Source organism: Camelus bactrianus, chromosome 3, assembly GCF_048773025.1.
Source record: "Camelus bactrianus isolate YW-2024 breed Bactrian camel chromosome 3, ASM4877302v1, whole genome shotgun sequence".
Classification (NCBI taxonomy): domain Eukaryota; kingdom Metazoa; phylum Chordata; class Mammalia; order Artiodactyla; family Camelidae; genus Camelus; species Camelus bactrianus.
In genome coordinates, this window is record NC_133541.1 from 103,549,031 (window position 1) to 103,621,119 (window position 72,089).

The following is a 72,089-nucleotide window of genomic DNA, read 5'->3' on the forward strand; positions in this document are numbered from 1 at the left end:
TTTACTTACATCTACTTACAGTCATCGTTAAAAGAAAGTCCATAGGTAGCGTCATCAATGTATCTGTGCCATCTGATCTATTTGAATACGAAACTATAGGTCTCTTTAGAGAGAAATCAGAGAATGTGCTCTGGCATTTCTTGAATTGTTCTTATTCGGATGGAACACTCTTTCACAGAATTCAAATTGTGAGAACAGACCACACAACTGACAACTGCAAAAGTCACATCAAGTAACAGTAACATCCTGAATCAGAAGCAGGAAGAAAGCAAAGGAGGTGCTTTTGATCACACAATGTGCACAGAGATTTAGAAAATGATAAAGCCTTGTCAAAATCTCACTTTTGTATATTCCCTTCCCGACTTACACCTTTCTAAAAAAATCAAATTTATTAGTATCTTCCCAGTTTTGTGAGAAGAATTGATTCAACCACATATTTTGATTTCCAAATACAACTGTAGTGGCTTTTCCAAGAATTTTTTTTAAAGCAATACCTATTGGAATTTTTAGAGATTTTTAAATCTTGCATTAATGGAACCTCAAATTTTAGAGTTAGAAAATCCCCTGTAGTGCTTTCTTAATTTTACAAATTAGGGCGTTTTTCCCATTAGAGGAGGAGAAATGTATCCAAACCAATGATCTGAGTGGGACTCCTGATCCCAAATAGTGTTTGTGTGTGTTTCATGGTGAGTGTTTTATTATTTAAAAATTTTAGACACATAGACATTGAAATATTTGTATCTTTCAAAATAAGGTTCTGAGAAGTGGAGAATATCCTTGTGGAATCTTCTTGAATCTTTTGCTAAATGAATTAATTATTTGGGAATAAAGGGTAGTGCTTGAAAAGAACTGGTGCTTCCAAGAATTAATGAGATTTAAAGACTTTTAGGTAATTCCTTCCCTCAACACTCCAAATATCTGGCCACCTCCAAATTCCTTTAGTTAAGATTCCTCCCTGATTAAATTGAAAGCAAACTAAGTATCAGTTAAAAAAGGAGATGAGACAAATCAGTTATAGTATACTTTCCCAGATACTAAGATAATACTGAAGATGTATATATGTGTATACATATGCTATATATTTGTGTATGTTAACTATATCATAATACATAAAATTCTACCCTGCAACTGTATATAGATGTGTGTGTGTGTGTGTGTGTGTGTGTATTTGATCAAATTATAGGTACTCTTTATTTTTGTTCTTTTTAATTGCACAATTTTCTAAATTTTGACAACAAAAATATACTTGTGTATTAGAAAGTAAATCTTTTTAATTTTTTAAAAAAATCTTACTTAGATCAGTGGGGACTCGAGTCAGCAGCAGCTTACAGCAGGGGGATGGTCGGAGGGGACATTTTGTCATAGCTCACATTAAGCTGAATTGAAACGTCAGCAAATACGTGGAGGAGCTCTGAAGATCAGCTCTGTCTGCCTCAGCCAGGACTTAGGTATCCCCCAAGCCTTCAGTCAGAAGCCAGTTTACCCAGGGATCTTCCATTATGTTCAAACCAGAGGAGTTTGAAATCTGTGAGCCCTGCCTCAGCCCCATTGCTTCTGGGAGGCGTTGGTAACACAATAACGTGCTTTGAAGGCAGCTCTCCCACGTGGGGAAGGCTGTCACGTGGAAGCTGTTTACACAGTCATCTGAACATCTTTCCGTCTCACTGGAGACTTCCCCACAAAAGCCCTCTTGTTCTTTTATAGCTCAAGGTGGACTGCTTACTAAGAAAGAATTTCTTTTTTCCTCAAAAAAAACTAGAGCCAAGAGGAAACCTTTCATTTGTGTTGTTTGAGTTCTATTAAACAGTACCAAATATTCTAGGAAATAGCATTATTTTTTTTTTAAATAGTTTGCAAATTTACTTGGGAGGGAAAACAATGAGATATTGCAAGCCCTGAAAGAAGCAGATTGATTTCTAAATAATAAAGTAATTCAGATCAATTCAGTGTGACAAATACTCATTGAGGGCCTGCTATGTACATGCACGGCCAAGTTCTGTGGGAAACAGTGAAACAGTAATAGATCCTTGTCCGCAAGAGTTTCTAACCCACACCTTGCCTGAATTCCACTTTTCTGGGGCTGTGTGCTTCCCAGGACATCATCTGCAGGTCTTCAAATACCTGTATGATCAGCACACTGTGGCCTCGTGAACAAGTGGTAGCATTCCCATCAGCATAATGTGATGTCACCACAGCTGACCACTAACAGTCCACTGTAAAGGACGGAGGGAGAGGACTAGGATGGTGGCAGGTGCACAGAGACATGGCTATTACTGAGAAAGAGAAGGAGCAATATAATTAAAATTGCTTACGGAATGAAGCCACTACATTTCACCCGGATCCTTTCAGATCCCCAGTTTGTTTCAACTTCAAGCACTAACGTACAACTCTTAATAATTTATGTCTTAAGACTTTTCACCTGGGGCACTTAAAACCAACGTAAACATGAATTTACTCCAGTATGTACTCCCACACACCATGCTAAATGAAGGCAAAATTTAGCATGTGAAAATGCAAGGAGGAGAGATTTTTATGTAAATAAATATGCATGTAAAATAAACACATCATTTTATTTTTAAGTAAGTAAGTAAAAATAAGCAAAACAACATCACTGTTACAACAGGTGTGATTTTGGGAACATCCTTTCCAACATCTCTCTTTTCCTATATGTCACGGGTAGATGTTATAGATTATATGTAGGACATATGTAAGTCATATAAAAATGTATATGCATAATATACATGCATTATCTATGAAGAGAAATGATTTTATATAAGCGCATACGCAAGGTACAAGTGCAAACACAAGTTACACTTGTGAGATTTGCCCGCTTGCTTGCTAGTGTGAGTGATGCCAGAATCGCTGATGATTGATGAAGTTCCTCCCTTCCCCCCCTGCAGGAAGGGCTCACGTGGACACGCCCTAAAATCCCTCAGAGAGCCTTCCTCACAAGGACAGAACGGCGGTGGGAATCATTGAGGAAACGCTCCCTCAGAAGAACTGGTGAGTAATATCCCTAATAAGGGATAGTTCATGCAATTTGACAATTTTGGTTTTGAGAATTTAGAGAAAAGCTATCCATCACCTAAAAAAAAAAAAAGACCCCCCCATGAGGAAGGATGGTGCAGTTCCAGGCTTCCGTAACGGGGGGTTACGCAGGATGCCAAGTCAGAGCCAAAGACCAACTCTGTCTCTCAGAGCTCGCGCGGCTTCTGTCAGCAACTCCGTGGGGAGGCAGTGTACTATGGGGCGCTCCCCCCGGGGAGTGGAGCCAAATTCGCCGTCGTTCTTCCACACATCCCCACGTCTGGGCCACGTATGCTCCCAACTCCGTGGATTATTCGATGGGATCGAAGAGCCTTTTGAAGGAGATTCTGAATTTTCTGCAATTAAGGTAAGTGGAAACTTTTTCAATTAATTAAGTAAAATAAGAGAGATCTGAATACATTTTTCCGCCAAATTTGTAATGCATTGTCTACTAAGTAGAAATGAGAGGAGTAACCTATAGACAGAGATAAAACATCAATATTGATTAGGTGTTGCCAGGGCTGCTAGCTATGTGGCTCAGCTCCACTGGACACGCTTCACATAGTGCCGCTGGCCCGCGGTGGCACTGATGAATGTATAGAATTTGTTACGTGTGTTATTTTGCTACGTATTGTTATAGAACTGTTGATGTACGTGGAACAATTTTATGGTTTTTAAAGGCTATAGAGTGCTAACCTTGCATAAATGCACCATAATTTACCTAATCAATCTTCTGTGGATGTGCGTTTTAATCTCTTGTTTTCCTATTACAATAATGCTCTAATGAGCAACTTTCTACTTGTATTCTTGTGCATCTTCTACTTACTTCAGGTAAGTGCCTAGAAGCAGAATTAATGGATAAAAAACTATTCACATTTAAAATTGTTCGTTTGTCTCTTGCTTAAATGTTCGGTAGCTCATGCACAGGTGGAAAGCAAATATTAGGCTGAATTGTTCGTTTCCTTTGTTAACGTTATAGCCAAGGTTTGAATGCCCCCCTTGTTCTGGCCAGTTCTGTAAGTGTCGGTGTCTGTGTGTGTATGAATTGTGATGGGAAGGAATTGGTGGCTGTTGTGGACACACTGGCAAGCTGAACGCCAACACTTTTGCCTCCTGGGTACCCAGCTAGACACTACATAACCCATCTTTCCTTATGGTTAATTTTGATCCTGGGACTGGGTCCTGGACAATGAAAGTAGGAAGAAATAGGTATCACTTCAAGGTCTGGCCCATGAAAAACCTCCCACAGGAATCTCCAGTTTCTTTCTCTTTTCCCATCTACCCGCTAAGTGCAGAGTTATGTGAGACCCTGAAGAGTTGCATGAGATGCAACCTCCCTCCACCATCCATCCTTTCCTTACCACCAACCTGCTTTGGACAGTGAAAAACTACTTTTTATTGTATTAAGCCACTGGTTCGAGTATTTGTTTTAATAGCAGTTAACCTATCATGACTACTACAGATGTTGTTTCGCCAGAGTATATATTTTGATACTTTGAGATGTTGCAAGTAGCCACCAATCTGACTTACTTTACTTTTAGCAAGCAATTTAGAACTAGGTTGGATCAGAGCACAAGAATTAGCCTATGAATTGTATCTGAAACCAGGTTACATGAGCCATATTTCAGCAGGAGGTTAACAAGAAGCTTAGAATCATAAAGGAATATTAACTAAAAAGCAATGGTGAGAGTTGAAGGTTTGCTCGCAAATACCCAGGCAGAGAGTCCCCTGTTAGTGGCTTCTTGCTAGTGACTTTCAAAGGCTGCCCAATTGCACACAGAGTCTCCCTGGAGCAAAATAAGTCAGGATAAGCCTTGGGGATTCGTGGAAAAGAGCATGTGCTGGAAGCCTGGGGTACAGTTCCCAGGCTGTATCTGCCATTGACATGCTGTGATCTTGGAAAAGTAACTTTCCTTCTCAGAATATGAAGATCCTCCTATATGAAAGAAGCCTGTTGAAATAGATCTGAGACTGCAAACAAATATACATCCTGTTTATTAACGCTGACTGATCATGGGTCTCCGCTGAAAAGAATTCTGAGGCTACATCAAGACTTAGAAAAAAGTGCCACGCTTTGAGCGCCCAAGCAGGGTCTTATAGTGGCATACGTGTCATATTTTGTCAAGTTTGTATTTGCCGAGTCTAGGGATCCTAGAAAGGGCACTCAGTGTTTATTCTTATATTTCAATTTGATTTTAGTTTCTTAGATCTGAAGAGAAATAGCAGAAGGCTCTAAGTTAATATCGGGAGTGATGTAGTACAGTATGAGCTTTAAAGTTTAACAAACCAAGTTCAGATCCTTGTTCTCTCACTGTCTCGTTTGTGAGATGCGGGACAGATTATTTATTCTCTCTATGCTTCACTTACCTCATCTTCACGGGTCAAAAAACGGTATCTTGTAGGTTCTTAATTGCAATGAAAAAAAATAATGTATATAAAAAGTCAAGTGCCAACCTTGCTACAAGGTAAATATTGCACGTGTGGTAATAAGTCTTGCAGTTACTGTCGGGAAGGAGCGTGTTAAGTGTGACAGCGCGAGGAGATGGGGGAGGGAGCTCTTGAGGGAATTCTTCATAATCATGGCTCATGGTTGGAGAATGGAGAAACTTGGCAGTGCCTAGAAATCATGGACTTTATATCATCTTGCCAGATTCTCCATTAGTTAAGATTTCTAGTTTTAGCCAGTTTGAGCCCTCTCCTAAGTCATAATTTCCTTTTCTGCAGCAGGATAACAAGAGTTGAAACTTCCTTCTTGACCAGGTACCATGAGGCAGGCGTTGTGCAAGCATCTTCACATTCAGTGTTTTACACAATCCTGAGAAGAGCCCAGGAAGGCAGATTTATTAGCCCCATGGAAAAATGGAGACTTATTGTGCCCATGTTCACCCAGCTAGGAGGCAGAAAAGCTGAGACTAGAACCCCAGCCTACCTGGGGCCAAATATCTGATCTTAAATACTCACCATGTTACATATCTCAGAACCTTATGAGAGGAAATAAATAAAGGAAGATAATGTAGTGCCTGAAACATGCTAAGACTAGTTATGACTTCTCACCCCTGACTCAGCATCACCTTCAAGCTGCCTCCCAGGGTATCCATAGAAACACCTTCTTGCCTTAATGGTGGGACCTCAGCTGTCAGACTCTGATGCTTAGGTGTGCTGTTCCATATTGAATTTACATTTTTAGATCCAACTGAGGGCTGAATTTTGTGAAACATTTTAGTCGTCGACCACCTCCATGCTCTCCTCTTAAAGTTTTTCAAAATTGTATGGGTTTCCAGTGACCACAGTAGCACATGGCTACATCCATAGATGCCTCTGAAGGAGAGCGAGAGGTTTCTTAGTGAAAGAATCTCCAAAAGGTCCATAGAGGATGTTTGTGCATCCTCAGTATTTGTTCTATCCCCAAAAAAAGTCTGACAAAGGAATACTGGCTATCACTTTGATACCTACAGGGAACCCCCCCCCCAACACACACACACACAGACCCCACCAGGAACATGCCTTACCTTACAACTGAAAATGCGATATCCTCTTTCATCTTTTTTCAGCAAGGTTATTTCCTTCATTGATTTTTTTGTTTGTTTCTTTAAAAAGCTGAATTAAAGGGCTTTTCCTCTAAGTGGCCCATGGAATGAAAATCTTTACTGCTTTACATATTGTATTTTGCTGAAGCAGTCAGTTCCCAAAGCCAATTCATAAGAATTCTAACTCGGTAATGGAAAGAGCTGCCATTTGTAGACCCTGTACTATGTGCCAGGTAATCAGGTGTTTTAGAAACACAACAACCTTGTGAGCAAGATACTATCACCGTCTTAACTTACCAGAGAAGACAATAAGGCTTAGAGAAATTAAATCACTCCCTAATAGCACACAGCCAACAAGGGGCAGGGTCTGCCTGTCCAGGCAGCCTGAGCACTTGACTATTGTGTATATTTCTCTCTCATCTTTCTATTCTTATTGCTGAATCCACATGAATAAATATTAAAAATAAGGGCTTATATTTATCGAGTGTCTGTTGTGTGCTGTGCACTATTGTACATTATTTATGTCATAATTACTTTTATTCTTATCACAGGCCTATAAATTATGTATATTATTTGTCCCCATTTTATAGATTTCTAGTGAGACATGAAGAAATGAAATTACTTGTCCAAAGTTATACAGATGAGTTAGTAATAGCGCCAAGATTTCTAGCAAGTCAGTGTGTGTGTTTAACCACACAGTGTACCATCTGGACTAGAAACACAGGCTTCTTCACTCCTCCTGTTTGAACCTACTTAACATACACACTGTCTTGTATTTTTCCACTCCCAAAGAGTATATACTGTTTCAACACATTTTATGTTTCCGTCTCACTAATAGTTTTTCTTCTCTCAGCAGATAGACTTTGGAGGTGTACATATATTTCTGTGAACTTATTCCACACACGCAAAGGGAGCAAATATCATGTATTTATCTCAGGAGAAACCTGGAACTCCCAGGCCTGACTAGCCTCCAAGTACTCCCCAAGTGGAAATTTTGAAAGAAAAAATATGTTGCTATTTCTGACCGCCTCTTCATTCCCAGAGTGCTTCGCTTCTCACGCGCACTTGCACGGCCAGCTCCTCGGCTCCTGTAGAGCACTGACTCATTATTGATGCACAGTTGCATCTCCTCTTGTTTTATTCGGAACCAGTATGCACTCTCTAGTTCTTCTTTCACTTCTTTTCCATTTAGTTTCCACATCATCCACTGGGTTTCTGGCTCCATAGTATGTTTCCAATGAGGTAGGACACATTTGGAAATAGCCTAGAAGCCTAATGAGAGCTCACGTGACGCCCATGGCTATCTGCCATCGTGAGACTCTTCTGAGATGTTGCCCTTAGAATTCTACTGCCCCACACTCCCTGTCATCTTGTTTAAGTCCCCCACAACAAATTTATCTTTCCTTTAATCAAAAGGATCAATACAAACATTTTTTAATGGATACTTGAAGGACTGGGATGTGTTTGTTCCAATGTTAATAGGGTCAAAGAATTCAGTGTCAGGAATGATGGAGATGGAATCAAAACTTCTCAGTTCTAGTGTGACCGTATAGTTATAAGATTTGCCCCCCCCCCAATATTAGAGACTAGAACACTTGTTACACATGCTTCACAGGGCTTTTGGACATTCACCTCCAGGTATGCACAAGAAAGGATTGTGGAATTATTAAGGGCTGTACAGATGGAACCCCCTCTGGGCAAGCTCTACACTCTCTAGTGGGGCTGAGGTTCAGTGAGAGCCATAGTCGATGGGCCACACGCCTTCCAGCAAGCAGGACAAGCCAAGTGACAGAAGCCATCATCAGGTGAACTGAATTTACTGAGCACTTGCTGCAGAGCATCCACTTCACTAGGAGTCAGAAGGAGGGAGGGGAAAAAGCATAGTAAGTCAGTCAAAGCATGCTTGCAGAAGCCTGTTACATGCCAGCCACGGAGATAGGTCCTGGGCATCTGTGAAAGGCTATGTAGCAGAGCCTCCTGGAAGCCAAACAAACAGGAAGCTTCAGCATAATGAAATGAAAAATAATAGAGGATCCTAGGGCACCACATCAGAGGGATATTTGACTCAGGCTAATGGTATAAGGGAAGGCTTCCCACAGGAGGTACCATGTACAATGATACCCAAAGAAAGGCGTATTCATTTTCTAGGGTTGTTGTAGCAAAGTCCCACAAACCAGTTAACCTAAAACAACAGAAGTGTAATGTCACAGATCAGGAGGCTGGAAATCCAAAATCAGCTTGTCCGCAGTATAGGTTTTATCTGGAGTCTCACGACAGAAAGTGTCCCCTTCCTCTCGCCTAGCTTCTGGCGGCTGCAGGCAATCCTTGGTGTCTTTTGGCTTAAAAATGCATCATTCTAATCTCTGACTTCATCCTCACATTGGCTTCTCTGCTTCTCTGTAGATCCTTCTCTGTTTCTTATAAGGACATCCTCTTTGGATTTAGCATCCACTCTAATCCAATATAATCTCATCTCATTCTTACCGTAATTACATCTGCAAAGATCCTATTTACAAATAAAGTCTTATTCTGAGATTCCAGGTGGACATGAATTTTGGGCGGACATTATGTAATTGATACAAAGGAGAAGGAACTATTTTATAGCGTAACGGGTGAAAGGGCATTCCAGGGAAAGAGAACAGAATATGCAAAGGCCTAGAATGAAGAAAGAGACTGGCATGCTCAAGAAATTTTTTTAAAATGTTAATGTGGTTTTAGGAAGAAGGGCTAAGGAGAGAGTTAAAAGAAGCAAAGATGGCCAGAGTATAGGTCTTCAAATTAAGCCAAAAGATTTGGACTTTTTCTCTGAGAGCAATGAGGGGCAATGATAGGTTTCAAATAGCATATTAACGTGATACATACTGTGTTTCAGAGAAATGATCCTGGCCTTGGGCAGAGAATTAAGTGTGAAGAGAGTAAAGGACTAGAGCCTAGTAGGGAGTCTGCTGCTGGAGTGGAGGTGAGACAGGAGGGTGACTTGAGTCATAGGAGTGGCCATGGAGACGAAAATAAGATATGTACCTGGGAAAGGAACAAGATGTTTAGTTAAAAAGGACTTGCAGGACTTGGCAATTAAAAAAAACTATAAATAAGTGATCTGATAGATGTTAACCAAGCTTCCTTTTGGCAATCATTTTGTAATACATACATCTATTAAATCGTTATGTTGGACACCTTAAACTAATGCAGCATTGGGTGTCACTTATATCTCAATAAAACTGGAGGGAAAGCAAGAAAAAGAAAAGGAGAAAGAAAGGGCTTGCAGGGGTTAAAGTTAAGGGGAAGGCATAGAGGTACAGATTTTTATATACCTTCAGTTTTTATGGATTTTTTTTCCCCATAGCCTAGTAGCTGACTAAATTTCCAGTGGATTACAGTGATTTTCCTCAGAGATACAAGTGTTTAATATAAAGAGTGTCAATATTGGGACAATTTCTTTAGATCATCCTGTGTTAATTAGGATTCTTTTGCTTCAAAGCAACAGTAATTGAATATTAACTAATATAAAAAAAAATGAAAGGATACATTTACACACATCCTGAAAAGTCGACTACAGGCTTGGCTAGATCTCATGGTTCAAACACAATATTCACACTTTTTTTTTTCTTTTTCTGTCCCTCAACTACACTTCTTTTTTTTCCCCCAAGCCTGGCTTTATTCTTATCTAAGCTGTTTCTCTGATGGTAGGAAGAAAGGGTGCTTTATCTTCAGCTCACATCAACCTCATACTCAAAGCCCCTCAGATAGAAGAGAGAGTCTCCTCCCCTGACTTTGTTCAATTTCTTGAGAAAAGTAATTGTCCCAGATCAGATCTCATTTTCATCCCTCAACCAGTTGCTGCCCTTGAGTGAATGGAATGCTCTGTTAGGCTTGGATCAAGTGACAAAATTTGGGCATGAGTAAACTCATCTGAGCCTCATGGACCATGAAGATTACTATGGAATAAGTAAGAGGTGGTTCCCCAAATGAAGGGCTATGAAGCACACAAAAATAATAACCAAAAGTAACAGATACTAAACACACAAACTGCAGTGGTTCTAAGCAAAAGCAGTTGTCTTAAGGCAAGGTCAGGATAATATTCTTAATTCATAATTTATTCCATCACCTTTTCCTATTGCCTAATTCATCCATCCATCCATCCATTCCATTCACTACACATTACGAAGTACCCACCATATGAGAGTAGCTAAGGAACTCAAAACTAAATAACATGTGATTTTTGTACTCTAGTTGGCTGTGATCAAAAAAAGGAAGACAGATATTGTAAATACATATTTGGGTAGAAATTAGGCCAGATGCAGAGATACTAGTTTATTAATATGGATCAATTCATTTTTGCTCAATGGATGAATAAGTGAATAGATGAGCCCAACCTGCTTCAATAAAATATTTGTTTTCAGAAAAAGTGGGGAAGACAAATGCTTCATAACTTCTGAGCAGGTCAGAATGAAATATTCCATAACAGTATAAATAATGAACTGCTAAATACTGAATATGGGGTGAATATTCCATTGGGAAATTCATGAGCAATGTTGTGAAAATGTGGCATTTCGATGGGGACTTAAAGAATGAAAAAAGATTCAATACCTAGAAGATTGTTCCAAGCTGGGAGAATACCAGGTATACAAGGCAAGTTATGAAATCATCTGAACAGCTGAAAACAATGATAGCTAACTTGTATGGCCAAAATACAGGATACCTAGATTAGAGAAAGGGGTATGACTAGAAAGATGGTTTGGAGATAAAGTATGAGGAACATTAGACTGCAGACCAAGAAATGTCAACTATTTTCCATAGATATTTTGAAATCAGGGCAGTTTGAAGTCAAGAAACTGAGTCATTTTTAAAAATAATTCGAAGATAACTTGGAGAAGAATAAGTGGGACTCGTGTGTTGTCCCCAAAGTCAATCCAACTCTTTGGATCATGCCATTTAGCATCTACATCTCTGGGAATCTCTGGAGAAATTAGGCATTCTTAAAAATTGTAAAAGTCATTTTCTCTGAAGAAAATAGACTTCCACTAGCTGAGCACTTAGTAGTAAAAATTACTTTTTTAGAACCGTCACCATTCCTAGAGAAAAGCCAACTCTGTGGTTGCATGGCCTACTTTGCTTCCATTTATTCAAGACTAAGTTGCAGCAAGGTCAGGGAACTCAGAGTCCTAAATACCTTCATGTTTCTACCTAATGCCACTGGGGGAAATCTCCAGACCCTTTTAGCACTCTCAGAGCTTCTGTCAAATGGTAAGTAAACCCACCTTTTAGCAGTCAGTCTGGAAATATGTTTGTTCCATTTCCACCTCTGTTAACATGCCCTCATTCCCACTTACTTTGTCAAGAGAAAAGAGAAATAGCAAGGAATTTGTGTTTGGGGGTATAAGAAAGGTATCCTGAAAAACAACTGCACTCTGAAAGAAAGGAAAGTGAGCCAATGTTCATCTTCAGATTGTATTTTATCCTCTTTGGGATAAGAGTTCAGAGACATCAGCACACAGCTGTGAACTGAGGTACACAGTACAGAGGAGAGTTTTAGACCCGTAGACTCACAGAGAGTGGCATTTCTCCATCTGCACTGGCGACAATATGATTCATGTAACCACACCACCTCTTCCCCGAAGACGCAGACAGCCCCCACATGAGATGTGATCTTGCTGCTGGCAAGTGGGATGTGAGTGATGAGCCCTTTGCATGGAAGGCATCAGTTCTCACTTTGGAAGGTCTGGCCCACACAGCCACCCCAGCCAGTCCCACGCATTCTCACCACCACCATAAGGAGAAATTCACAGAGTGTGAAAACAGGAAGAAACTTTGCAGACCACCACATTCTTTTTCCATGGAGAAAATAAGATCACTGAGGGATGCTGTTCACTGCTGGCCAGTGTTGATAATAAAGCTACCACTGCTTTGTATCTCTTGTATGTGAATAGCACTTTACAGTTTATGCAGCGTCTTCAGGCCTAGTCTCATCTCCATTTCTCACACTAAGTCAGTGAGGTGGTATTTATCATCTCTGTTTTATAGATGAGTAAACGAAGGCACAGAGGAGTTAAAGTAACTCATCTAGGGCCAAAGACCCGGCAAGAGTTAAGAGCTGAGCCTGGAACTGTGACATCCCGAGGATTAGGCCACAACCCTTACCTCTGCACTGCAGTGCCTCTCGAACAGTGTCCACCAAACGACCCCTTGTTTGGGGTATGTTGTTAGGAGAGGTTCCAAAGGAGAAGTCCAGGAGGTCTCCCTGAGCACCCGGGAAATCAGAAGCAAGGAGTTTCCAGTGAGTGTAAGACTGCACAAGAGTGAACATGGTGCAGCTGTAAGTACTGTTTATCACAGAAGAGTTACCAGGTAGCCAGGGACACTGGACCAACACACGTTTAATAGACGGAGAATTCAGAGTGAGCCACAACTCAGTGCTGAGCGGTTACAGCGACATTTGATAGGGAGGTTGAGAGGTGATGAGTGAAGGCTGAAGAAACAGAAAGGCTTACAATGAAGCCATACAGAGAGATGAAAAGCTGGGGCTTCGGCGGCACGTGAACCTGGGCACATCAGCCCAGCACCACCTCTGAATACCTGTGATTTTGGGTAAACTGCTGAAATGCTTTGAATCTCCATTTCCTCATCTGTAAAATGGGGCAACTCCTGTATCTTAGGGTTGTGATGAGGACCTAATGGGATAAAGTATATCAAGTTCTTAGCATAGGGTCTGGCACAGAGTCATTTCTATAAGACTTTAATAAAGATACAGAATTCACATTGGCCCAGCCGGGTAGGTAAGACGTTAGGAGCTGGTCCACTTGCTGGAAGTGCTGGCTGAGCAGAGAACGCAGCCACACATCTCTGTGCCTTGCTTTGGCACCCTGCTTGGGTACCAGCTTGGGTACAAGTACCAGGCTGACTGTTACACTGAGGACATCGATATTTGTAAATTGGTGCTTTTAGAGCTCAAGAAGAGCCTTAACCCTAGCCTGGGTTTGTAAAGGAAAGCACTGGAGCACTCTGAGGCCAAATATCAATACTTCTGAGCAGTGATGGCTAGAAACGGGAGACAATCTGGCTCTTCTAAGAATGCCAAAAATTTCTCAGAAATGTGAACAAGTGTCTAGGGCAGATTCTTCCTTTTCCTGTGGACAATCACTCAGAGAGCCCTTTTGGTCATACTACTGACTTTCAAATATTTATTTGATACTAGCTAATTTAGCCATGAATTGAGATAATACTAACACAGCAGGATTTGGTTATGCGTGTTTGGTTTAATAACCTAAGTAAGTACCTTAATGAGGGACAGTGCAACTCTGAAAACAATGGGCAGAGGTATGAGAAGGAGGTGGGAGAGTTGTATTAGTTTCCTGGGGTTGCTGTAACAAAAGTGCCACGGACTGGGTGGCTCAAACACAGAAATTTATTTTCTCAAAGTTCTGGAGGCTGCAAGTTTAAGATCTAAGTGTCAGCAGGGTTGGTTCCTTCTGAGCTCTTCCTCCATGGCTTGTAGATGGCTTTCTTCATGCTCACATGGCATTCTCCCTTCATGTGTGTTTTTGTTCACATTTCATCTTCTTATAAGGACACCAGTCACATTGGATGAAGGTCCACCCTAATGGCCTCATTTTAACTTATCTAACTCTTGCTCCAAATACAGTCACGTTCTGAGGTCCTGGGGGTTGAGACTCTGACACATGAATTTTGGGGGGACATAATTCAGCCCCTTAAAAGGATGCTAAAAAATATTTCAGATTCACTTGGCAGACCAAGAAACAAAAATTTCAGATGAGGCCATTGGTGGAAGATTCAAAATGAGACAAACAGAGGATGTTATCAGTATGACAACAGTCTGGGCCACAGTGAGCAACAGCCCAGAAGGAGCTTCCTGTGACAGAGGAGAGATGGACCGGGGTGGGGGGGTGGTGATAGTCAAACTTTCCTCATCTCAATTGACATGGCTTGATATTATCTTCAAGTTTCAGATAAAGTTCATTATCCACCACAACCTGATTTTGGCCTCTTGTTAGCACTGTCTTGGAATGAAGGAAGGGGCAACAGCAGTCAAGTTTTAAGGCCAAACAAAGGGAAGAGAGTTAAATGGCAGGGATAGGTGGTGACAGAACATCCAAGAGTGACAGAGGGAGGAGCTTTAAGCAGCAGTTCAGAGCAAGAATGGAGAGGAACAACCAGGACATACAATCCCTCCCTGGACATACTCAGAAATTTGGGGAGGGTCTGGGGTTTTCGTATTCATGCAGGATGGGGTTGACTTATTTTATATAAAGTTTGTCTTCTATATGAAGGATCTTAAGGGAGAAAACAGCATCTCTTAGACTAGAGTGGTTGAGCGTTGAGTGGAGAGAAGCTGAAAGCTGAGAGAGATTTGGGAGCCTGAGCCCACTCCTTGAAGTTGTTTCCATTTGCTCAACTACACGACAGAAGGAGCTTCACATTTTCACTTGACCACGGTCCAGCTCTTTGAAGGCGAGCAGTGCCCCTCCCATCCCTCATCCTAGGTTGTACTTATCTAAGCAGCACAGCCCTCGTCCTTCCCGCTGTCATTCATACACCACATTCTAATGTCCTCTGTCATTCTGGTTACTGTAGTCCAGATACACCCTTTCAGTGTCCACTGATGGTCTATCCCGTGGTACCTCCAAGTATACATCTCAACCTTCAGTTGGTAAAAAGGGCAAAAGAATAATTGCTAGGAGAGGTGAGTCAAGAAAACTAAAAAAAAATAAAAGGAATAATTATCTGATTCTGAAAGCGTCAAGAACCAATCATATAGTAATCTTTAATGAAAAAGAATATGAAAACAAATATACGTATGTATTTGCATGGCAGGGACATTATGTTGTACACCAGAAACTGGCACATTGTAACTGGTATATTTCAATTAAAAAAAAATCATATTCCATTAGGCCTAAGGGCCTGTTTTGGTAACCAGCATACATTAAACATTTTTCATAAAAAGATATGACACAAAGATTAACCAATAGATTTTAAACCTAAAAACAAATGTAAGAAACTGTGCTTAGTGGAGCAAAAATTATTTCTGTCTTGAAAGATGGGCCTATTTTTCTTGTGATCACGGAAGGGGTGATTTCTGAGAGCAGAAGCATAGCCAGGTCCATCAAAAATACCAGTCACAGAGAAACATTCATTTTCTGTTGACATCTCCCCAGGAGAAGGAATGAGAAACTGACATTAGCTTTAGATCTAAGCTGAGACTGCAGCATGAAATCATATGGACACTTGGGTGTTATCTTCCCCAAAGAATTTCATTTTATATAAATTGTAGGAAACCTGACACACATATTAAAATTTACTATGGTTGAATGAAAGTCAGGAAAAAAAAAAAGGAGACAAACGTTGCTTCCAGTAATAACATCCATTATCACCAGATACGTGTTTTGTTCTCTTGGGGGCATTTCCTGGCATAGATTTTCATGCCAACCCAAATGTTGTATTTTCAATGGACGTACATTAGTTGTATTCAGCCACAGAGAAGATCTGGCTAAACTAGAAGAAAAGCCTACTCTGTGTTTTTTGTTATGTTTTGTTTTTGCTTATTTGGTGTTTACCTTTATCACCATGAGCTCTGTGCAGTCAGGCGCCCATCAGCAACATTGGTAGGATGTCACTTTTGAGCAAGAGCCTTGAAACTGGCTGCTTGTAAAGTGAGAGAACCTCAAGACATCAGAGGGAATCCTTGGCATGCCACAAGCTCAGGTGTCAGTCTTAGCCCACAAGGTGCCCAAATGCACCCCAGGAGTGAGAAGCCTGGGCCCTGCTGTTTTCCTCTGCCTGGCCATTTCTAACTTTGTCCTAATGTTCTGTGTGTAGATATTAAAAGAGAGAGTTATGAGAATGCCATACTCATGCTTGAAAACCTATCAGAAACCTTAGAAATATCCAATCCAGTTTTACAATCAGCTAACTTTTGCAGAACTATCTTAGGGAAATATTCAGAGACTGAAATTATATGAATAAAGAGAAATATAAGCCTCAACCTAGTTGCTATCAGGAGATGAATGATAAATTACTTACTTAATTATTGTATAGCCACCTAAATGATACACTGTTATGCACCCCATAAAAAAGATATTTTCAGAGGCCAGTCCTTTGAGGCTCTAGCTTAAATGAAAAGGAGAGGACATGAAATTAAACATCATAATACCAATTTTATAATTTTAATTTATATATGTAAATATACACACTTGTATAACAAAGTTAAAATCACAGTGGCACATGGTAGGCACATGATAAATTGCTTAAAAATGAATTTACAACAAAATCTTAATTGTGTGTATGTTTGGAAGATTGATTTTGGTGGCTATGTTTCTTCTTCATACTTCTCTAAATTTTCCTGTTTGTTTACAATGAACAGTTAACTCTTATAGTCAAAAGCATCTGCAACATGAGGAGGGATAGTACTATTTCATATGAGCAAAGTATCATGGGGAAATGGAAGTAACTTGATCAAGTTTACAGCAGTATTAACAGTCTAGCTAGGGGAGGGTATAGCTCAAGTGGTAGAGCGCGTGCTTAGCATGCACCAGGTCCTGGGTTCAATCCCCAGTACCTCCACTAAAAATAAATGAACCTAATTACCTCCCCCCTACCAAAATAAAATAATTAACTAAACAGTCTAACTAGGAGTGCAATATGAACATCTTCTGTCCTGGGCCAGGAAACTTCCCATTGAACAAAACAGGAATTTTTCTGAATTACTGCCTGAAAACCAACCCTAAGCTCCTCCTATCATTGTTAAATGACAGAAGGCCGGGTTCTGTGTAGGTTCCTAGAGAGTCTCATTCTAGCTGTTAAGACCAAGGTCTTAGTCCTGGGACACAAATACAAGTAGCAATTTGTGTTCATTTGGTTTCCCGCCGTTGAGAACTCTGAGCAGAAGTGTGTCACTGGAGGAGCAAAGACAGGCTGGGTGAACCAGTGGACGCAGTAGAGCTGACCTGTCTCTTGGAGCTCACCTGGGGCATTATACTTTAATGTGTGTCAGAGTCATTTGACTTGAAGCTTGGTTCCAGAGACCAACTAGCAGTGTAATTAAATGGTCATAATAATGACCATGTCGACTTCAAGATCATTGTTTGTCAGACACTACTTTTAGTGACTCATGTAACTGATGTCACAGAACAAAGTCAAGATTCAAACCGTGGTCTGTCTGACTTCCGGACACGGACCCTTTTTTGTTTGTTTTGTAATTAAGACATCTTTAGAGCCGTTTAAGGTTTACAGCCACACTTAGGAGAGGATACCAGGATTTTTCGTATACCCTCTGCCTCCGCACACGCACAGCTTCCCTGATTTTCAGCGTCCCCCACCACAGCCGTCCGTTTGTTGTGATGATAATCTCCCAAAGTATATAGTTTCCAGGGGGGTCCGCTCTTGTACACCTGGTGGGTTGGGACAAACATACAATGACATGCATCTATCGTTACAATATCAAGAGTATTTTCACATATGAAGAGCCAAAGTACGGTAAATGGTAAGAAAATGGAATAAGATGTTGAAGCAGACTTTTAGCAGCAAGCATTATTTGGATTGAGAGAATCAAGGGCAGCTTTGTCTGGAGGAGTGACATCAGAAGGAATTCTGAAAGACGCTTTCGCCCCTGTGTTAAAGGAGCGTATTTAACTAGACCCTTTCACCTTTTAAGTCTCAGTTTAAGTGGCATTGCTGTAGCTGGAAGTGCAGTCTCTATTCAATTTTTAAAATATGTTGAATGTTGCCATATGAACATAAAGCTGCCTATAAATACTTACTGAAATTTTCAGGGTTTTGTGCCTTACAGAGATGTTTACACATAGTAGGTAATCCATAGTGATAATCATCTCAACACTAGGTACCAACATTTTGGAAAAAAGCATGCTGGGTTTCAGAGTCCTATTAGTACATTCCTCAAAGCTTAGAAATTTTTTTTAAAGGAAAAAAAAAGTCAGCCATGGAAATTTGGAAGAAGCACATCCAGAAAATAGTAATTAAGATTTTAAAAAAATAGATGAAATCAGCAAATAAGGCTTTTCTCCATAAATTGCCAATTACGATCCTTCAGCCCCTGGTTATATAATCTTGACTAGAATTACTTCTGCTTTTGGAGCCAAATCCCTAGAGTCTTGTGTTCTTGGCTGGTGCAGAGTAAAGTTATTGCAGGCAAACCTCCTAAATTCTGAATACAGCATTTTCCCACTTACTGCCCTCGCAGGTCTGTAAGGTAATGGGAAAGAAAGAAAAAGGAGGCAGTTTGAATTCCGGGTTCATTAAAAAGCAAAAGATAAAGTCGTTGTTGCATCTTGAACTTAATCGGATGTAATGATTTTCCTTGAGCTACAGAAAAGAAATTTCTCTAGATTTAGGTAATAGCATAAGCAGAAATGGAAAAATGAAGGCATTTACTTAGGAACTTTGACCTCCTTACCACAGTAACTAACCACACTGACAGGAAACCTAAAGAGAAGGGAAGTGCTCTAAAATCTACTTAATAAAATCTCACACTTGGAACATTGGATTGTACATCAAAAGACCGAGACCATGATTCTTGCTTCCCAAGAGACCTGTGCTATCTTGAGAATGTAGCTTCACACGGCCGCACTTCCTTTCCCCCATGCTAACCCAGAGCAGTGCTTCATTACGGAAGAGGTGAGAAAATACGAAAGTGTGCTATTAGTACTGGATAAAAGGTTTAAAATTAGATAAACATTTTGACCTTGGTAATTGCCTTCTGATCCCCCAACCAAACACAAAAACAGAAACAAACAAACCACTTGTAGGTGGGTGAAAATGACACGCTTAGATGCAGAGAGGCTTTATAGTCTGACAGCCTATAGCACTGAGTTAAAGCGCCTCTGTCTCCTTGTGGAGGCACTGGCATCGGCAGTCACTCCTGTAGCTGCTTGTATATATGCTGAGGCTGAAGCAGAATCGCGGAGAGCGTGCTGTGTAACTTTCGGATTCTAGCACTCCTCAGATTCAACCATTTCCTCTAATTTCCAGTTATCATTATTGACTCCTCCAGAAGCACAATTCACAGTTTATCGGCTTCAAGTAAAGAGATGTATCTTGCTTCTGTGGTCACTGACTAGGTTTCAGTATCTCATTAGAGGAGGTAGTAAGGGTGTAAGTGTGTGTGTGTGAGTGATACAGCCATATAGCTACTTGAAGTTTGGTTTAGAGAGCAAAACTTCTAAATTGTCATGATAAAATAGGCAATTTTTGTATATGCATACACATACATTCAACTTTTATCTTTGTTATTTTGGGCAAAGAGAGAGACTTGAGAGCTAGTGGTGATGGTGATGATCCCCACCCACATTTGGGACTGTCCATTTTCAACCTATTACAAAAAACAATTATCATCATCGTTCATAGAACAGAAATTAATTGGCACATCTTGAATCTCATACTGCAAGATCCAAGGTGCCTTACTTGGGACTTGTAATTAGCATATGTGAAATAATGTGCAGTGGTTTTGCGCTACAGCAAGGAATTAGCGAGGTTTAATTAATGTTTACTGAGCAGCACCAATCACAGAAGAATGTATATTGTATGGTAGGACATATAGCTTCTTGTATTCTGTCATTCCTAGTGCCTTTCATTTGATACTCTCCCTACTTGCCTGTCCCACTTGTCCTCTCCCCACAGCCTGGAACCAGTCTGAAGCTGGCAGGTTCCCATGTAGTTAGCCTCTCACTTGGCATGTGCAGCTGGAAGAGCTGCAGAGGCGCCAGTCGCACAGTGACAGTGAGTCTCAGAGAGCCACTACACCCCTGGCTGCTCACAGTCGCCAGATGACTGGGAAACATTTAAAATGATGATTTCTAGATTTGGGTATCCTTTAAAACAGCAAATAGAATTTTATTTTATTCCAGGGTTTTATTTATTCACTTATTTAACAGGTATTTATCACACATTTTCTTGTACTAGGTCCTGGACACCTAATCTCTATTCACTCTTCTTCATAAGCCTAGAGTCAATTATTTGGTATTAAAATCATGCCATTCAAACACTATTTGGGTGTTTCTCTCTCTCTCTCTCTTTCACTGCTCTGTATTTCATGAGTCTTCTGCATGGGTGTCCTCCTCCTCTTTCTCTGCCTAACAAAGTGCAAGCCATTCTGAAAATCTCAAATCCAGTGCCAAGTCCATGAGGTCCTTTCAGATCACCTCAACGATAAATGATTTTTGTTTGATCAGATAGCCTACTGACTTTATTGTATTTATACCACTCATAATGGACACTGTATAATCCCTTCCCCTTGATTGTGGGCTGGACCTAGTGACTTAATTCCAGTGAATAGATTATGGAAAAAATGATGAGACATCACTACTGAGATGAGGCTGTAAAAGACTTTTCTCTTGCTCATACTTTCTCTTTACTGCTCTCTGTCACTTAACTCTGATGGAAGATGGTACCATATTATGGACTGCCTTATAGCGATGTTCATGTGAGAGACTGAAGGTAGCCTCAGGCCATAAGCAGAGAAGAAATGAATCTGGTCAGCAGTCTTGTGAGTCAGCTTGGTAGTGGGTAAACTTCATCTGAGTGTTGCAATAACCATGGCCCCAACTACCATCTTAATTCTAGCCGTTCAGGAGACTCTGAGCCAGGGGACCTATCCAGGAAAGGATTTTTGACCCACAGAAGTTATGAGATAAGTGTTGTTTTAGCCCACTAAATTTTGGAACTCTGTTACACGGCAAATATACCTGATACAAACCTGCAACTGTCGTAGCTCCATATCATACAGTCTTTCATTCATCAAGCATTTAGTGGGTATCTCCTCTTCCTTCTGCCAGGCGCTGTGTTAGGCAAGATGAAACAGAGAGGAAAAGAGGAAGGAGAGGCAGTATGATGTTACTGTTAAGAAACAAGATCCAAGTAAAAGTGTAAAATAGTATATGTTTTTGGATTTCTTGTATTATTTACATGACATTGTTTTTGAAATCCATGCATGATGTAGCTCGTAGCCATCATTTTTCCATTTAAGTTACTTAAGTAAGTAGCTTATTAAATAAATAAACCACAATTAATTCTTACATCCTATTTCTGGTGAACACTTTGGTTGGTTCTGTATTTTTCCTATGATGTATACAATTTTCTAATAGTCTGCTTAGGATGTTTGCTCCTACATTGTTTAGGGAAAAGTAGTGTAGCTTTATTTCTTGTACTGCCTTTGATTATTCTCAGTTCCTATCGACACTTTCCCACTAATCTGAAATACTCAAGATGTACTACTTTCTTTTTTTCTATTATTAGAGAAAAAACATGTGGGGTTTGAGTTATTTGTTCATTAAATGTTAGTTTAACTCATTTGGCCTGAAGTTTTCTTTGTGGGAAGATTTTCAAGGGTTAATTCAACTTCTTTGATGACTATTGGATAATTTACCTTTTCTGTTTCTTCTTGAATCAGTTGTGGTAATTTGTGTCTTTTAGAGTTTACTCCATTTCATCTACATTTTCAAGCTTATTGGCATGAAATTGTTCAATATATACTTATTTTTTGACTTTTGCCTTATCTGTAGATATATCATGTTTTAATACTTATTAGTCTGTTCAAAGGTTTATTTTATTTTGTCAACATAAAAATTATTGTATCTATTGAGCCTTTCTATTTTATTTATCTTTATTTCTATGATTTATGATTTTTCTTTAATATTTCCTTTCTCTTAGTTTCCTTATGCTTATTCTGCATTTTCTTTTTATGGTGAATCCTCAGTACATCTGAAATGAATTTATTGGCTCTCAGTTCGGAATCACCCTTCTTTTGCCCTGTTTCATGATGCTGGAGCTGGACTTTGCAAATCAAATTTCTCCTTTTCCAGGTATCTCAATGTTAGATTCTGACATAAGGGGCACTGGAAGGAAACCACAAGGAAGGAGCAAGGAGAAGTCACTTGCTTCTTTCTATTTTTCCGCAGTAGCAGGTGGACTGGTGCGTGGTTGGTCGCTGCAGCCTTCCCAGCGACGGCGGTCAGTGCCGCGCGCATCTGTCCGCCCAGAAATGCTCTTCACCGTGGGGGCATGCTGCTCTCCTGATCCTGCAGAGTGGCCTTTAGCAGCCACCATGGCTGGTGTGTTTTTGGAAAACCTGTGCCTTCTCTCAGAGGTCTAGATTTTATCATCCTAGAGGCTCTCATCTGTGTATCTTCCTTGCTCATTTTGAGCTCCGTCAGCCCTGAGGGTGGGGGCTGCTTTCTGCAGTAGTTCACCACTTTATCTCAGTTAACAACTCTTTATATTAAATATTCCCTCTTCAAATTTCTGGTGTGGTTTCTGTCTCCTAACTGGACCCTGGTTTATTTAATTCATTAATAATCACCCTTTCTTCTCTTAAAAATTTAAGGCAGTAAAATCACCTCCACCTGTATGTCAGTACCCACAAACTGTGCCGCTTAAATTTGTATTTTATTTATGACTAAGTAATAAATATTTTTAAATTTCCACTCTGATTTCCTCTTTGTTCCAGACATAGAACAATATGTTTCAAACCACTTTTTTTCCTAAGTGGATTATTTATTGTTAGTATTTTTCTAATTATGTTGTTATACATTCAAAAACCATTATCTGAATGATACCAACTGTGTATAGTGTAGTGATGCTTGCTTTTAGGTCTGTTGGTAAAGACTATTTCATCTCCAGTTATAGGATTATTTCAGTTATCTCCTACTGAATAATAAAATCTCCCCAAATTTGGTCGCTGAAATAATAATTTTTTTTATCTCTCACAGTTTTACAACTTGACTTAGACTAGAGATTAGAGACTAATATGCAGTTTCAGGGAGATGGGGGCTGGTACTGGAAATATCTTAAGGCTTGAGAGAGGCAGAAATCCAAGAAAGCATCTTCAGCCATATTTCTGGCATCTCAGTTGGAAGAACTGAAATATCTGGGGACTGGATGGGCATCTCTATCCTGGTGTTCACTCCACGTGACTAGCTTAGGATTCTTTACAGTATGGTGGTCCCCAGGTAACTGGACTTCTTACATGGGGGCTGCTGGTTTGCCCTAGAACAGACATTCCTGTTGACCAAGGTGGAAGCTGGAAGCTGCAAGGGAGTCACATAGCATCCCACCGTACTGGTCACACAAGGCGTTCCCAAATTCGGTGTATGTAGGACTACCCAGGATATGAGCACCCAGAGGTGTGGTCCATTTCACAGTCATCTTTGGAGACTGTAAAGATGTTCTTGCGTGGCCATTAGGAGGTTAAATGTGCTCTTCCAATTTTCTTTATCTTACTGTTTCATTTTTGTCCACCTAGATTTCCTCTTTGTCCCATCTATTGTTTAGAATTCTCTTCTAACTGTATTGTTTTTGTTCTCTAACTGTATCAAGCTATGCTCATAATAGTCTGAATGATACCAATTCTTCTGAAGTGTGGTGTGACTTGTCTGCTATACCAGTATCTTAGAGAGTTGTTAAAAAATGTTCTATGTGAAATTCAGATAGTTAATTCTATTTAAAGTTCTGTCAATATTTGCTTTCTAGTTTTTGAAGGTATATTACACACATTTGGAATTTTTTATTTCCCTAATATATTGAATATTTTATCATTTGCTTCTCTATATTATTTATTTTTAATGATTTTTTGCCTTAAAGCTTACGGTATTTACATAAATACACTATTCCAATTTTGGCTATTATTGGCCTGTTACTTTTACTTTCAACTTCCCTGTGTCCCTAAATGTTAAGTTTTTTCTCTGGTAAAGCACACATAGTTCTGTTTATTGTTTTGTATTCAATCCATTCCAACAATTTTCATATTTTAACTGGAGAGTTTGGTTAATTTAAATTAATTGTGTTATGTTTATATTTGGATTTTACCATTTATTATACCTTCAATTTGGCTATATCTTCAGGAATTTTTTTGACTTTTTTTCACTTATTTCTTGATTTCTGTCACCCTAATTGAGTAGTAGTTTGGATTTCTAAAACAGCTTTCTTGAGATGTAATTTGATATACACAGAACTGCACATAATGTGTAGTTTGATGAGTTTGGACACATGCAAACACCTGCGATACCGTCACCACAATCAAGGCAATAGACGCCTCCCAGAGTCTCCTTGTGGCCCTTTGGGGTTTTTTGGTTTGTTCTTATTTGTGGTAAGAACACTTTACATGAGCTCTACCCCTTAACAAATTTTGAAGTGCACAATACTGTATCATTAAGTATAGGCACTGTGTTGTAGGGTAGATCTCCAGAACTCATTCATCTAGCATAACTGAAGAATAGAAGTGTGGAGGTTATTCCTGCTAAGACTGTTTCAACATGCTCACTTAATTAAATGAAGCCAAAAAGGAACCAGTGCCTTTGGTGTCATTGTAAACAATATATATACTTTCACATGTTTTAATTCATTATTACTCTCAATTTGCATGTTTCTTCCCACATTTAAGTTTTCTCTTGTTTTATTTATATCCCTAAAACACTTGTGTAATAGTTGTTTAGATTTCTTTACATGATAATAATGTCATAGCTCCCATTCTTATATTTCAGACTTTCTGTTTGAGATCAGTTTTCTTCCATCCAAAATATGTCCTTTAAGTACTTTTTTTTCAGTGAAGTAAACTCTTAGAATTTAAAAAAAAATCTGAATGCCTTTATTTTGTCCTAATCCTTTGAAGTTATTTTTGTCTTAGCACATTTGAAGGTATTACTCCAATGTCTTCTGGCGTCCAGTGCGTGTTGTTGATAATTCAGCTGTCAGGCTAATTGCCATTCTTTTGTAGGTGATCTCTTTTTCTTTTGTGGCTTCTTTGAAAATCTTCTCTTTGCCCTTGTGTTTTACAACTTCATAGATTGTTGATAAGTAGGTAGGTAGGTAGGTAAGTAGATAGATATAGAGATGCATTCACATATATGTATAAATATATATATTGCTCATATGAATTTTTTTTAATTTATTTTATTTGGGTTTATCATGGGTTTTGTGGACTTACAGTTTGATGCTTTTCAATAGTTCTGAACACGTATGTCATTATCACTTGGGATATTAACTGTTCCCAGTTTTCTCTGTTCTCACCTTTTGAACTTGATCACTTCTTACTCTGTTCTCCGTACCCTGATTCCTTCATTTAAAACAAAAAACAGAAAACTTCATACCCTGATTCCCCCCTTTTTAAAAAAAAATATATTTTCATCTCTTTGTCTTCCTTAAATGTATCCTGTTTCTTTAGATCTTTAGATCTTTTCTCTAAATCATTAATTTATTTTGAGCAGAATCTAATCTGTTCTTTCCACCCTTCAGTTACTTTTTTATTTGAATTATTATATATTTTTTTCTTATATGAAGCTCTATTTGGTTCTTTTCCACTGACTGGTTGCTTTATGGTCTCTTTTTTCTTATTTATGATGTCAGTCCTTCTGTTGTATCTTGAAACACATTGAACACACTCATTTTTTATTCTGTATTTGATAATTTTACTTATTATAGGATTCTGCTCTCTGTTGTTTCTTTGGCTCTCACTCATGGTGCCTTGTTTGCTTATATGGTGTATGATTTTTGACTGTGAGGTCACAGTTCTTGGGAAATCCTCTGCAGTAATTCTTTGAAACAGGCTAACGTTGAATTTTTCCAGAGAGTATTATATTTGATTCTGTTAGTTACTTCCAGTTATTACTTGGAATTATCTGCTTAAGATGATTTAAGTTATAGGAGGTAATAGGAATTAGGATGCAAAACCTAAGTGAGAACAGTTGGTTGTTTTATTAATTCTCAAAGTCCCTTTATCCCCATTCAGCCAGTGCCAAGGTCAAATGAGACAGGGTTCCATATTGTCTCCTTCTAGGTAGTGAGTATATTTATCACAAACCCTTACTCTGAAAGAGTAGCCCCTTGGATCTGCAGATTGATACTGGGGTTTCCTATACATTTTCACTTTAGGCTGGCCCTCTGCCTTATTTCCATCCTCTTATATCCTGCAAGCTTTTAAAACAGAATCCTAAAGAGTCAGTGAGGTTCATCTCAAGGTGAAATTCACTTTAAGTGCTAGCCTACTTTTCAGGATGTCTTCCTTCCTCCCTCCCTCCCTCCTTCCCTCCCTTCCTCTCTCCTCCCCTCCCTCCCTCTGTCCTCTTCCTCCTTTCCTTCCTTCCTTCCTTCCCTCCCTCCCTCCTTCCCTCCCTCTTTTTCTTCCTTCTTTCCCTTCCCCCCTTCCCTTCCCTCCTTGCCTTCCTTCTTTGCTGCTTTTTTCCTTCTTTTTTTGTGTGCATGTGTGTCTGCAGATTACAGATACTTTGTATTTTTGCCACATTAGTGGTAGATATTTTAAAGATGGGTTTTAAAATATTTTATCCAGAAATTTTAGTTGTTTTCAGTTGCAACATTATTTAGAATCGCAAATCCATCAAAGGGCCAGAAACAAAAGTCCTCTAGTAGTTGTGTGTCCCTGACACTTACTAACATTGTGTCCCTCAGAATTCTTGTACCCTGTAAATCGGTGGAGGCAAAGGGTTGGCTGACTGTGAGGGGCATGAGGTGAGGGGAAGGGTCCAAGGTCCTTCTGCCTGCATTACTATACTTTTACATTAGCCTTCACTTGGAAAAAAATGTTTTTCTAGGGGGAAAAATTAAACCGGAAAAAGTTTTAAAACTGTCCTAGCCGTTAGGATGCACCTAACATAGTCTATACTGCCTTGCTGAAGTAGACTGGGCTGAGCAATGACTCTTCTACTGTGTTTTGTATGGACTTCCTAGAATATACAGTTTGTGAAAATGACCCTCACGCCTGCTTACAGCCCCTTCTGAATCCTCAGTTTGTTGAAATGCCCAATTTACTAATGTTTTTTCTAAATCAATAACCTAAAGTGTGGAAATGCTTGAAATACAGCAACGGAATATATCAGTGTTTTCAAAGTTGCCCTGTCTTTGAAAAAGTACAAAAGCAGTTTCATCTCATAGGTGAAAGCAGGTTTGGTTTCTACTTGAGGAAAGTATTAAAAAGGTGTACTTTAAACACCTGTATGGAGAACGTAGAGTCAGTATTACACTGAAATTCTTAAAACTCTCCAGGCTGATCTCACATTTCATCAAGGACAGACTACTTTGAGAGGAGAAGGCTAAAGGAAGGAGAGATAGACCTAGTTCCTGCTGCCTGTCTTCCTAGCTAGGATCCAAGTGTTGCTTTTAAATTTATGAGATCAGAACATCAAAAGATAGCAGCTAAATATATTCAGATACAGTGGAAATTTTGACATAAATTTAGTGACTTATTTTTCCCCTCAAGAAATGAGTGCATGTGTTTTACAAGCTATTTCTTAGGACTTGATTTACATAGAGGCCCATTTATTTAGGAGAGAATCAATAAACAGGATTCCACAGGAGAGCATCAACCCAGTGAGAGGCCCTGGGGCAGCAGCGTCACTGCTTCCTTCCCCTCTCTGCCCCTAGCAGAGCGTAAATAGACGACCTCTCAGAGGGCCTCCCATGGAGCAAGGCCATGGTGGGGCAGCCAGCGGCACCACGGAGGACCCTTCCTTTCTGTGTAGTTTCATGAAAGAATTAGAATCTGTGGGCTTCTGAACTCTTATCAAGACTGGGTCAGAGGTTGGGTTGTCAAGCTGAGCTTGTGAAATGTCTAGAATATAGACTTCAGTTGGAAAGCTCTGAGCAGTTTCTTATTCAGTATGTGGATAAATAGATAGTGAGGGGTTTTTTTTTGCACACACACACAAAAATTATAGAGCAGAGAAATGAATATATAGAATGATATGCATCACTGTGGTTAAATCTCAAAATAAAATGTTAAGTGGAAACAACAAACAAAAAAAGCAAGTTGCAAATAGCTGACAGTATTTATGTAAAAATTGGAAAGCACATAAAAATAGCTTATATCGTTTGTCAATATATTCCTATGTAGTAAAAGTTCAAAAACATGCTTATGAGTGATTCACATCATCTTGAGGATATTGCTTATCTTAGGAAGGGAGGGACGGGAAGGGAAAGGACTTTTCCTTATTTATAATGTTTTATACCTTACTTTTAAGAGCGTCAGCTGAGACATGTGGCAAGTAGCAGCATATGTCTTATCTTGGTAGTGATTATACAGATGCCTATAATATTATTTATTTTGCCACCCTTTTTCTACCTGTACAAACAATTCTTAGTGCACAATTAGTCTATACTGTTTATTGTGCATTAATTTAACCTTTTCCTGTAATTTCTACTGTGCTATGTTCTATATTTTAGATATTCTGTCAGTATACAAGGTAGGGCTAATATACCAAATATCTCAACGGCAAACTTTTATAAGCTTATAAAAATTATGAATACTTTTAAATCTGAGTCCAATTAAAAAATAAACAAATGGGTACCAGAGAGAAAGGAATAGCATGGAGTAGAGAAATTACTGATGTAATGTGACAGAAAATAAAAGTAAGCTGGCGAGAAACCATGTAAAAATAATCATAAAAGCCATGCAAATATCAAAAGTTAGTTTAATTTTTTGACTAAAGAGCAAATAAAAAATTATGTAAGCAATATATATTTTTGTCTTATTCCTCCATTCCACTTCCTCTAAAAAATATTAAGAAAGAGGTAAGTTTTGCGGTATGTAAATTATACATGGATGAAACTGATAAAAAGATGCTATGAAAGAACTGTGTGTGAAAAGATGGACTAAAGTCTGAAAAAGCTAACACAAGTCAAATACAGATGGAAAGAAAGGAAAGAAAATGGACAGCAATATCTCAGATGACAGAATGTCTTTTCAATTCCCTACTCAAGAAAGAAAAATGTTAAAATAGAAAGCTGTCTGTCTCAAAAAAGTAAGTCAGAAAATGGAGGGGACATAAATAGCTCGGAAAGGGTAATTTACCTTCCACTTTATCTTTGCGTGTGAAGCAAAGGGGGAGAGGATAAAAAGGAAGACTCCTATTGATGGGGAAATGATCTGGGGACCAGTGGACGTGCAGTCAAACTTCAGCTATGTCTAGATCAATAAGGAAGTATTAAAGCGTCATTATTTATGGAACCGCAGTAGCCGCTGGCCAGACAAGGTGAAACTGGCCTGGAAGGCAGATGAATCAAGAGAAGGAATATCAGCTGGTTGGGAGGGACCCCACCCATGCGAAGAGGGATGTTTTCATTGTGCATGGCCAGTAAAACAAATAAGGGCATAAATAAAAGCAAAATGTTTGATTTCCTGGCTCTCCAAAGCCATTATCAAAGGAGAAAACTTTCCTTGCAGCTGTAAGAAATAGTTTAGCTCTCCCTGAAAGCATTCTCCGAAGGTCTCTATCTTTGGCAGTGCTACAAAACAGGATGGGGTGGGGGTGGGCGGGAGTCACTGAAAGTGATTTTAAGCATTATGTATTTGGAGAAAGTCAGAATATAATGGCAGATTTCATCAGAGGGAAGTGTTACAGACATCTATGACTGACTCAGTCCTTGAAGCAGAATTCCAAATTGAGATATGGAATTACCTGGACCAGGTCACTACACAATCCTATTTTGAAAAAGTCATTCCATAGTCTACTAGTACAGATGTCATGAATTTCATGTGGAAAAGGGCCCAGAAGTGGAAAAGCAGTTCCCTCATTTATTTATTCCCTCCTTAGTTTATTAAGAAAGAAAATACGACTTGTAATGTGCCTACTTCCAGCCTAGACATGAGAATTGAGAATTTAGTATGTTTAGAGTAGTTACACCTTTAAATGACACAGAAGTGGGACACATTTGAAACAGGAGAAAACAAGCTTTGGTCCAAATTTCTCTAAATATTATGTAGAAAAACAAGTTATTAAACTTTGTTTTGACTGTTTTATTCATTCAACAGAATTGACTAGTTTATCATGTTTGTCAAGCACCTAGTATGTTTAAAAATATTGTGATGAATATTAGGCAAAAAACCCAAGGAATTAAGTAAGAATAAATGTAGTTAGTATTTATGACTTTCCACCACATGCCAGTCACTGTGTTAGGGCCTTACATAAATTATTTCAACTAAACCTCATGACGCTTCAAAGAAGAGATATTATTTGTCCACTTTTTTGAGGAGAAAGAAACTGAGGTTTAAGAGCTTGCCCAAATAAGCTGATATTTAAATCTTAGATCTAGTGGATTCCAGACATGTCCTTCTCATTAATCCACACTGCTCTGCAAAGAATGAGATTTTGTTAATGATGAGACCATCTACACCCAAAAGTCTATGACCTAGGTGTGTGTGTGTGTACAACAGTATGGCCCACATTGTATGAGAAATGGGTAAGTGATGTAGAAGTTCGGAGGATTCTTAAAACTAACGGCTTTTTAAAAGAAAAAGAAAAAGATTAACATCTGAGTTGAAAAATGAATACAAGCCATGAACTGCCATTTAAAAAAAGAAAAATGGAAAATAAACAATATGCAATAATGTTAGAGGCCACCTGTTAAAAAACAAAACAAAATTCACTCAGTGCTGATGTCATTTTTTTATCTCTCAAATTACTAAGCTCTAAAACACGTCAAGACTGAGGTTGACCAGTACCCAGAGATTAGGCCTCATGTGCTCCTGGGGAGAGTATAAATTGCAGTAACCTCCTGGGGTAGACGTGGGGGCAGTTTGCCATTTGTCTTACTTAGTGATACTATTTAAAATGTCTTTACCCTTTTTCCCAAGTATTTTCACTTCTATTTATTTATGCAAAGGAAACAATAGGTGCAAATACAAAGTTTTGGCTGTAAAAAAAAAAAATCTATCACAGAGTCGTTTTAGAAGTAAAAATCTGGAAATAAAACAATGTTCAACAAAAAAAAATATGAAGAGCTTAATTAAATATATGCTCATATATAATAGAATAGTGGAATACTTTGTAGACATTAAAGTGAGGTTCTTGAGAAATACTTAAGAAAATGAGGGAGAGGAGAGACACAGAAGATGGAGGAGTAGAAGACGCTCGCAGGTCACCCTCTCCCACAAATACACCAAGACCCACTCAGCCAACCAGAGCACCTGTGGAACTCCGACAGAACATCGCCCTCTTCAAAAGATAAAGATGCCAAAAATGTGGTAGGAGAAAAGGAAAAAAGAAAGAACAAAAGGCAAAGCAGCTCGGGACGGGTCCGGCGGGGAAGGAGCGGCAAAGGAGGACTGGCGCTCGCTCACTGGGTCTCCCCTCTCCAACTGAGAGGCCAGCAGGACGGAGGGGGAGCCTCCGAGGCTCGGATCTGTACAGAGCAGCCCTTGACTGACAGAACTAAGTTAAACGGGCACAGAGCATCCCCCCGACACCCAGCCTGAGACGCGGGCCGGCATCGGTGGGCAGGGCCAGGCTGCACAAGCCGGGCAGAGGACGGAAGTGGCTGCACGAAGGCAGCCCCTGGGGAACGCAAGGGGCTGCGCCCTGGCTGTGGGTGCACAGGGCAGAACAACCTGGGCCCTCCATAAAACAGCAAGGTTGATGTGCTCTCGGGGGAAGGGTGCACACCCCCATCTCTGAAAACCCGCGGAAAGTTTTCAGGGGAAGAGAGGCGGGGATCAGGCACAGCCGCCATATCCTCCACGCTGAGCACTCAGGCGGGGGCGAGGGCGAAACCTGCATCCGCACCGAAGGGCTTAGCAGCCTCAAAGGCCAGACTGAGACTGGCCTGCAGCCCGGGGCAGATATGATCCTTCCATCCTGGTCCCTCAGAGAACTTGCTCCACAAAGACAAACAAGGAGCTGGGTTTTAGCTCAGAGCAGGGACAGATCTTCCCCGAGCCCACCTGCGGAGCGCCGACCAGGGCGGAGCGCGCAGCCGCACAGAGAGCGGAACTACCGGCGGCACAGGTAGAGGGAGAGCGGCCCCCCGCCTTTCGGGCAGGAACACAGCCCGTGACCGAGGTGCTGGGAGGGGGCACGACCCGCCCTCCTACCTGGCCAGTCTGCAACATCTGACTGCGGCATCCGGAGGGGCAGCGACCCGCCTGCCCACAGCAGAGAGCTGCACCTGACCCAGTGTTAGGAGGAGGCGCGATCTGCTTGCAGACAGGTGCTGGGAGCCGCACAGAAGAGGGCGCCAACGGAGGGCCTCTGAAAACAGCAAGCTGAGCTTCCAAAACAGGACGAAGACAGAAAGACTTCACATTAAAAGCACACAGACTCCAGGAGAACACCGACAAACCCCCCCCCCTTTTTTTTAAATCTGTTTTTACCTGTTCTATTTTCTATTACTCTCTAATCTTTACTTCTTAATTCATTTCTATTTCTCTTGGGTTTTGATGTCCTGCTATTCATTAGACACAGGTTTCAAATACATCTATTCATCTCCCCCCCCTTTTTTTGTAAAGGTTTCAAAAGGACGTCTCAACCCGAATAATACTCTGCTTCAACTCACTCTTCTATTATTCATTACACACTGTTTTCAAACCCTCTTTCTCCCTTCTTTTAAAATTCTCTCTCTCTCTCTTATTTTTTTTTCTTTTTTCCTAAGTTCTATTCCTAAATAGGCATCAGATAGATAAAATCCTTAAGGACCAAAATAAACAACTGATACTCCATACACCACAGTGCCAAAGAGGTATGAGCAAGATGAAGAAGCAGAAAAACCTTTCCCAATTAAAAGAACAAGAGAAATCCCCTGAAAGAAAGATCAACGAAATAGACATCGATAGCCTACTAGATCAAGATTTCAAAAAAGGAGTGATCGAATTGCTGAAGGAATTAAAAGAGATAGTGTTTAGAGATATAAAATATGTCAAAAATGAAATTGAAGCTATAAAGAAGAGCCAAGTAGAATGGGTAAACTCATTGACAGAGATGAGGAATGATCTAATAGCTGTGCAAAGCCGACTAGATAATGCAGAGGAACGAATTAGTGATCTAGAAGACAGGGCAATAGAAAGCACCCATTCAGAAGAACTACAAGAGAAGCAAATAAAAAATAATGAAAATAGCATAAGGGACCTATGGGATAATATAAAGCGTCCCAATCTTCGCATAATAGGGGTCCCAGAAGGAGAAGAAAGATCAAAGGGGATTGAAAAGGTTTTTGAAGAAATCATGACTGAAAACTTCCCAAACTTAAAGAAGGAATCAGATATCCAAGTACAGGAAGCTCAGAGGGTCCCAAACAGGAAGAACCCAAATAGACCCACACCAAGACATATCATAATCAAGATGGCCAGAGTCAAGGATAAAGAAATGATTCTAAAGGCAGCAAGAGAAAAGCAAGGAGTAAGTTACAAGGGAACCCCCATAAGGCTCTCAGCTGATTTCTCTACACAAACACTACAGGCCAGAAGGGAGTGGCAAGATATATTCAAAGCCCTGAATGAAAAAAAGATGCAGCCTAGGATCCTTTATCCAGCAAGGCTATCCTTGAGGATAGAAGGAGAAATAAAGAGTTTCACAGACAAAAAAAAGCTGCAGGAGTTTAGCAACACTAAACCCATGCTAAAAGAAATATTGAAAGGGCTATTCTAAATAGAAAAGCAGCAGGATGCTACAGAAATGAGAAACACACAACTGGAAAGGCGATAACTCATGAATTACAAATAAAGTAAACATGAAATTATAAAAGAAGACATACAAATCACTGAGAGTGGGAGAGGGAGGCAGGGAAATATAGAATATTTTTTTCTTTCTTTTTTAAATTTTTTTAACAGTAGGATGGGTTTGAGATCATGTTACTATCAGTTTAATAAAAACAGTTATAGTAATGGGCTGATAGATTTACAAAAAAGGGTAACCACAAGCCAAAAATTTACAAAGGAGTCACAAAAATTAAATAAAATCCATGATAATACAAAGGAAAATTACCAAACCACAAAAGGAAGAAGAAAGGAACAAAGAGGATATACCAATTCAACTGCAAAGATAAGTTCAAAATGGCAATAAACACACATCTATCATTAATTACTGTAAATGTTAATGGACTAAATGCTCCAGTCAAAAGACACAGAGTGGCAGACTGGATAATAAAGCAAGAACCTTCAATATGCTGCATACAAGAGACCCACTTTAGGGAGAAGGACACATATAGATTGAGAGTGAAAGGATGGAAAAGGATATTCCATGCAAATGGAAAAGCCAAAAAAGCAGGTGTTGCAGTACTGATTTCAGACAAAATAGACTTTAAAACAAAGACCATAAAGAAAGATAAAGAAGGGCATTTTATAATGATTAAAGGAGTGATACAAGATGAGGATATTACACTCGTTAATATATATGCACCCAATATAGGAGCACCTAAGTACGTACAAGAATTACTAACAGAGATAAAGGGGGATATTGATGGGAATACAATCATAGTTGGAGATTTTAACACTGCATTAACATCACTAGACAGACCTTCCAGACAGAAAATAAACAAGGCAACAGAGAAATTAAATACTACAATAGAAAAACTAGATTTGGTGGATATTTTCAGAGCATTACACCCCCCAAAAATAGGATATACATTCTTTTCAAGTGCACATGGAACATTTTCCAGGATCGATCATGTACTTGGGCACAAAAGAAACCTCAACAATTTTAAGAAGATAGAAATTATCTCAAGCATCTTTACTGACCACAATGCCATGAAACTGGAAATCAACAACAGAGACACAAAGGAGAAAAAAGGAAAGCATGGAGATTAAACAATATGTTATTGAAAGAAACAATGGATCAATGAGGAAATCAAAGCTGAAATTAAAAAATACCTTGAGACAAATGATAACGAAAGCACAACCACTCAAAACCTATGGGACCCAGCAAAGGCAGTGCTAAGAGGGAAGTTTATAGCGATACAGGCCTTCCTCAAAAAAGAAGAACAATCTCAAATAAACAATTTAACCCACCACCTGAATGAATTAGAAAAAGAAGAACAAAAAAGCAGCAGAAGGAAGGAAATAATAAAGATCAGAGATGAATTAAATACAATAGAGATTAACAAGACCATAGAAAAAATCAACCAAGCCAAAAGCTGGTTTTTTGAAAAAGTGAATAAAATCGACAGACCTCTGGCCAAACTCACAAAGAAGAAAAAAGAGAGAGCACAAATTAGCAAAATAAGAAAGGAAAATGGAGAAATTACAACAAACAAAATAGAAATACAGAATATCATACGAGAATATTATGAAAAACTATATGGAACCAAACTGGATAACCTAGAGGAGATGGACAAGATTCTGGAAACATACTGTCCACCAAAACTGAATCAAGAAGAATCTGAACACTTGAACAATCCGATCACTAGAAAGGAAATAGAAATAGCAATTAAAAACCTCCCTACAAATAAAAGTCCAGGACCGGACGGCTTCACCGGGGAATTCTACCAAACATACAAAGAAGAACTCATACCAGTCCTTCTCAAACTCTTCCAGACGACTGAAAAGGAGGGAATACTCCCAAACTCATTCTATGAAGCCACCATCACCCTGATACCAAAACCAGGCAAAGACACTACAAAAAAAGAGAATTATAGGCCAATATCACTGATGAACATAGACGCCAAAATCCTCACCAAAAGTTTAGCAAATAGAATCCAACAACACATAAAAAAGATTATACATCATGACCAAGTGGGGTTCATCCCAGGGACACAAGGCTGGTTCAACATACGCAAATCAATCAGTGTAATACATCACATCAACAAGAGAAAGGACAAAAACCACATGATCATCTCAATCGATGCAGAAAAAGCATTTGATAAAATTCAACACCCATTTATGATAAAAACTCTCGCCAAAGTGGGTATAGAGGGAACATATCTCAACATAATAAAAGCTATATATGACAAACCTACAGCCAGCATAGTACTCAACGGTGAAAAGCTCAAAAGCTTCCCACTAAAATCTGGGACAAGACAAGGATGCCCACTATCACCACTCCTATTCAACATAGTCCTGGAAGTCCTAGCCACAGCAGTCAGGCAAGAGAAAGAAATAAAAGGGATCCAAATTGGAAAAGAAGAGGTAAAAGTGTCATTATATGCTGATGACAAGCTACTATATATAGAAAACCCTAAAAGGTCCACACAAAAGCTACTAGAGCTGATTGAAGAATTCAGCAAGGTAGCAGGTTACAAAATTAATGTTCAAAAATCAGTTGCATTTCTTTACAGTAACGATAAATCAACAGAAGAAGAAAGTAAAGAAACAATCCCCTTTAAAATAGCACCCAAAGTAATAAAATATCTGGGAATAAATCTAACCAAGGAGGTGAAAGAATTATACACAGAAAACTATAAACCATTGATGAAGGAAGTTAAAGAAGACTTTAAAAAATGGAAAGATATTCCATGCTCTTGGATTGGAAGAATCAATATTGTTAAAATGGTCACACTGCCCAAGGCAATCTACAGATTTAATGCAATCCCTATCCAATTACCCAGGACATATTTCACAGAACTAGAAAAAATCATAATAAAATTCATATGGAACCATCAAAGACCTAGAATTGCCAAAGCATTACTGAAGAGAAAGAAAGAGGCTGGAGGAATAACTCTCCCAGACTTCAGACAATACTATAGAGCTACAGTCATCAAGACAGCATGGTATTGGTACCAAAACAGACATATAGACCAATGGAACAGAATAGAGAGCCCAGAAATGAACCCACAAACTTTTGGTCAACTCATCTTTGACAAAGGAGGCAAGAATATACATTGGAATAAAGACAGTCTCTTCAGCAAATGGTGTTGGGAAAACTGGACAGCAGCATTTAAAACAATGAAGCTAGAACACTCCCTTACACCATATACAAAAATCAACTCAAAATGGATTAAAGACTTAAACATAAGACAAGATACAATAAACCTCCTAGAGGAAAATATAGGCAAAACATTATCTGACATACATCTCAAAAATTTTCTCCTAGAAGAAATAAAAGCAAGAAGAAACAAATGGGACCTACTGAAACTTACAAGCTTCTGCACAGCAAAGGAAACCAGAAATAAAAGAAGAAGAAAACCTACGGAATGGGAGAAAATTTTTGCAAGTGAAACCGACAAAGGCTTGATCTCCAGAATATATAAGCAGCTCATACGACTCAATAAGAAAAAAATAAACAACCCAATCCAAAAATGGGCAGAAGACCTAAACACGCAATTCTCCAAGGAAGACATACAAATGACCAAAAAGCACATGAAAAAATGCTCAATATCACTAATTATCAGAGAAATGCAAATCAAAACTACAATGAGGTATCACCTCACACCAGTCAGAATGGCCGTCATTCAAAAATCCACAAATGACAAATGCTGGAGAGGCTGTGGAGAAAGGGGAACCCTCCTACACTGCTGGTGGGAATGCAGTTTGGTGCAGCCACTATGGAAAACAGTGTGGAGATTCCTCAAAAGACTAGGAATAGACTTACCATATGACCCAGAAATCCCACTCCTGGGCTTGTATCCAGAAGGAAATCTACTTCAGGATGACACCTGCACCCCAATGTTCATAGCAGCACTATTTACAATAGCCAAAACATGGAAACAGCCTAAATGTCCATCAACAGGTGACTGGATAAAGAGGAAGTGGTATAATTATACAATGGAATACTACTCAGCCATAAAAACCGACAACATAATGCCATTTGCAGCAACATGGATGCTCCTGGAGAATGTCATTCTAAGTGAAGTAAGCCAGAAAGAGAAAGAAAAATACCATGTGAGATCGCTCATATGTGGAATCTAAAAAACAAAAACAAAAACAAACAAACAAAAACAAAGCGTAAATAAAGGACAGAAATAGACTCACAGACAGAGAATACAGACTTGTGGTTACCAGGGGGGTGGAGGGTGGGAAGGGATAGACTGGGATTTCAAAATTGTAGAATAGACTACACTGTATAGCACAGGGAAATATACACAAAATGTTATGATAACTCATAGAGAAAAAAATGTGACAATGAGTGGGTATATGTCCATGAATAACTGAAAAATTGTGCTGAACACGAATTTGACACAACATTGTAAAATGATTATAAATCAATAAAAAATGTTAAAAAAAATAGTGTCAAAAAAAAAAAGAAAATGAGGGAGAATTTACATTTTATTAAGTGAAAAGCAATCTATAAAATGTTATGTGTATCCTAATCTCAATATATACTAAAATATATGTATATATTATGAATTCATCAATATAGACATTAAAATATTAGTAATTTCAAGCAAAATGTTAAGTTTTCTCTAGATAAGATTATAGACAATTGTTAATACTGAATATTTTAACCATTTCTCAAATATTCTGAAATCTTAAAAATATATGTATGTATTAAAAATTTAATAATTATTAAATTATTTTATCTAATAATTAGTAAATTTAAAATTAAATGAGAAGAAAATCAAAGGCTTTAAGAGCTAAAATATTCCAAGTAAAGACTCATGGAGAAGATAAGATTTCTTTGGAGGACAGGGTTGCTGGCTAAGATACATAAAAGACAGGGTAGAAAAGAAGAGATACTCTAAGTAAAGAGAAAAGAACCAACAAAAATAGGATATTATAAAGGTTGCTTATGAAATGGAGAATAGACCAGGCAGCAAGAGGACAGAAGGAGAGCACTGAGCTTCAAACGTTACTGGAATTAGAGTGAATACAAACTAAATAACTTCGTTAGAGAACAAAGGATCTTGGACAAGTACAAGTCAGGTGATTAGCACTCCGTTGTCCATCCACTCAATGATGTATTCATTCAGAAAACATCTCAAATACTTACTATGCACCAGGTCCTGTTTTAGATGCTAGGATGAAAGAATTAAACTGAGGTCTCTACTCCCTTATGGGGTTTGCAGTCTAGGGCAGAAATAATCTGGAAAATTTTATTTATCCTTTTTCTCTTCCTGAATTCCACCCCAAATGGGAAAGAAATTCTAGGATCCTGTTCTGTCCAGTTATAATACAGTAATCTATGTACATGAAAGTTGCCCATTTGTTCAGTGAAAAGGAACTTCGAGTTCCGTCATGTAAATGAAGAAACTAACTAGGTCCTGGTTTTGCCACTTGATATATTTCAGTCTCACTCACCAAGTCCTTATCTTCTTGCCTGCCTCTTAGATACAGCCTACCTCTCAGTGGTCTGTCAGCTAGTTCACCTCCTTCCAGTCTGAACTGTCCTTTCCCAATGTCTACCTGACAAACTCTGCTCATCTTTCACAGTCATATCATAAGTGACTTTCTTAGATGGCTCACTCAGCCATAATCCTTCCCTCATCCATGCTCCTCAGGCACTTTGTTTATTGAGTTTATATTTGACTTTTTCCTAAGAGCTCTGCAAACCTCTATATTCACAGGTATTACTGTATTTTATAATTCCATTCACAAAGTGCAGTGAAAAATAAATGAAAAATTTGAGTGACCCCACAAGATCCTTAATGAATGTATAAACACAGGATTAAAATAATTTATACTACTGTTAAATTCTGGCTGGATAACCAACTGAAATAGCTTATCAACTGACTTATTTACTCCTTATTCATTTATATTTTTAATATAGGACAGTGTTTTTCAAACTGGGGGGGGGGTCACAAACCATTAGTCCATCATAAAGTCAATTAACTGGTCACAATCAGTATTTTAAAAAAAGAAATAGAAAAAGAGAAAGGGTTAGGAAAATAATCTGAGTATATGACCTACAGTAAAAGCAAGTAATGTGTACTGAAGTTGTTTCATTTGTGTGTGTGCATGTGTATATGTTTATTAGATTGTGAAAAGTTGCTTTTTACATAGGTCATGGATTAAAAAAAGTTTGAAATCCACTTATATAAAACTTGTGACACATCCCTGTCATATATCCAAACCCGTAAAGAAATGTGACATGTTACTTCTTAAATTATCCAACATTCCTACATTCTGTAAAGAACCAGCATTTTCTTAGACTGCTTCGCTTTCTCCTCACATTGTCACAAGCACTGCAGTTGGATTTCTTTTCAAATATAAAGTTTTTGTTACTTAATGCGGGCTGTGAGCATTAAGGTCATGAGGAGATGTAGATACTGAGATGTCACCGTTGCTCAACCGCAAGGTGAGTGATCTGCTCTGTTCTCATACCAACCCCAAAGTCTGAGCAGTTCAATCCATGCTTAAGCAAAATTATAAATCAGCCTGGTTCGTGGATCTTTAGTACTCAGGGATGGCTGCAACCACAAATACTGTCCAAGATTTCCTGTGGAACTTGTCAAATTACAAGTGTAATATGTCTGCAGGGGCTGGCAGTGGAACCCACTTAGGGCAGGAGACTCTGTCTTTTTTATAATTATATCCCTAGCCATGACCAGCACTGGCTCATAGTAAGTGCTTAGTACTTACTGAATGAATTATACTTGAGAGGGACTCTAATTGAAAAAAAAGAGAGATAAGAAATATCCTTTTTGTACATTTCAGCTATAGAATCTAGTTACTATGAATGTTTAAAGTATTTTTTAAATTACCATTAGCACTTTCTTGATTGGCAATACCTAAAAAATCATGAAACTGATTTGGAAAGGCTAAAATTAGAAGAGGAATCGGTATAGTTTCCATGTATTTAATATACTGTAAGCAAGCATCTTCTTTATTGGAAAAATGTGTTACAGCAGAATTAGAAAATGGAAAAGATAAGCTGTGTTGTCACTAATCCAGGAAAAAGAAATGTGAAGCAGTGTGTCTTAGTGTATAGATTCTGCCCTTTAAATGGTGAATCGTATGTAGAATCTAAATAAGAAAAAGCCGCAAATGAAATTATTTACAAAACAGAAACAGACTCATAGACACAGAAAGTAAACTTAAGTTAGCCAGTGGGGAAAGGGGTGTGGGCAGGGATAAACTGGGAGTGTGAGATTTGTAGATACTGACTACTATATATAAAATAGACATACAACAAGTTTATCCTGTATAGCACAGGGAGCTCTATTCAATATCTTGTAGTAATGTATAATGAAAAAGAATGTGAAAAGGAATATATGTATGTATATGTATGACTGAAACACTGTGCTGTACACCAGAGATTGACACAAAAATGTAAACTGGCTACAGGTTTAAAGGGGGGGGGGTGGGTGAGCTTTAGAAGCAGTCTCTATAGCGGTGTGACTGCCTAGGATTTAGAGTGAGTTTCTGGGCAGGGAGGCAGGGAGAGAATGGTTGCAGCATGCTTGCCAGGACCAAGGGAAGAGGTTCTTTGAATACCAGCTTACCTGCAGCACAAGACACTTATTCCAAACATTTTCGTAAATGCCTCACCTAGTCTTTACTGGGAATTTTTAAAGCCAAGGAAGCAACATAGCAGATTACAAACTCATATATCTAGGCAGATGTGATGGGCTTAGTATAAATGGAATCATTTGTGATTATTCAATTCATGCCTATTACATAATTTGTATGTCCTTCTATTTGCTCAAAATATACTTAAGATTCTATTAGCAGTAAGCACTTGTTTACTAAGTAATCACACTGAGATAACCAACTTGTCAAGGAAGAGAAAGTTTCTACCAGGAAAACTCCAGCTGAAACAGATGCAAAAAATGTAATTAAAAATAATGTCATGACTGGATAATTATGCAAGTATAGACAGGGTTGAAGAAAACAATCAGAGGTGCAAGACAGCCAGAGAATGGCAACAGTGGGAATCCATTATTACCCCTAGATTTGTAGGAGCCTAGGGATGGGGAAAGGAGTGGAAGGGTGTTAACAGCCCTGGAAGAGCTGGAGCCCTGGAGGAGGGGCTGGCCAGGAGACACAGGGCCGCAGGAGAGCGTGGTCACCGCCAGCACCGCAGTGAAGCAGCAGCATGCGTGGTGTATCCTCTCTCTCCCCCACTCTCCAGTCCCCTGTCCGTGTTCCCCATCAGTCCAACCCAACCAGAGACCAGAGGGCAAGAGCCTGGGCTGTGCAGTGCACAGTGGTCAGCCTTTCTGGGACAAAGAGCAGAGAAGGGCAAGATGCAGCTGGTGGAGGCAAACCAAGAATAACCACCAACATTCTTTCTGCCTATTGGCTCTGTAAAAATTAGATTGACCCAAGTGGTCTTTGTTCCCCTAATAAATCAACAAAACATTTTGCCAAGAAAAGATAACCTGAGATGTTCACGCTGGGTTAGCTCTGCTACTTTGATGGACTTGAGCATTTGGTCTGGTCCTACAGCTTATCCGACTACCTCATTTCACAGGGCTTACTGGTGGCTTGCTGGTTACTTCTTTGGTGCTCCCAGAGAGGCTGCCACTCCCTTACATTTTTCAAAGATACTGTGAGGTGTAAAGTTCCATCTTCCAGAGACCTACCTGAGCTCTAGGGCATTTCTCTTGAAGATGCGTGTTGCTCTGGTAATAGAATCCAGGAGTTAAAGTCCCCTAGACCGCTCGGTGCACGTCATCAGCTTGGGTAAGTGGCTCTCCCATTTCCTGCTGCTTGAAAGAGCAGTCAGATTCACGCAAGCACATTACGCCCTTCCCTGTGGCACAGGTACGCTACTGAGCGAGAGAGAGAGAGAGAGAGAGAGAGAGAGAGAGAGAGAGAGAGAGAGAGAGAGAGAGACTGATTGACTGACATGAAAAATGCAAAGTACTTAAGCAAGCAGGACCACTGTTGCCCTCTAAAAGATAGATGATTGCAGTGAACATGATGTCTGGAACTGTAGTTTGCCCAAATTAAAGTGGAACATAAAAATAGGGAGGGAAAAGAATCTAATTTCCATTTCAAGTTGTTATCAGTGGAAGTTGTACAATATTCTTTGTCACGCCTTCAGGTGACAGACCTGCAATGCTGCAGAGCTGCAGTAATTCAAAGGTAGCCAGGGGCAAGAGAAATATAGAACTCACATCTGCCAAGCTAGATCTGAGTGTAGAGCTGGCCAGAGAAATGTGGCAGGAGAAATGGCAGGATGCAGTTATGAAGGAGTCATCGATTGCAATGAATGATGTCTGCCTGCATAACTGAAAATGAGGAGCGAAGGGAGGTCGTCTTGAGTTTTCCTCTGAGAAGAGACGTGGGAGGATTATGTTGGGCGGTGACTGTTCAGTCCTTGACTCCTGTGATGTCAGGAAACTACTTTGCAATTTCTATTTCAAAAGAAAACTTGTGTCCTATTTGTATCCTCTCTATGAAGAAAAATAGAACTTTGTCTTGCTGTCCAAGCTCATCATAGTTTTTGCTATGCATTCATGTCAGTGGCTGTGTGGGGAATTTTATCCCAGAGATGTGGACAGAGCACTGGACTAGAAGGAGGGAGACCCAGTGCTTGTCTTGGCCCTTGTGGTTATAAGCTGGACATCAAGTTCCAGACATAAGATAGCTTCTTTGATCCAGGAAAATTCTCAGTCAAGAAGAGGGGCTGAATGGATGCTCAGATCACACTCCTCTCAGGAAATGAATCATCATCCCTGAGACAGAATCCAAAATGTTGCCCTAGTTTCTGCTCTTCACATTTGCCCACACAGACTTTTCTAACTCTTGACTCCATTCTCCTGCTAACAACCCCCTGACTTCAGTTCCTCTGACTTCACACCCATTCACTGCTTTGAATCTAACATTCTAACAGATGGGTTATTTGGGCAACTGACATAATCTCTGGGAGATCTAATTTAATCATCTGAAAAATTCAGACAATTACAATATCATATAAGGTTGATGAGAAGTTAAATGTGCTATAATAAATGAAGTGATACAAGCATAAAAGAAAAAAAGGATAAATTGGACATTTTCAAAAAGAAAAGTTTTCTCTTAAGAAAATGAAAAGGCAAGACACGATGATGAAAATATTGGGAATACATTTAGCTGACAGTAAAATTGTATTGAGAATACATCAAGCCCTCTTACAACTCAATAATAAGCAGATAAGCAATCTAATAAAAATTTGCAAGTGATTGAACAGACACTGCACAAAAGAAAATATATGAATGGTGAATAATCGCCTGAAAAGATGCTCAGCTTCATTGATCATCAGGAACTGCATCTTAAAACCGCGGTGAGATACCGTTCTATGCCCATTAGGATGTCTAAAATCAAAGGCAGAAAATAAAAATGTTGATGAGAATGTGGAGCAACTAAAACTTTCATACACTGCTTATGGGAATATAAAATTATACAACCACTTTGGGAAAAAAAATTGGCAGTTACTTAAGCCATTTCTCAGCCATTCCATCATAGGTATCTACCCCTAGAGAAATAAAAACACACAAGGACACAAATGTTAATGTTCCCTGAATCTTTATTTGGAGTAGCCCAATACAGGAAACAACCCAAATGTCCATCAACAGATAACTAATGGATAGACAAACATGATACATACGTACAGCAGAATACCGCCAATATGAAAAGGGGACAATCTGTTTATATACACAATAAAATAAATGAACTCAGAATCATTATTCTGAGTGAAGGAAACTAGATACAAAAAAGCACACAGCTCTTATTACTCCATTTATATAAAATTCTATATTTGTATTATTCCATTTATATAAAATTGTAAAACGAATTTTAGGATCTACAGTGACAAAAAGCAGATTGGTGACTGCCTGAGAACAAAGGGAGAAGATGGAATTGCCTGCAGAGGGATGTGAGGATCCTTCTGGGGATGACGGAAGTCTTCTGTCCTGAGTGAGGTGGTCACCTCGCAGGTGTACACGGCTGTTATAATTCATCAAATTACACACTATTCACGGATGCAGGGCATCGTACGTAAATTACACCTCAGCAAAGATGACTTAAAAATAACAAAAGAAGTGAAGTGCTGTGATCCCAGCTTGGCTCAGAATATTACTCTTGTTAGTATTTTTCTATGATTATTACTCCGCCATTGACACGTGTCTCTGCCTCATCCATGCTTGATGGCATGTCTCAGTTCCAGCTTGTGCACAATGAACAGTGTAGTAGTGTTAGTCCAAGCCCTCTCTGAATCACTTAGTAAAGCTTCCTTCCTTGGAAGCTATGTGGGAGGATCACATGATGGCACGGTATCTGGGAAGTTGTACTATAAATAATAGATTTTGTAGTTTGATTATTGTGTGCTGACTCATCTGATGCCTCCTCAGAAAGCAATCACTGTCCCCGGCTAAGGGAATCCAAGTGGACCAAAAAAACAAGAATCTCAGGCTTTTTATCTGTGCATCTTATGGTTCCATTTACCAGTAGCATCTTAGAATTGGCAGATCTGATGATAAAAATGGGGTTTGACATTAAGTGAATCCGGATTCAAACTTCAAATCTGCCACTCACCTGCTGTGTGAACTTCAACAAGTTACTAACATCTGCTAGACTCAATGTGTCATCTGTGAAATGGAGCCAGTAGTGATACCTGGTATGGCTGCTGTGAGATTAAAAAGCAAATTGACGTTGTAGAATACATCGCACAGCACCTCCGATCTAGTAAAGTCAGAGCAGGTGGTAGCTGTTCTTATGCTCGGCGTGGTGGGTCAGGTATGATGTGAGTTTTACCACTGAGGAGCCCACCCTGGAGCTAGGGACCCATTTACACTGTGTGACATCATTGGGGTCTCCTTTGCACATCCTCTTTTCCTCACTCTGCTTGAGAAGCTGTGTGCTAAAGGTCAGGGAGGAAAACCGTCTCAATTTACAGTCTCTCCTCTTGCTGCAGGTAATTTCCTCAGTCCGTGTGCTGTTAATGATGTGATTATCAGTGCTGGTGGCCAGTCATGTGACCTAATCGTAGCACCAGATCACTCTCAACTCATCTCTCCCAACAGCTCCAGATGGCATCTGAACACTCACTGGTAATAAACAGGGAGAGTTTATTTTTTTTAATTTTTAAGAGTCTTCTCTAGTCAACTTGGATAATTACCTCAAAAATAATAATAATCCAGAATCCTCTCTGTAACCCACATGGAAAATCCTAAGATCATGACGAAGAGAGCCACTAATTAGCTATTTTCATTTTACCTATAAAGAACAGGACCAAAGGCATTCAGTCAGGAAACTGAAATCACATCTTCAAAAGCAAGTTGGATGAAGGAAGAAGGGAGGCCAGCATCCAAGGGCTTGCTGCAAAAAAGCCAGGACTGAGGCAACTGTTAATGTGCAAATCGGGCCAAGGCAAAAGATTCAAAATCACCCTAAATTTAGGGAAAAGGGGTGAGGAGCAATTTGCTTCCTGTAAGTGAAGTCCTCCACGTATCAATCATCTTATTTCATAGAATACAGGTAGGAATTCTATACAGTCAAAGGATAAAATGAGGCTGTAATATTGCTTTTAATAAAAAATCTGACTTGCCCTTCATATACTGCATAATCTGCAGAAATGTCAACATTTCATTAGAAGTGTTCGGTCTCTTTCAATTAGTGAGTGTGGCAAAAAATGTTTCTGTTGCTCCATGAGGGGCAAGGAGAACTATCATGGACCCCTCTACAGGTGGAGCCCTGGGTCTCAATGGGTGTCCTGCAGAGTGTTACATGCACCTGCCAGAAAATGCCTGTGTGTTACACGTGGACACATTTAATGAAGCAAAGGATAATAGATTCCTTCAGGCACAGAAAAAGCTGCTAAGAAAATGAGATCGGGGCTGAAAAGTTAGGGTTTCTCAGAGTCTTGTCTTCCCCTAGATCAGAACTATATCATCCTTGTGAAAATGTTAGCAATGTGTCTGAAGAAAGGGAGACAAAAGAATTTTTTTGTTTTGTTTAATAACCTCACTGTTCAAGAGAAAATTCCCCTGTGAAAACTGTAGAATTCCTCCCATGAGTTTCAAACTTTATATATCACAGAATTTGTAATCCTGGGACTTCAAAAATACAATGACAGAAGTATGAGGCTTTACCATGTCTGTAAAATGATATGAGGCTTTTTACTGTATTTTAGGTATCATAAATCCTAAAACTACTAAAAAAAAAAAAAGTAATTGTATAGGGAAATCTGTCATTTTTGCCTCTGTCATCCATCCCCCTTTATTTTGGTAACAAAACCTTGGTTTTCATGAAACCACTATTACTGTCTCCACATGTCTGCTTCCTAGCCAGTAGGAATATTTCCTCCCTGGGCCACAAGTTGCCACCACATGGTAAGAACCTGCTAAAACTAAAGCTAACCCAGAGCAAAGCAGACCCAAGAGGTGGGGAGAGACACTGCAATGTAGTTTGAGTCCCTGAGCCCAGCCAGGCCTCAGGTGGGACACCCTGGGCTCTTGTGTTGCAGGAACCAGTAAATGTTCTTCTCTTTGCTCAAACCAGGTTGAGTTAATTTCTGTCACCTGAAACCAGATAGAATCCTGGCTAATACAGGAATATAATTCTCCTATTTTAAAGTTGGATATGACATCTAGTAAAGAATGTTCATGTGGAACTATATCCTGATTTTTAGATCAGTGTCACTATTCTTCAGAGGAAGATTGAAGAGAAGTGATGTCAATGAGCTAGTGATGATTAAGAACTAGAGGTTTTGAAGGACCCGGACCTTTTATAGCATGAGAAGGGGTCTAGAAATCATTTTAGACCCAGAAGGAAGATAACTTGGAAAATTTTTATTGCTAATAAAAATGTTGCTTAATTTCCTTGGGCAAAACTGGGGGAAAAAAAAATAAAAACTCCACTGGCAGGAATAAAACCTGCATGGAAAAAAATAAAAAGATGATATTTATGTATTTCTTAATGGTACCATTAAGTTCCCCCCCAACCCTGTGCTTATGGGAAGGCAGTAATTTACTGGGATCTAAAAAAAGTGCAGTATGTCTAATTAAAGGTCATGCAAACACTAAAATGTTTCTCCAAAAATGTGAGACAGAGAAATAAAGGTGACCAGCTCTTCTCAGAACCTTTCAAGTATATTTACATTATAAGCTTATTAATGACTCTGGTGATTCAAGTTTTCCCTTAAGCACATGTGGGAAATATATAGCAAGGTGGCAAAAGCTGAAAAATACTGTTTTTGACATCCATCATGGCTTTATGGGCTGTCAGAGGAGTCCTTCCAGCAAAAGCATAAACGTCAGCACATGACCACTTTCTGCATGAGGTGGTATGGAAGACAGTGAGGGCCTGGGAGCGGGCCGCTCCTGTGTCTCCACTTGCTACCACTGTCCCAGCAGCCTGGCTCTCTTGCTCTGAACCCTGCCGATACTGAATTGCATGCAGTTCCTTGAAGGGGACTTGCTGCCTTTTCCAGATTTCTCCATGTCTCCAGAGAAAGTCCTTCCTAAGACCCCTGCTCCCCCATCAGACACACTCCTCCTTCACCTAGATAGCCTCTATTGTATTTTTTCCTCTGGGAAGCCTATCTTGACTCTCCTGAATCAGGTTAGGGGCCCTTCATTAGCTCCAGAGGAATTCTGTATTCTGATCCCACCTGTCCCAGTGATATTCATCCCAGTGCCTTGTAATTGCTTGTTTATTGCCTATCTCCAGGGCTAGATGTAAATACCCTGGTGGTAAATATGTCTTGTCTCACTCAACATTGTATCTTCTGCTCCAGGAACATAGCAGGTGCTCAATTAACATACATTCGATACTCAGTTAATGTTTGGATGCTTGACTCACTTTCAAGGCCCTGCAGTGCAGGGGGATAATGCTTGTTCTCACACCAAACACGGCCCCTGTCCTGATGCAGCTACTTAACCAGCTTGAGGACTTTGAGCAAATTATTCAATCTTTCCTAATATCCTTTTCCTAACATCTTTAAATGGGGCATATATTCTCAGATCACAGAATTTCTGTGACAATTAAATGAAATACTACATCTGAAACTTCTAGCATTATCAAACCTTCTACAAATGTTTAGCCTTCTTTCTGCGACCTTCTTCGTTCCCCTTTGCTGTACTGAGCTCCTGCCTCTTCTCTGCCTCCCTGCCTCTTCTACAATGACTTCCCTGACCAGTATTCTCCTTGCACCGTTCTCTGAACATCTGTGACAACTTGTGTGGATCTCACACTTCAGCATTTCTTTCCTGGAGGGCAGGAGTTCTCAAAAGCCCTTCTGTGAACTACTGCCAACCCATGAGAAAGATTTCATTGCTCGGGGGCAAAATGAGCAAAAAAAATGCGAGCTTTTCAGAAAACGATTTTTACATTTAAGAGAGATGAATTATTCTGAAATGTAAAAGATTATTCTTTTTTTGTCTTTTATTAGTACAACAGATTTTTTCCAGTTTTATTGAGAAATAATTGATATACCTTACTGTAAATTTAAGGTGTACAGCATGATGGTTTGATTTCTATATCTTGGCAAGTGATTACCACAGTAGGTTCAGCTAACATCCATCTTCTCATATAGATACAATAAAAAGAAAATAAAGTAAAAAGAAAAAAGGGAAAAAGTTCTCCCTGTGATGAGAACTTACAAGATTTATTCTATTAAGTTTTCCTCTATATCATTCTCCAATGATAGCTAGTCAATATGTTGTACATTACATCCCTAGTAATTATTTATCTTGTAACTGGAAGTCTGTACCTTTTGATGACCTTCTTCTAATGTCCCCCTCTACCCACCCTCTGCCTCTTATAAACACATATCTGATCTCTTTTTCTCTAAGTATGGTTTCGTCTTTTGTTATTTTTAGAGACCACATATAAGTGAGATCATACATTGCCTTTCTTTGACTTATTTCACTCAGCATGATGCCTTCAAGGTTTATCCACGTTGCAAATGGGAGGATTTCCTCATTTTCTGTGGTTGAATAATACTCCATTGTGTGTATATATATAATATATATACACAATATATTTATGCATATATATATGTCACAACTTCTTTATCCTTCCATTCATCAATGGAGACTTAGGTTGTTTTCATTTCTTTGCTATTGAAAACATGCTGCTGTGAACATGGACATGCAGATACTTTTTGGAGTGCTTTTGTTTCCTGTGGATATATCCCCAGATATAGAATTGCTGGATTATGTGACAATTCAATTTTTAATTTTTTGTGGAAACTCCATACTATTTTCCTGAGTGTACCAATTTACAGTCCCACTAATAGTGCACAAAGGCTCCCTTTTCTTCATGTTCAAGCCAGAATTTGTCCCCTGTCTTTTTGATGATGGCCATCCTAACAGTCCCAAAATGATCTCTCATTGTGGTTTTAATTTGCATTTTCCTAATGACTGGGGATGTTGAGCATCTTTTTCATGTGTCTGTTGGCCTTTCATATATCTTATATAGAGAAATGTCTATTCAGGTCCTTTGCCCATTTTTTACTTGGGTTATTTGGATTTTTGCTATTGAGTTACGTTAATTCTTTGTATATTTTGGATATTAACCCCTTATCAGATATATAGTTGCAAATATTTTTTTCCATTCCATAGATGGTCTTTTCAACTTACTGATGGTTTCCTTTGCTGTAAAGAAGCTTTTAGTTTCATGTAGTCCCACTGGTTTACTTTTGATTTTTTTTTTTTTAACTTGTGTTTTAGGTGTCATGTCCAAAAAAAATCTTATCATGGAGTTTTATTCCTATATTTTCTTCTAAGAGTTTCATGGTTTCAGGTCTTTAAGTCTTTAATCTTTTTTTTTTTTTTAAGTTAATTTTTCTGGGTGGTACAAGATAGGGGCTCAGCTTCATTCTTTTACAGTGAATATCCAATTATCCCAGCACTGTTTATTGAAGAGGCTGTCTTTTCTCCACTGAATATATTTGGCTCCTTTGTCAAATACTAGTTGACTGTACATGCTTGGGTTTATCTCTGGGCTCTCAATTCTGTTTCATTAGTTTGTCTGTTTTTATGCCAGTACCATGCTGTTTTCATGACTATAGTTTTATGGTATAGCTTGAAATCAAGAAATGTGATGCCTCCTTCTTTGTTCTCTTTTCTGAGGATTTCTCTGGCTCCTCAGGGTGTTTTGTGGTTCCATATAAATTTGAGGAGTGTTGTTTCTTCTACTTCTGTGAAAAAATTTCCCAAACCATTGGAATCTTGATAGGGACTGCATTGAATATACAGATGGCTTTTGGTAGTGTTGTCATTTTAACAATATTAATTCTTCCAACTCATGAACATGGGTAACTTTCCATTTATTTTTGTTTTCTTTGATTTCTTTCATCAGTATGTATTACAGTTTTCAGAGTAGATATGCTTCACTTCCATAGTAAAATTTTTTCCTCTTTCATTGCTTTTGATGCTGTTGCAAAGGGGATAAATTTCTTTCTTTTTCAGAAAATTTATTGTTAGTGTACAGAAAGGCTACTGATTTTTATGTTATCCTGCAACTTTACTGAATTCACTAATTAGATCTGTCAGTTTTTGATTGAGGATTTTCTATATATAAAATCATGTCATCTACAAAGAGAGACAGTTTTACTTCTTCCTTTCCAATTCTGATACTTTTTTTTTTTTTTTTTTTTTTTGTCATCTGAGTGTTCTAGCTAGGACTTGTAGTACTACGCTGAAGAAGAGTGGTGAGAGTGGGCAGCCTTGGCTTGTTCCTAATCTAGAGAAAAAGAGTTCAACTTTTTACCACTGAGTATGATGTCAGCTGTGGGCTTGTCATATATGGTCTTTAATATGTTCAGATCTGATCTTTATGTACTTAATTTTAGAGTTTTTATCCTGAGAGAATACGAATTTTGTCAGATGCTTTTTTTTCTGCAGAGACGATCAAATGATTTTTTATTCATTCTATTAATGTGTTGTATCACATTGATTGATTTGTGTATGTTGCATCCTTGACTCCCAGGGATAAATCCCATCTGATAGTGGTGTATGATTCTCTTAATGTGCTGCTAAATTCAATTTGCTGGTATTTTATTGAGCATTTTTGCATCTGTATTCATCAAGAATTTGGGGTCAGGATAGTGCTGGCCTCATAAAATGGGTTTGGGAAAATCCCCTACTCTTTGATTTTTTTTTTTTTTTGTAAGACATTGAGAGGGATTATTACAAATTCTTTTTTTTAGTGTTTGGCAAATTCACCAGCGATGCCATCTGGGCTTTTCTTCATTGAAAAATTTGTGGTTTCTGATTCAATTTCCTTACTGGTAACTGGTTTATTCAGATTTTCTCTTTCTTCCTGATTCAGTCTCAGTAAATTGTGTGTTTCTAAGAATTTTTAAAATTTCTTCTAGGTTGTCCAGTTTGTTGGCATACAGTTGTTCACAGTAGCCTCTTATAACCTTTTTAATTTCTGTAGTATCAATTGTAATGTCTCCATTTTAAAATTTATTTACAATTTTGTTGGTTTAGGTCTTTTCTCTTTTCCTTGGTTAGTGTAGCTAAAAGTTTGTCAGTTTTATTTATCTCTTCAAAGAACCAACTCTTAGTTTGGTTACACTATTCTATTGTTTTTCTGTTCTTTGTTTCATTTGTTTTTGCTCTACCCTCTTTTATTTCATTTCTTCTGCTAACTTTGGGCTTTGTTTATTCTTTTTCTAGTTCCTTAAGGCATAGAGTTATTTATTTGGAATCTTTCTTGTTATTAATGTAGGCATTTATTGCTATGGACTTGCCTCTTAAAACTGCTTTTGCTTCAACCCACAAGTTCTGGTGTGTAGTATTTCCATTTTAATGTCTCAGGAAACTTTTTTATACCCCCTTTAATTTCTTCTTTGATCCATTGGTTGTTCAAGACAGTGTTGATTAATTTCCACATGTTTGTGAATGTTCATTTTCCTCTTGTATTGATTTCTAGTTTCATGTCATTGTGGTCACAGAAGAAATTTGGTATGAGTTCAGTCTTCTTGGATTTGGTAACAGTTGTTCTGTGGTCTGTATATGGTCTATTCTAGAAAACGTCCCATGCATACTTGAGAAGTGTGTCTACTCCTTTGTTGTTGCACGGTATGTTCTGTCTATGCCTGTTAGGTCTATAGTGCTACTCAAATCTGCTCTTTATTGATTCTGTCTGGATGATACATACATTATTGAGAGTGGGGAATTAAGTCCCCAACTCTTACTATTTTACTGTTAATTCCTCTTTTGAGCTTTGTTAGTTTCTGTTTTATATATTTAGGTGCTCCAATGCCAGGTGTAGAAATGTTTACACTTTGTTTTTTTAATCCATTCAGTCATTCTGTATCTTTAAATTTTATTTGTTCATTTCTTTATTTAAATTAATTAAATATGTTTACATTTAAAGTAATTATTGATAGGTAGGGGCCTACTGTTGCCATTTTGTTCATTGTTTTCTGGCTGTTCTGTAGATTTATTGTTTCTTATTTCTTATCCTGTTGCCTTTTTTGGTGGGTTTTGACGTCTTCTGGTATCAGTGTGCTTTGACTTCTTTACCATGATCTTTTGTGTAATTAATATAAGATTTTCCCTTGTGGTTACCATGAGGCTTACATTAAAATATCTTAAACTTATAATACCCTATTTTAAACTGATAACAACTTCAATATAATTCATAAACTTTATAGTTTTACTTTTCTTCTCCCTCACATTTGAGGTTATTTTTGTTACAATGCACATTTTTTTAATATTATGTAACTAGTAACAGATTATTGTAGTTATGGTTATTTTTACTACTATTTTTTAGTTTTCAAACTAAAATTATGTGTGAATTATGCACCACTATTACCATATAGTAGAATCTAACTATGACTATAAATTTATCATTACAGTGAGATTTACAGCTACTTTTTTACGTTTTACGATGTTAATTAGCATTCTTTCACTTCTACTCAAAGCACTTCTTTTAGTATTTCTTATAAGGCAGGTATGGTGGTAATGTGATCCCTCAGCTTTTGTTGGTTTGAGAAAGTCTTTATCCCTTCTTTGTCTGTGAAGGATAGCTTCCTTGAGTGTATAATTCTTGATTGAGACTTATTTTCTTACACTGTTTTAAATATGTCATCCCATTCTCTCCTGCCCTAAAAATGTTTTTGTCGAGAAACCTACTGATAATCTTCTGGAAGTTCCCTTGTAGGTAATTCTTCTTTTTTCTGTTGCTGCTCTTAAACCTCTTTGTCTTTGACTTTTGACAGTTTAATTACAATGTGTCTCAGGGTGGCCCTATTCGGATTCAACCTATTTGGGGTCCTATGGACCTCACAGATCTGGATGTTTGTTTCTCTCCCCAGTTCCCATAAGTTTTCAGCCATTATTGCTTTAAATATACTTTCTGTCCATTTTTTTCCTCTTCTCCTTCTGGAATTTTCATAATGTGAATATTGTTTATATTAATGGTATCCTATAATTCACATACAGACTTTCTCTACTCTTTATAATTAATTAATTTTTTGCTCTTTTGACTGTATGATTTCCAATGTCTTATCCTCCAGGTTACTGATTCTGTCTTTTGCATTGTCAAATCTACTTTTGAAACTGCTGATTGAATTTTCAGTTCAATTATTATCTTTTTCGGTGCTAGGAATTGTTAATTTATTTTTTGTTTGTGGTTGCTATTTTCTTATTAAACGCCTCATTTTGTCCATGCATTATTTTCCTAATTTTGTGTTGTTGTCTGTCTGTGTTTTCTTGTAGTTCACGAAACTTCCTTAAGATGATTACCCTGATTTCTTTGTCAGACAGTTCACAAACCTGCATTTCTTTAGGGTCAGTTATTGAAGCTTTATTGGTTTCCTTTGGTGGCATCATATCCACCTGATACTTTGTGATCCTTGCCTCTTTATATCTGTATCTACATACGAGTATTCAGGATCCTCTCTCATACTTCACAGGTTTACTCTGGCAGAGATAGTTCATCACCAACAAGTTCAGGTTGGGTTTTGGGTGTGTCTGCTGGTAATGTCCTCGGGCAGTGGGGCCTGCTTTGATGGTTTATTTTTGCATAAGGCAACTGTTTAAGCTCTGAGGGTGGGGGTAGGGGTAGGGGGCACCACAGGCTGACAGTAGTTGAATAGGACAGCTGGGTTGATTCCCTACCCAAGTGAATATATAAGATGGGCTCCACAGTTTCCTGAATTCTCCAGTCAGGCTTACTAGATGGTCAGAGCTGGGTACTAAATTAAGTAGTAGATGGGGCTATGAATTAGCTCTTCTGCCCTGGCAGGGCAGCAAGACAGGACCCAGGCACATACATCTCATTGTTTGGGGAGCTGAACCAGTCCAGAACCAGTCTGCACTTAATTCCCTGGTCAGGTGAGGCCACCACTTTTGCTATGAAGGTGGAAGTAGCCATGAACTGTAATCTCTGTTCAAGTGCTGCTGTACAGAGGGCTGCTGAACGGGTGATGCAGCTTTCTGTATGCTTTGGTTAGGCTCCCTGGGTGGACAGGCTAAAGGCTGTACTCAGCAATGAGTGGGACTACAAATAACATTCCTTACCTGGATGCAGGGGGAGAAATAGCTCTAAAGCTAGTAAAGCTCTTTGTTTTCTTACCTCAAGCCAACCCACATCCCCAGTTCCCTAACCAAGCAGGACCACTGGCTCTGGTATGCAAATGCTTAGCTCTGCCTTCCCACCTGGAGGCTCAAGTCCCACTGGACGACTGCTTCCAGGAGCTGTCATCCTTCAGGTCAGATGAAGCCACAGTAGGGCTATGTCTCAGCTCTCTTGCCTGGGTAGGAGTGGGAGGGAGCACTCCAGACTGCCCTCAATTTCCCAAATAAGTTCTCTGACTGGGAGGGGCTGGGAGCTACCCTCAGCCTTGGCTAGGAATTAATCCCCCTGCTTGTGTATTGCGCCAGAACACTCTGTGCCTCGTAATGGCTTTGCTCTGGGGGTGATCAGCTCTGCCCATTTACTCTCAGCCCAAGTGCCACTGGGCTGCACTGCTTCCGAGAGTTGTCACCATCCCTTCTGGTTGTATGGGGCCAGAAGATACTCTCCACAGTGGATGGGTCTATGATTCAGCTCCTTGCCTTGGGCAAACTAGGCTCTAGGGCTGGCAAAACTTGTTTGAGGAGCTGAATCAGGCAGATCTGCACACAACTGAGTTTCCTGGTCAGAATGTGTCCCAGACTTGGATCTGCCGATGAGCAAAGTCTCTGGTTGGCATTACTACTTGGGTTCTGGAGGAATGAACTTGGTCTGCCAAGATCTACGTGCTGGTTGTTCAAGCTTTGCTCCTTCACAGCTGTATTGTAGATGCCCCTGCAATCCTTGTGGTGCAGAATCAGAATAGGGCCTTTCACAAAGCAACCCACAATGCCTAGGTTGGGGGTCGGGGGGGCTAGGTTTTCTCTCAAGTTCTCTTTTCCCACTGGAGAAACCAGATGCTGAGGGAAGAACTCTCCACGTGGTGCTGGGCTGGTCTAGGGGAGAGGCAGCGTAGTCAGCTTGTAGCCTCTTCTCTTTACCCTTCTAATGGAGTCTGTCTTGGTCTCTGTGGTATAGGGGATCTTTTTTTTTTTTTAATGGGTGCAATTTTATTAACTCCAGGTACATAATATAACTGGTATTTCATATCTAAATATAACAATCCAACAAGTTATAATTTCAGGTCATACATACTGTAATATAAGTTAATGAACTAGCTTGATAAAAGATACAAAAATTTTTCATGGGCGTGGGAAGATGTGGTCATGAGACTTCATTGTAAGGGAAGATTTAGGATATATTAAAGATTTTTAAAACCTACAGACGACACTTAAAAATGTACACTGTTAATTAAGTTCTTGCTTAGATAATCAGCATTTTATCTTCATTCATCAGAAGCCTGAAGTAGAGTAGCTTTCTTCTTACACCTGTCTCTGAGCTCTCTAATATTTTCCAAGAGATCCTCAGACACGTATTCTTCATATTCTCTATCAGCTTTAGCAGTCTATTCCTCAAGATGTTTCTCTGCAGATCTTGCATGTGTAGCAACCATCTCTAAGAGATGCTGCAAATCATTTCCCACTTTTTCATCTTTAGTATGGTGTCTCTTGAATTTCTCCAAGATACATACACATTCACCCCCCAACCTTTTTTATCATATCAACAATCTCTTCTATGACTTCATTAATTGGATCTGTCATAAATGCTGTGAGGTCATGTACAACATATAGACACAGTTTTCTCCAGGAGGAATTTATTGTTTTGAGGCTTGATGGATATCATGGACTTTTCTGTTGGCAATGGCATCTCCACTGGTATAATCCTTCCAGACTTTCATAATGTTCTCTCTGTCGGGGTTCTCGTCCATGTTGATAATCCTTTCCATAGAGTATTTGGGTATTATGAGCCTTAAAAATCCTTATGACCCCTGATCTAGAGGCTGAAGTGGAGACATGGTGTTCAGCAGCAAATATACCATGTCAGTGCCTTCACTGTTCAACTTATGGGGTTCTGGGTTGCCAGGAGCATTGTCCGGTATCAAAAGAACTTTAAAAGGCAGTTCCTTACTTCCTGACTTCAGGGGAAAATTATCAATGGAACCAATCTAGAGAAAGGGTTCTCATTATCCAAGCCTTCATACTGTGCAACCAAAACGTTGGCAACTGGTATGTATCTTTTTCCTTCAAGGCTCAGGGTTAAACAGCTTTGTAGATAAAGGCAACTGTGATCATGAGCCTGACTACATTTAGACAAAACAGTAGAGTTAACCTATTCTTTCCTGCCTAAAATCCTGGTGCTTGCTTCTCTTCCTTACTAATTAATGTCCTTTGTGGCATTTTTTTTTCCCCAGAATGGGGCACTTTGGTCTGTCTTAAAGAACCTATTCAGGCAGATGACCTTTCTCTTCAGTGATTTTCTTAGTAGCATCTGGGAACTCATCTGTAGCTTCTTGGTCAGCAGAAGCTGCTTCTTCCATTATTCTGACATTTTTTAAGGCAAACCTCTATCTAAAATTACCATACCATTCTTTGCTGGAACTAAATTCTCCTGCTTTATCTTACACCTTCTTTTTGCTTTAAGTTGTCATATAATGACTTTGACTTTGCTTTTTCATAGGTATGTGTTTCTAAAAGGAATCCTGCACCCACATTTTCAATAAAAGATTAAAAAAAGATATTTTGCAAAATATACAAGGTTTTCATGCCTGCTAGCATAGCTGCAGTGATGGCGTCACAAATTTCCTTTCCTTTTTTCACTATTGTTTTTAAGCTGGATTCATTTATCTTGAAATGACGGGCAACCGAAGCTGCAGACCTCAATCTATGGTACATATCAAGGAATCAACTTTTTCTTGTAATGTCATGACTTTTCTCTGCTTCTTGGGAGCACTTGCAGCATCCATTAGTGGCACTTTGTATTGGTCCTGTGGTGTTATTCAAGGTTTAAGGTATTGCACTAAAGACGATGAAAAATACAAGAGAATCAGGAGAGATCACTTCTTACTGTGATACACAGTTTACTGGAGAGATGAACTGCTCACTTGGAGATGATTAGCATCACCCAGTGTTTTAAGTGGATACTAAGAACATTTGATCTTGCCACAACAGCAACTGGAGGTGGCTACGAAATTATTACAGGAGTACAGTATGTACTACAGTTGATTTTATGCAGTTATGATTTAATGCTGCATCTTTACATTTGTTCACATCTTTAGACTGTGAATAGCACCGTGTATGATCTGTGTTTGTGTGCATAGGTTTGATAAACTTTTAACTTTTTAGGAGAGTTTTGTGTATGTTTTATAGTAGTAAATGATAAAGTAGTATCCATATATTTTATGCATTCATGACATACCTAAATTATTTTCCCATATTTCTAGACTATAGTTTTTTTTCAATTTTCTCAAACTGTCACAGATCTTCCCAGAAATTTCCGATATATTTATTGAAAAATACCCACATATAGGTGGACCCATGCAGTTCAAACCATGTTATTCAAGGGTCATCTGTATTCTTGATTATGAGTTTCAGTCCTTTTAAGTGTTAAATCTCCTTCTCTTTATTAAGTGATCATAATAGAATATATATTTTAATATTTTACTTGCAGAATTAAAAAGTAATAGCCCAATACAGGTATTCAATATTTTATTTTTATTATATGGCACTTAAAATTTGAGTAATGCTATCAAGCATTCCTTAATACAAGGTATAGAATTAGAGGAATTACGATTATTTAGTTGTAAGAAACAAAAACTTGAGTTCTGAAGGAATTCATGGGTTTGCTAGCTGGTCTCCAATGACACTTGAAAGAACAACGTCTCCCACTCCTCATGCTCCTGTGTAGTTACCTTCCTTTAATCTGGGTTCATTCTGTGACTCATTGGTAACTAACAGAATTCGGCCGACCCCGCGCTATTAGGTTTCTAAGGCAGGGTGAGAAGAAGCTTTACAGCTTTCAGCTTGTACTCTTGGGGCATCTGCTCTGAGGGAAGCCAGCCACCTTGTAAGAAGTCTGACCGTTCTGTGAACTGACTTGCAATGAGGAACCTGAACTAGCCATGGGACGGGCCACATGAAGAGAAAGAGCCAGTTCCAGCCTGCCGAGGTACCTGACGTGTGAGTAGAGAAACCAGCCAGGAGATGTAATATGGAGAAGAAATGAGGAATCTGGATCACAGCCAGAGCTGACACATAAATTCCTCAAACCATCTTTAGCTGTTGCTGCCATGTAAGCTGAGAGCCCAGTCACAGTGGAGCAGAAACTAGATGTGCACTCTGTGCCCTGCCCTAATTCCTAACTTAGAGAACCGTAAGTTAAATAAAATTATTTTTATTTTATGCCACTGTACTCTGAAGTGGTTTGCTATGAGTCAACAGATGATCAGAACAAGTGTAATAACATAGCATAGCTCTTACAATTAAAAGAAAAGCTTAAGAAGCAGGCTCTGAAAATAAAAGGAGCGGGGATCTCTGGAAACTTTAGTAACAGAAACCAGTGGAAACTCTCTTCTGGACCACCCTCACATACTGCCATTGTCAATCACTGAATTACTCTACTCAAGGTTCAACTCCAGGGAGAAACAATCTGATGGGAACAGCTTATGAATTGTTTCCATTCCTTATATCCAGAGTGGATTCATCCCAGCTGAATCACTTGGGCTAAGAGTTAGGGAAGGATTCTTTGCTGAAGCAAAATCAGGATGCCCTACCAGTTAACGGAAAAATGCATTAGGGCCAAGAAAACAACAACCCACCCAAATAATTGCAAACATAAAAAGATCTTAATTACTACTTTTTTATTTGACCCCTTTGGCTTAGAGGTGGAGCATGCTTAAAGTCACTCAAAATGCAAAGTGGCAGCTTTCAAAGAGATTTGTATTTGAGCTAATTCTTAAATGTTAGCTCCTAAGGGAAAAAAAGTAACATTTTATTGTCTGAAAGAACTTGAACTTAATCTGTGTCTAACACTTAAGCAAAGAGAATTGCCCTCATGCAGCCTTTGGAGGAATCCACCTGAGTTTCATTTGTCTGACCATTCACAGTGCAATCACATTCCACCACAGGATGCTTTGTGAGCTAACAGCTGATGAGTTTCACAGCAGAGGAGAGTACAAAGCAGTTCATCATCATTTGTTTTTGTAATTGCTTAGAGCCAAGTACCTTTCATTATGTTCAGTGAACCCTCTATATCCATGCAGGGGAGGCCACCATGAGCACAGTGGGCTGGGTTATGAGTCAGGAGAACAACTTCCTTTTGCTTTGGGAAGAAAGACCCATGAGTTACAAAACTCCCTGTGATTAGATATAATCTGCATGGATGGGTGGGGTCTTCTAGTTTAAAAGATTCTGCTGTGTGGAATTTTAAGGGACACAGGAGATACACTGTACAAAATCTACTCTTCTCTTTTTCCAGAATTATACTTTCTAGATTAATTATACCTTTATCCACATGATCCCGTATTTGCATATTTTTCAAAGGAGGAAATATTCAAGCAACTTATTAACACGGGATTTAAATGCAGTAAGTATCTATAAGGTCTTTGTTAACTGCCAGGTGTGGTGCTAGGCACTGAGGTACAAAGGAGAACAAGACACATGAGATTTCAGACTTCATGGATGTTACATTCTATTGGGGGAAGCAAGCAACAAAGAATTTTAGATAGTGATAAATGCTAAAAGGGAAATAACGTAGCTTGTGAAAGAGATTATGAGGTAGAAAGTGCCCAGGGAACTAAGGATCCACCTCTCTGAGTTGGTGACAATTTAGCTGAGATCTAAAGGATTAGACGGAGTGATTCAGAGGGAAAGCCTTGCAGGCAGATGACACCATGAGCATAGATAGATGGCATCCCTGGGCAGAGGGCAAAGCTCAACCTACAAACTGATAGAAAGCTGGTATGTCTGCAGCTGCACAGGGACTAACCAGGCGTGGCTTGGCAGGCCATGCTAAGGAGTGTGGACTTTATTCTGTTTGCATTCAGAGCCCATTAGAATGATTCAAGTGGGAGACGTGTTGTGGTTTGATTAACGTATTTGAAAAATCACTAGCTGCTATGTAGAAGGTTAACTGAAGTAGTCAGACTGGAATCAGGAAGACCAGTGGAAAGATTACTTAAGAAATACAGGTGATGTAGTGTTGGCTTAGACTAAGATGATGACAGCGGCAATGGAGAAGAGTCAACAAATAAAAGATGTATTTTGGAGGTAGAGTAAACATTGGAGGAAGGATGGAGAGTAGAAAAGTCAAAAGTAGGTCAGGACAGGATGGGGCAAGGATGACTGGCTGATTTTTATTTTAATGACCAGATGGTTAGTAATTCTAACTGTTGGGTTGGGAAAGGTATGTAGGCCAATACTGTGCAGGGGAAAAAATATCAAAAGGTTTGTGTTGGGCTAAACATGAGATAACTAAGAGACAGCCAGGTAGAGATGTCAAGAAGGAAGATGAATATATCAACCTCGAATTTGGATGTAAAGTAAAAATCTGCAGGAAGACCCCAAAGTCAGCATGGAACTACCCTGAGGACAGCTGGCTGTATTGCCTGCTATGGCCTGAATGTTTATGCCCCACAAAATGCTGATGTTGAAATCCTGACCCCCAGAGGTCATGGTATTAGGAGGTGGGGCCTGTGGGAGGAGCTTAAGCATGAGAATGGATCCTTACGAATGGGATTAGTGCCTTAGAAAAGAGGACCCAGAGAGATCCTTCACCTTTTTTAGCTATGAGACCATACAAAGAAGAGTCTGAAACCAGACGAGAGCCCTCACCCAACCATACTAGCATCCTGATCTCAGACTTCCAGTGTCCGGACCTGTGATACTTACATTTCTGCTGTTTGTAAGTTTAGAAGCTAAGTCATCTGTGGTGGTTTGTAGGAGCAGCCCCAGTGGACTGCTGAGAGTCTCCAGGACAGTTTTCCTTCAGCGTCATTTAGGGGCATCAGGATGACCTAGAGAGCGTGATAAAAATGCCCACGCCTGAGTCCCACATGCTGGATCCGAATCTCCACGGTGGCCCCATGAATATGTACTTTTTACACCTCCTTCTAATGCCTTCCAAAGTTTGAAGACCTCTGCTGTGAGGTAATTTTTTTAGGAAATTCTAATTTCTTGACCCATCTTCTCTCCAAGTTAGAGCTACTTCCTTGGAATTGTTTATAAGTGATGCAGCAGTGCTCCCATTTCTTGATTCGGTTCTCTCCTACCCGGAGACAGGAGGAGGAGCCCAGCAGGCACTGGGAGTTCCCTGCGTCCTCTGGCTTTGTTCCACTGTCACTTTCCATTGTGAACAGAAGTGGCTGGAGGAGATAGATAAGTTGTGAGTGTTATTTTTTTATTAAAATCCCCCCAGGCTAGCCAATGGTTAGAGTAACGTAAAGAAAAATTCCAATTTTTTGACTGAAAGGCGTGCAACTTTGACTCCTAGACGACTGGAAGTAGAAAAGACTTTGGAAACAGCCTACTGGGCAAGCGGCAGGATCCTGGTTTCTGCATTTAGTAACTGGGTGCCCTTGGGCAAGTTACTTCATGTTTCTTACCTCAGTTTACTACTCTGTAAATGAGGGAAACAGTAATACCTAGCTCACAGCGTTGTAAAGTAATAGAACAACGCTGATCCAAACCTGCCCATAATCATAAAGCCATACAATTTTTGAGCCAGAAGGGACTATAAATGTCATCCAATATGCTCACACTGCAGATAAGGAAAGTAATACTCACAGCTGGTTTGGTGGCAAATGAGAACTAGAAGCCAGGTTTTAAGGGATTCCATCACTATAGTTTGTTACGTCAAAAATTTGATTTTACTCAATGTCCATTTCTTTGGGTAAACCATAGATCAGTTTGGAGAAGGACCCTTTGCTGATAAATTTAAAAGAATAAAATGTCCTTCCACACTGCAAAAGAGCATAAGTGCTTTCAGAGGATTGACTGGCTCTCTGCACTGAAGTTTTGCATGTGAATCGTTGGCCCATTGTGTGGTCAGGCTAAGTCCTCATTCAAGTTCGTTGTCTGGAAGCATTTTAGAACAAGTAGGGAAAACAGGCAGGTAAGCATAGGGTGATCAATTCAGAAAACCAGTGTCAGGTTCCACTGTGTGCGGACCATCAACCAAACACCTCTGATGCTCACAGACTTTGTGACGTCACAGGAAAAGCCAAGAACAGCAACTCTCTGAAACTGTGCAGATAACACCTGGGCTCCGCTCATAACTTGCTGCCTTATTTCTGCCTTGAATATTTGGGGCCAGTTCTGTGCTTTGTTTCTCTTGAGGCCTTTTCCTCTTCTTTCTCATCTCTTTCTTTGGCTTTTGGTCAGGCTTGCTTATGAATCCTGGAGAAGTCCCATTTTGGGGACAGAATCTGTAAGAATGAAAATTGGTTTCTAAGGAGCCTCTGAACACTAGCCATGTGCTAACCGTCACCGGAGTTGCCGTTCTCCTCTGATGGACTGCTTGTGCCTTATGTCCGACAGTAACAAGCTCCACTCATCAAACCGAGGAGCAAATGCTATTTCCCTCCCTCCCTCCTCCCTGACAAGGGGAGGGGTCCTAACCCTCAGCCTGGGTACTGACAGCACTGAATAGGAGCAGAATAACAAGGAAACCTGGAAGGTTAATTAAGGCAGTACCCAAGAATTGTTTTTAAATGAATTTAATTAACCTCTGATCTCTTAAAATTAGAATATGTTACAAATGGAATGAAGGCCAATTTTTTTTCTCTCTTTTTTTAAACTTCATCTTAGAAAACAGAAACTGAGCAAGTCTCTGGGTAAAATATAGTGGGGAGGGGGTTAATTACCACCTGGACTTTTTCAAATCTGCCTTTATTCCCTGTATATCTCAGAATGGACGGTTTTCATTCTTGGAAGGAGAATTTGTAACATTAACATCTGGTGCTGTTGTCAATCCCCCAGGTTTCTGATAGCATACTCCCTAACCGAATGAATGTGCTGTGCACCCCTCGGCATGATTAGGGACAAGAAATACAGTGAAGAAAGGCAATGAGTATGGTTAGGAAAGTGATTCAGACTGCGCGAGTCCAAAATCAGCCTCTATTACTTCCTAGCAGTTTGGCCTTCAGCAAATTACTGAACTTCCTCTCTATGACTCATTTTCTCCTCTCTATGACTCATTTTCTCCTCGCTATAAAATAAGGGGTTCCAAGAGCATGCAGCATAGGGGATTGTGAGAAGAATTAAAGGACATAATGCCATAATGCTTGTAAACTACTGAGTACCAGACCTGGAATATGGTAAGATGTTAACAAATGCTCATTGCTTGACAGGGTTGGGTTTTTTGTTGTTGCTTGTTGGTTTTTTTTTTGTTTGTTTTGTTTTGTTTTGTTTTAGCATGGGGCCCATGACACCTGGAAATAGAGTTCCACTCATGGGACTCAGGGGACCCCTTAAACACTCTGAAAATATATGCCTACTTTTTTGCTACATGTGTGTTTTTTCTGGGGGAGGAAGTTTACTTTTCAAGAATCACTTAAGAGAGGTCTGTGACCCCAGTGTGGTAAACAAACACTCCTGTAGGATGTCAGCTTCAGATATCTCATCAGATCTGTTTGAGCACTGCGGTCAATACAATGATGCCACAGCCTGCTGATTACTGATCACTATGACAGATTCTTGAGCAGTAAAGGCTCCTGCAGGCCACCCTGTCCGATCCCTTTCCATCCTTCTCCCTGGCCCAGGCTGGCTCAAATGGCAAGAACACCAGCTGTGGTACTCTGCAAGTCATGTCCCTAGGCCCTGGAGTGCTGAAGGAAGGCTTCCCATACAAGGTGGGGCTTGAGTTGAAAAGTGGAAGAAAAGCCTAGAGTCAGTGTGGGCTGGAGTAGGATGCTGTGTACCATGGGTAACCTTTGGTAGTAGAGGATATTATTTTAAGTTAAAACACAGATACCCTTTATAAAAATGTAATAGTTCTGTACATATTTTAATGTATATTAGAAAAATATAGGTATTATAGTGAACACAGTGTGATTATATTGATATTAAAGGTTAGTACATAGCTCTGGTAGGTATTTATGTTTTTTTAAGCGTGTCAAATACTCATATTCACACATAAATGTTGTAAGAACATAGCTGCAATTCAGACATGGCAGAATAAGGACAGTGGAACATGCACAGCTGAGGTTTCAGAAACAGAGGAGCACAGGTGTTCGGGCATTCCTGGAAGGGGAACTTTGTCCCAAGTCATGGAGGCCAGAACACATTTGGAATACTCTAGAGATAGGAGAGTGAGTCATTTTCCTGAAATGGATGAATGGTCATTCCATGTGGCCCCCTGAAGTTCCCTGGAGACGTCAGTGCTGAGTCAGTGTTCCTTGGCAGTATTACCACGCACGTTAATTTGCGTAGAAGACATACAGCCATTCCTTCCATTCTTCAATTACTCAACAAAAGTAATAGAGACCCTCCTATTTAACAGAATTTTCCTTCCCTAGCTGCTAAAGGAAAGTGTGTGTGGAGGGCACAAGCCTTACACTTAGGGTGACCACCAGATTTTAGGAGAGAGAGACTGACGGACTGATACCTAAGCTCCACCCTCTTTGTTCTGTAAACATACCAAGTGCTTTTACAGGGACCGGTCTTGCACATGCCTTGATCTCAGCCTAGAGTGCTTCCCTCCTTCCCCTGCCCCGCTACTTCATGTGTCTAGCTCCTTCTCAAGCATTGGTCTCAGCAACACTTCACCTCCTCAAAGAGGCTTTCTAATCACCAGTTTTAGGCTGGGATACTCTTTACTTAGTAAGTAACTGTATTAATAATCGTCTTGGGAAAAAGTCCTTTTTGCACATAAAAGCATTTTGGTCAGGGTGAATAAAAGTAGTAGGACCTTAATGTACACACAAGTATTCAATTCATTTGTCCAACTGTAAAATATCATTGAAGATTGCTTTAATAAAATGAAAGTTTAATCCTGTGACTTTACTGGGTGCACTCATTAGTTCTAACAGGTTTTTGTTGGAGACTGTAGGGTTTTCTATATATGGTATCATGTCATCTGCCAATAGTGATAGTTTTCCTCCTTCCCTTCAAATTTAGATGCCTTTTATTTCTTTTTCTTGTCTGATTGTTATGGCTAAAACATCCAATACTATGTTGAATAGAAGTGGTGGTAGTGCGCATCTTTGTTTTGTTCCTGAATTTAGAGAAAAGGCTTTCAGCTTTTCACCACTGAGTATTATGTTGGGTGTGCATGTGTCATAAATGGCCTTTGTTATGTTGAAATATGGTCCCTCTGTACCCAATTTGATGAAAGTTTTTATCATGAATAGATGTTGAATTTTATCAAGTGCTTTTTCTGCATCTATGGAGAAGATCATGTGATCTCTATCCTTTCTGTTGATAGTGTGGTGTATCACACTGATTAATTTGTGAATACTGAACCATGCTTGCATCCCTGGAATAAACTCCTCTTGATCGTAGTGTATGACCCTTTTTATTATATTGTCAGATTCTATTTGCTAATATTTTGTTGAGGATTTTTGCATCTATAGTCATCAAAGATATTGGCCTTTAAGTTTCTTTTTTTGTAGTGTCTTTTTCTGGTTTTGGTATCAAGGTAATGGTGGCCTCATAGAATGAATTTGGGAGATTAATATGCAGAAGTCTGTTTCTTTTCTATACACTAATAATGAACTGTCAGAAAGAGAAAGTAAAAAACTAATCCCATTTAAAATCATGTCAAAAAGAATAAAATACCTAGGAATAAACAATCAAGGTGGTAAAATACCTATACTATGAAAACTATAAAACAGACATACAGAGAGCCCAGAAATAAATCCATGCACCTATGGTCAGTTAATCTACAAAAAAGGAAGCAAGAGAACATGCTTGGAAAAATGGTAAGCTACATATAAAACAATGATATTAGAACATTTCTTCACATCATATGAAAACTAAGCTCAAAATCGATTAAAGACCTAAATGTAAGACATGAAACCATAAAACTCCTAGAAGAGAACATAGGCAGAACACTCTTTCACATAAACTGTAGCAGTTTTTTTGGATCAGTCTCCTAAGTCAAAAGAAACAAAGGCAAAAATAAACAAATGAGACCTAATTTAACTTGAATCTTTTGTGCAGCAAAGGAAACCATGGTCAAAACAAAAACACAACCTACTGAATGGGAGAAAACATTTGTAAGTGATATGACCAATAAAAGGTTAATATCCAAAATACATAAACAGCTCATACAGCTCAATATCAAAAAACAAACAACACAATCAAAAAAGGGGTAGACAATAGGCACATGAAAAAATGCTCAATATCACTAATTATCAGAGAAATGCAAATCAAAACTACAACAATGTATCACCTCACAGCAGTCAGAATGGCCATCATTCAAAAGTCTACAAACAATAAATGCTGGAGAGGGTGTGGAGAAAAGGGAACCCTCCTACACTGCTGGTGGGAATGTAAATTAGTGCAGCCACTATGAAGGACAGTATGGAGGTTCCTTAAAAAACTAAAACTGGACTTACCAATATGATCACATGTATGTTCGTGTATGACTGAAGCATTATGCTGTACACAAGAAACTGACAGACTGTAACTGACTATACTTCAGTTAAAAAAAGGGGGGAGCAGAAAATCTGAACAGGCATTTTCCCAAAGACATTCAGATGGCTAACAGGCACATAAAAAGTTTCTCAGTATCTCTAAAATGCAAATCAAAACCATAATGAGATATTATCTCACACCTGTCAAAATGGCTGTCATCAGAAGTCTACAAATGTTGGCAAGGATATGGGGGAAAAAAGAACCTTTTGTACCTTGTTGGTGGGAATGCAAATTGGTGCAGCCACTATGGAAAACAGAAGTTCCTCAAAAAACTAAAAACAGAACTACCATATAACCCAGTGTTCCACTTCTGGGTACACATCCGAAGAAAACAAAAACACTAATTTGAAAAGATACATGCACCTCAATGTTCATAGCAGCATTATTTACAATAACCAAGATATGGAAGCAACCTACTTGTTTATCAACAGATGAATGGATAAAGATGTGTGTGTATACACACACACACTAGATTGCTACTCACCCATAAAAAGAAATAAATTTTGCCATTTGCAACAACGTAGATGGACCTAGAGAAAACTATGAAAAAAGTCAGACAGAGAAAGACAAATAATTCTGTTATCACCTATATGTGGAATCTATAAAATAAAACAGAAGAAAGCATATAACAAAACAGAACCAGACTCACAAAAAACAAACTATTGGTTACCAGTGGGGAGACAAGAGAGGCTAGGGGAAAAGTTGGGGATATGGGATTGAGATACAAACCACTATGTATAAAACAGACGAACAACAAGGCACAGGGAAACATAGTTTGTTTTGTAATCATTTAAATGGAGTATAATCTCAAAATACTGAATCACTATGTTGTATACCTGAAACTAGTATAATATTATAATTCAATTACATTTCAATTAAAAATAAGTTTAAGACTAGAGAGAACTTTGATAACCCAATATGACTGCTGATTCAAGGTTAGCAGGGCGGGAGGGAAGATACCAAAGACTTGAGAACAAAGATCCTGACATTTTCCCATTATACACGTGTTCTCAGAGGCAGAGGTTTATGTATTCTCAACTCAGAAGTGGATTATAGCAGCATATTCCAAAACCACACTCACTGCCCTCTCTGAGCATCCAGATGGCAATAGGCTGAGCATGGCCGGTTGCCCACCTTGTCGAGCATCTGCCAATCCCATCCATTGTTTCAACATGTTCCTGCTTCCCTTGAATGTTTAAATTGAAGCCTCTTAACTTGACTTGAAGGCAAGATCACATGCAATATGAATGATGTTTGGATGGAAGCTGTGATTCTAAATAAAATGGTATCAGAATTATCCCCTCCAAAGTTATACACACAGAGGTATTTTTGGAGTTTTAAAAATTTTAATTGTGGCATCAAAGTCCCTTTCAAATGTCAGAATTAAATCGTTCCTTGTTAATTATGTGACTGAGGCAGAAAAATAGCTGAATGCTACTGTTTCTGCGACCTTCCCAACTGACTATACAGGCAGAGAATTGGTTTCACTAATAAACAATGTCATAAGAAAAAACCCCCACAACTTTCATACCTATTATCCTTGTAAACTGGGAAGACATCTGCCTTTCCCTGCCTCCTTCAAAACACAGGCAGATGGAGGTCTAAATTACACCATCCTAGGAATGTATGTTCTGAATTCTCTTGTCCCGAGTATGTTGGCAACTGGAGCCAAGAACCCTTATGAAGTTCAGCCCAGTAATCCTGTTCTAGAAATCTTTCCTAAGGAAATAATCAGAGTTACTATGAGGTTGTTAGCAATGATAGTTCTTTTATTACTATACATAAGAGTCAAAACTTAAAAGCAAAATAGTCTTTTAAGTAGAGAAATGAATACATAAAATATTCAGTTATTAAAAATCATAGATTCAGATATTTTAGTGTTTTAGTCTGCTAAAAAAGATCAATGATTAAAACTAGACAGTCTAATTTTGTAATAGGTCTGATCTGTTTATCACCAAATTCTGTTTATCACCAAATTCCTCATATTTAGAAAAATGCCAGAAACAAAGAAGTTTCCTCCTTCCTTCCTTCCATAATAATTATAAACTAGTGAATAAAGTAATGAATACATGAATAGTATGCTGCATTTATCAATAAAGAAACAAAAGACTGGAATAGACTCTAGCAAAGTATTAATAACAAAGTGTGGGATCTCAAGTGATTTTATATTTTTATTTCAAGTATTTCTGTGTTTTCTCAATTTTCAATGACTATGTATAACCTCCATTAAAAGCAAATTTTGAGACATTAAGGAAACTTAAGTTGTTACTCTTCAACTCTTCTACAAAGTTTGAACAATTGCTTCTATCTTGGATTTTGTTCATAAAAGGGATATTTTGGAAAATGAGTGATTTTATTTTAATTTTTTGGTATATATATATATAATTGAAGTATAGTCAATTTACAATGTTGTGTCAACTTCTGGTGTACAGCACAATGCCTCAGTCATACATGAACATACATATTTGTTTTCATATTTTTTTCGTTGCTACAAGATATTGAATATAGTTTCCTGTGCTATACAGCATGAACTTGTTGTTTATCTCTTCTATATATGTATCAGTTAGTATCTGCAGATCTCTTAACTCGCAATTTATCCCCTCTCACCCACCTCCCCTCCGGTAACCAAAAGTTTGTTCTCTATGTCTGAGAGTCTGTTTCTGTTTTGCAAATAACTTTTTTTTTATTCCACATATAAGTGATAATATGGTATTTTTCTTTCTCTTTCTGGCTTATTTCATTTAGAATGACAATCTCCAGGTCCATCCATGTTGCTGCCAATGGCATTGTTTTATTATTTTTTATGGCCGAGTAACATTCCATTGTATAAATATACCACAGCTTCTTTATCCAGTCATCTATCGATGGACATTTAGGTTGTTTCCATGTCTTGGCTATTGTAAATAGTGCTGTTATGAACACTGGGGTGCAGGTGTCTTTTTGAATTAAGGTTCCCTCTGGATATATGGCCAGGAGTGAGATTGCTGGATCATATGGTAAGTTTATTTTTAGTCTTTTGAGGAATCTCCATACTGTTTTCCACAATGGTTGCACAAAACTGCATTCTGACCAACAGTGTAGGAGGGTTCCCTTTTCTCTACACCCTCTCCAGCATTTGTCGTTTGTGGACTTTTGAATGATGGCCATTCTGACTTGTGTGAGGTGATACCTCTTTGTAGTTCTGATTTGCATTTCTCTGATAATTAGCGATAATTGAGCATTTTTCCCTATGCCTATTGGCCATTTGTATGTCTTCATTGGAGAATTGCTTGTTTAGGTCTTCTGCCCATTTTTAGATTGGGTTGTTTGGTGGGTTTTTTTTTTTTTTTCCAAGCTGTGTGAGCTGTTTATATATTCTGGAAATTAAACCCTGGTCAGCTGCATCTTTTGCAAATATTTTCTCTGACTCTGTAGGTTGTCTTACTTGTTTTGCTTATGGTTTCCTTTGCTGTACAAAAGCTTCTAAGTTTAACTGGGTCCCATTTGTTTATTTTTGTCCTTTTTCTATCGTTTGGGTAGACTTCCCTAGGAGAACATTGCTGAGATTTATGTCAGATAATATTTTGCCTATGTTTTCTTCTAAGAGATTTATAGTGTCTTGTCTTACGTTTAGGTCTTTAACCCATTTTGAGTTTATTTTTGTGTATGGTGTGAGGGAGTGTTCTAACTTCATTGATTTATATGCAACTATCCAGTTTTCCCAAAACCATTTGCTGAAGAGACTGTCTTTACTCCATTGTATGTTCTTGCCGCCTTTGTCAAAAATTAATTGACTGAAAGTTTGTGGATTTATTTCTAGGCTCCCTATTCTGTTCCATTGATCCATATGTCTGCTTTTGTACCAATACCATGCTGTTTTGATTACTGTAGTTCTGTAGTATTGTCTGAAGTCTGGGAGGTTTATTCCTCCAGCTTCGTTCTTTTCCATCAGTATTGCTTTGGCAATTTTGGGTCTTTCGTGATTCCGTATAAATTTTAGGATAATTTGTTCTAGTTCTGTGGAAAATGTCC

At 39.0% G+C, this 72,089-nt stretch overlaps 1 long non-coding RNA gene across 1 annotated transcript; it reads right to left on the bottom strand.

The window, feature by feature from the left end:
* Positions 1-15,384: 15,384 nt before the first annotated feature.
* Positions 15,385-44,031, bottom strand: LOC141577103 (uncharacterized). The gene is made up of 3 exons (XR_012505676.1): positions 42,693-44,031; positions 21,277-21,358; positions 15,385-17,956 (listed from the first exon to the last, which is right to left on the bottom strand). It is a non-coding gene; the product is annotated as an uncharacterized LOC141577103 (long non-coding RNA).
* Positions 44,032-72,089: the final 28,058 nt, after the last annotated feature.